This window comes from Tachyglossus aculeatus, chromosome 17 (genome assembly GCF_015852505.1).
Source record: "Tachyglossus aculeatus isolate mTacAcu1 chromosome 17, mTacAcu1.pri, whole genome shotgun sequence".
In the NCBI taxonomy this organism is placed as follows: domain Eukaryota; kingdom Metazoa; phylum Chordata; class Mammalia; order Monotremata; family Tachyglossidae; genus Tachyglossus; species Tachyglossus aculeatus.
This window is the reverse complement of record NC_052082.1, coordinates 56,125,537-56,195,769: the sequence shown is the minus strand read 5'-3', so window position 1 is coordinate 56,195,769 and position 70,233 is coordinate 56,125,537. Positions and strand designations below refer to the sequence as shown.

Below are 70,233 nucleotides of genomic sequence, written 5' to 3'. Positions count from 1 at the left end.
TTCTTCAGAATGGCGGGGAGTGGGGGAGGAGTGGGGAGTTGAAGAATGGAAACTTGGCAGGACGGGTGGCGCACGCGGTGGAATGCGCCTCTTTCCCAAAAAGCCAGAATCCATTTTTATCTCTGAGGGGGTCAGACAGAGAAGGCTCTGGGCTTCGGAGAGAAGAGAAGGCCTTGGGTGTGATCCAGCATTCCTAGGCTCTCAGCCCAGAGGCAAGTTCACAGGTCTCCTTCCAGGACTTTCCAGGGCTGCTCCAGTCTGGGAAACCCCTTCCCTCCCCTAGCCCCTGGAAAAGAATCACGGCCTGGTGTTGCAGTCCCCCAGGAGCGGGATTTGGGGGAGCATCCAAGGGCAGCCTTTGTTCCACGTGATTCACCGCTCACCCATCAGACATGATTGTATCCGGTCAGAAGCCAGAGAGCAGGCGTCACCATGAATGTTCACAATCGCCAAGAGCTCCGGGGTCTTTGTTTCGCGAAGCGGCGTGGCCTACTGGGAAGAGCCCGGGCCTGGGAATCAGAGGACCTGGGTTCTCATCCCGGCTGTGCCGCTTATCTGCTGAGTGACCTTGGGTAGGTCACTGTGTGCTAACAGCTGGGATAGATACAAGATAATCGGGGTGAACACTGTCTCATCGGGTCTGGATCCCCTTCTATTCTCCTCTACACACACTCCCTTGGAGAACTCATTTGCTCCCGTGTCTTCAACGACCACCTCGATGTGGATGACACTCAAATCTACATCTCCAGTCCTCATCTCTCTGAAGTCTCGCATTTCCTTCCTGTCTTCATGATGTCTCTACTTGGATGTCCTCTCGTCACCTCAAACCTAATATGTCTAAAACAGAACTTATCTTCCCACCCAACCTCTGAATTCCCCCTGACATTCCCATCACTGTAGACGGCACCACCATTTTTCCTGTCTCACAAGCCCATAACCTTGGCATTATCCTTACTCTTCTCTCTCATTCAACCCACAGAGTCAATCCATCACTAAATCCTGTTGATTCAACCTTCACAACATCACTAAAATCCATCCTTTCCTCTCCATCCAAACTGCTATTGCATTAATCCAATCACTTTTCCTATCCCGTGTTAATTACTGTATCAGCCTCCTCGCTGACCTCCCAGCCTCCTGTCTCTCCCCACTCCAGTCGCTACTTCACTCTGCTGCCGGATCATTTTTCTACGAAAACGTTCAGGCCGTGCCTCCTCACTCCTGAAGAAACTCCAGTGGTTGCCCCTCCACCTCCGCATCAAAAAGAAATTTCTCACCATTGGCTCTAAAGCCCTCAATCACCTCGCCCCCTCCTATCTCAACTCGCTACTCTCCTACTTCAACCCAGCCCACCCACTTTCTCCTCTAATGCCAACTTTCTCACTGGGCCTCGATCTCATCTAACTCACCATTTTTCCTCTCACCCATGTCTTGCTTCTGGCTTGGAATGCTTTCCCTCCTCATATTTGACAGACAATGACTCTCCTCCGCTTCAGAGCCCTCTCTGACTAGGCCTCCTTTCCTCTTTTCCCTCTCCCTTCTGTGTCACTCTACCCTGCTCCCTTTATTCAGCCCCCTTTCCAGGCCCACAGCACTTATGTACATATCTGTTATTTATTTCTAATAATGTCTGTCTCCCCATCAAGACTGTAAGCTCACTGAGGGCAGGGAATGTGCTTGTTTATCGTTCCCCAAGCACTTACTATTCTCCGCATGTATTCTCTCAAGTGCTTAGTAGACTGCTATGCACATCGTAAGTGCTCAAAAAATACGATTGAATGAATGAATGAATACAGTGCTCTGCCCACAGTAAGCGTTCAATAAATACGGTTGACTGACTGATATGGGATTCACAGTCTCAATCCCCATTTTACAGATGAGTAACTGAGCCCGGAGAAGTGAAATGACTTGCTCAAGGTCACATAGCAGACCATGGCAAAGCCAGAAGAAGGACCCGCGTCCTTCTGACTCCAAGACCTGTGGTCTATCAACCAAGCAATGCTGCTTTTTAGGTGCTTAACAAATACCCCAATTACTATTATTGTTATTATCGTGGAGTTAGGATCCCACCAGTCTGGGGTGTTCTAGAACTCACCACCCAGTCAGTTTCTAATCCACCCAGTTCTAATCCCGGCTCCACCACTTGTCAGCTGTATGACTTTGGACAAGTCACTTTAACTTCTCTCTGCCTCAGTTACCACATCTGTAAAATGGGGATTAAGACTGTGAGCCCACATGGGACAACCTGATTACGTCGCATCTATCCCGGCGCTTAGAACAGTGCTCGGCACATAGCGCTTAACAAATACCACCATTATTATTATTATTTATTACCCTCTAGACTGGAAATTCAATGCCTTTTCACTCCCAGTTAGACTGTGCCTCCTTTACCTTATCTGTAAAATGGGGATTAAATCCTACTTCCTCCTACTTCATTCGGGTGAGATCTCAGGCGGGCTCTGAGCTGAAGCGAGGTCCGGCAGATTTGGAAGGGGGAAGCAGCGTGCGAGTCAGGAGGACCTGGGTTCTAGTCCCGGCTCCACCAGTGTCTGCTGTGCGATTTTGGGCAAGTCACTTCCCTTCTCTGTGCCTCAGTTCCCTCATCCGTATGGCTCAGTGGAAAGAGCATGGGCTTTGGAGTCAGAGGTCATGGGTTCGAATCCCGGCTCTGCCACATGTCTGCTGTGTGACCTTGGGCAAGTCATTTAACTTCTCAGCCTCAGTTCCCTCATCTGTAAAATGGGGATTAAGGCTGTGAGCCCCCCCCCGTGGGACAACCTGATCACTTTGTATCCCCCCCAGCGCTTAGAACAGTGCTTTGCACATAGTAAGCACTTAACAAATACCATCATTATTGTTATTATTATCAGTAAAATGGGGATTAAGACGGTGAGCCCCATGTGGGACAGGGACTGTGTCCAACCTGCTTGGCTTGTAACGACCCCAGTGCTTAGTGTAGTGCCGGGCACACAGTAAACATTGAACAAATGCCATTTCTTTTTAAAGGGAGGGAGACCCAAGCTGGGGGTTGGGAGGCAAGAGGTGGCAGAGTCTGAAATTGAGGCGAGTGAATTCTTCAGCTCCTCCTCTGCCAGCCTCAGCTGTCCCGCCTGGACCATGGAGTATGTGTTATTGATGTGCACAAAGCGCAATGGTGTTGTGAGATCAGAAGTTGCGAGAGAGTGGAAATATAGAAGCAGTACAATTGATATTGAGTACCCATTAGTGCACTGTTCTAAGCTCTTGGGAGCATGCACCAGAAGCCCAAGGGGTAACAAAGGGCATTTATCCTTTTTTAATAGTATTTCTTAAGTGCTTACAGTGTGCCACAGTCACCTCATCTGGAAAATGGGGATTAATCAATCAATCAATCGCATTTATTGAGCGCTTACTGTGTGCAGAGCACTGTACTAAGTGCTTGGGAAGTACAAGTTGGCAACATATAGAGACAGTCCCTACCCAACAGTGGGCTTACAGTCTAGAAGGGGGAGACAGAGAACAAAACCAAACATATTAACAAAATAAAATAAATAGAATAGATATGTACAAGTAAAATAGAGCAATAAATATGTACAAACATATAAACATATATACAGGTGCTGTGGGGAAGGGAAGGAGGCAAGATGGGGGGATGGAGAGGGGGATGAGGGGGAGAGGAAGGAGGGGGCTCAGTCTGGGAAGGCCTCCTGGAGGAGGTGAGCTCTCAGTAGGACCTTGAAGGGAGGAAGAGAGCTAGCTTGGTGGATGGGCAGAGGGATTGGGGGCATTCCAGGCCAGGAGGATGATGTGGGCCGGGGGTCGATGGCGGGACAGGCGAGAACAAGGCACGGTGAGGAGATTAGCGGCAGAGAAGCGGAGGGTGCGGGCTGGGCTGGAGAAGGAGAGAAGGGAGGTGAGGTAGGAGGGGGCGAGGTGATGGACAGCCTTGAAGCCCAGGGTGAGGAGTTTCTGTCTGATGCGCGGATTGATTGGTAGCCACTGGAGATTTTTGAGGAGGGGAGTAACATGCCCAGAGCGTTTCTGGACAAAGACAATCCGGGCGGCAGCATGAAGTATGGATTGAAGTGGAGAGAGACACGAGGATGGGAGATCAGAGAGAAGGCTGATGCAGTCTTCTAGACTGTGAGCCCGCTGTTGGGTAGGAACCGTCTGTATATGTTGCCAACTTGTACTTCCCAAGTGCTTAGTACAGTGCTCTGCACACAGTAAGCACTCAATAAATACGATTGAATGAATGAATGAATGAATGGACCCACATGGGCATCAGGAACATCTGGCCTTCGATAACATCATCATTCCCCAGCCCGGCCTGCTTGGCAGGAGGCAACAGGCTGGAGTTGACAGGGTGGTGGAGTCTGAAATCGAGGAGAGAGAATTTTTCAGCTCCTTCGCCAGCCTCTGCTGCCTCGCCCAGTCCCATCTGGACATCGAGAACATCTGGGCTTCGATAACATCATCGGGTTTCCCCTCAATCCCCCGCCTGCCTTTCAGAAGTAAACCGCCCTCGGATGAGTAAAGCGCCTCAGACCAAGGAATTGAACCGGGATGGGAGCCCCGGGCCTTCTCCATCATCATCATCATCATCAATCGTATTTATTGAGCGCTTACTATGTGCAGAGCACTGTACTAAGCGCTTGGGAAGTACAAATTGGCAACATATAGAGACAGTCCCTACCCAACAGTGGGCTCACAGTCTTCTCCAGCCGCCCTGCCAGGCCCCCGGGGATCGAACGACTCGGAAGCCACTGGGAGAAGGACGAGACGCTTCGGCCCTTCCGTGCTGTAGAAAGTGCAGCGTCGGGGGTTTCATTTTCAGCTTTTACTCGAGGTTTGGTGGGGAGAGTTTCAGCCGAAAGGAAAAATTACAAAACCGAACTGGCTCGGGGCCTGAGTTTTCGACCCTGAATCCCTAACCTCAGCATTTCATTCATTCAATCGTATTTACTGAGCGCTTACTGTGTGCAGAGCACTGTACTAAGCACTTGGGAAGTACAAGTCGGCAACATATAGGGACGGTCCCTACCCGACGACGGGCTCAGAGTCTAGGAGGAGGAGACAGACAGCAATACAAAACTTGTGGTCTGCCCCCAACCCCCAGTCAGTTAATTTGTATATCCAGTCATTGAGTAAGCATTCAATAATAATTATGGTATTTGTTAAGCGCTTACTATGTGCCAAGAACTATTCTAAGCACTGGATTCACCCTCATATGGTCCCTGTTATATGAATGTCTATCTCCCCGCCTAGATTGTAAGCTCGTTGTGGGCCTGTGTACTGTTGTAATAATAATAATAATTATGGTATTTGTTAAGCACTTACTATGTGCCAGACACTGTACTAAGCGCTGGGGTGAATACAAGCAAATTGGTTTGGACACAGTCCCTGTCCCACATGAGGCTCACAGACTCGACCCCCATTTTACAGCTGAGGTAACTGAGGCACAGAGAAGTGAAGTGACTTGCCCAAGGTCACACAGCAGACAAGTGGCAGCGTGGCTCAATGGAAAGAGCACGGGCTTTGGAGTCAGAGGGTATGGGTTCAAATCCTGGCTCTGCCAACTGTCAGCTGTGTGACTTTGGGCAAGTCGCTTAACTTCTCTGGGCCTCAGTTCCCTCATCTGTAAAATGGGGATTAAAACTGTGAGCCCCCCGTGGGAAAACCTGGTCACCTTGTAACCTCCCCAGCGCTTAGAACAACGCTCTGCACATAGTAAGCACTTAACAAAAACCATCATCATTATTATTATTAAGTGGCGGAGCCAGGATTAGAACCCATGACTTTAATATTGTACCCTCTATCATTGTACAATGTATTTAACAACTCCGTTATATCGTACTCTCCCAGGAGCTTATTACAGTGCCCAGTAAGCGCTCAATAAATACGACTGATCGATTAGATGGTTAGAGGATTAAACCCTGAGTTATGAGATGGTCCAGTTATGGCCTTAATCCCAAAGAGTTTTCCTCCCCTCCCTGAATGAAGTGAGCATAATGGGAATCCAGTCACGTGATTGATTGATTGAATCGTTCAATCGTATTAAGCGCTTACTGTGTGCAGAGCACTGTACTAAGTGCTTGGGAAAGTACACTACAACAATAAACAGTGACATTCCCTGCCCACAACAGGCTCACACCCTCAGCCCCCCAGGACTTACGCCCATACTGTAATTTATTTTATCATCTGTCTACCTGTGTATTAATATAATATTAATGGCATTTATTAAGCGCTTACTATGTGCAAAGCACTGTTCTAAGCGCTGGGGGGGTTACAAGGTGATCAGGTTGTCCCATGGGGGGCTCACAGTCTTAACCTCGATTTTACACATGAGGTCACTAAGGCACAGAGAAGTTAAGTGACTTGCCCAAAGTCACACAGCTGACAATTGGCAGAGCCGGGATTTGAACCCATGACCTCTGACTCCAAAGCCCGGGCTCTTCCCACTGAGCCACGCAGACTGTAAACTCGTTATGGTCAGTGTATGTGTCTCCCTCCTCTGCTATATTGTAGTCTCCCAAGTGCATAGCACAGTGCTTTGCACAAAGTAAGGGCTCAATAAATCCGGCTGATTAAGTGTCACTGTGGGCAGGGAACATGTCTACCAACCGTGTGTTACAGTGTACTCTCCCAAGCGCTTAGTACAGTGCTCTGCACACAGTAAGCACTCTGCATCCCCCTGACTTGCTCCCTTAACTCATCCGCCTTCCCAGACCCACAGCCTGATTACTTGTTTTGATGTGTATATATCGATAATTCTATTTATTTATATTGACGCCTGTTTACTTGTTTTGATGTCTATCTCTCCCCTTCCAGGCTGTAAACCCGATGTGGGCAGGGATTGTCTCTCTTTATTGCTGAATTGTACTTTCCAAGTGCTTAGTACAGTGCTCTGCACACAGCGCTCCATAAATACAATCGAGTGAATGAATGCACACTTATGTCCATATTTGTAATTTATTTATTTATTCATATTGATGTCTGTCTCCCCATATAGACTGTAAGCTTGTCGTGGACAGGGAATGTGCCTGTCTATTAATATATATATATTAATATAATTATTATATATAATATATATTAATAGACAGACACATTCCCTGCCCATGACAAGCTTATATAATATATATATATATATATAGAAGAGAAGCAGCATGACTTAGAGGAAAGAGCACGGACTTGGGAGTCAGAGGTGATGGGTTCAAATCCCAACTCTGCCTTGTGTCTGCTGTGTGACTTTGGGCAAGTCACTTAACTTCTCTGTGCCTCAGTTCCCTTATCTATAAAATGGGGATTAAGACTGCGAGCCCCACGTGGGACAACCTGATCACTTTGTATCCTCCCCAGCGCTTAGAACAGTGCTTTCACATAGTAAGTGCTTAACAAGTACCATCATTATTATTATTATCACTTTGCATCCTCCCCAGCACTTAGAACAGTGCTTTGCACATAGTAAGCGCTTAACAAATGCCATCATTATTATTATCGTATATACACTCTCCCAAGCGTTTAATACCGTGTTTTGCCCACAGTAGGTACTCAATAAATACAGTCGAACGAATGAATGAATAAATATGATTGACTGATGAAGCAAGCCTCGGTCTTCTTGAGGAAGTGTGGGCTATATTACATCATCCTCAGCTATGGTAACTGCATGACTTAAAACCCACCGCATGCCACTGGTTTGGGCTCGTGAAATGTATTTCCCTAACCGCAGGATCCATCCCCTGCCCCCATTGACTCTTAGGAAATCAGTCCCCTGAGCCTCAGCGGTTGCTCTGGGCCAGAGGATGGACCAAAGTTGGGGACTGCCATCTAGCTATTCCCATCCCCAGAGATGGAATTCCCAGTTGGATGAATTGCTAATTGAGTATCTAATAATAATAATAATAATTCTGGTTTTTGTTCAGTGTGCCAGGCACTGTACTAAGCACTGGGGTGAATACAAGCAAATAAGGGTGGACACAGTCCCTGCCCCACATGGGGCAGAGAAGCAGCGTGGCTCAGTGGAAAGAGCCCGGGCTTTGGAGTCAGAGGTCATGGGTTCAAATCCCGGCTCCAACAATTGTCAGCTGTGTGACTTTGGGTCACTTAACTTCTCTGTGCCTCCGTCACCTCATCTATAAAATGGGGATTAAGACTGTGAGCCCCCCGTCGGACAACCTGATGACCTTGTAACCTCCCCAGCACTTAGAACAGTGCTTTGCATGTAGTAAGTGCTTAATAAATGCCATCATTATTATTATTATGGGGCTCACAGTCTGAATACCCATTTTATGGTTGAGGTAACTGAGGCACAGAGAAGTGATGATGATGATGGTATTTGTTAGGAGCTCGCTAGGTTCCAAGCACTGTTCTAAGTGCTGAGGTATACACAAGATAATCAGGTTGTCCCACATGGGGCTCACAGTTTTAATCCCCATTTTTTCAGATGAGATAACTGAGTCACAAAGAAGTTAAGTGGCTTGCCAAAGTCACACAGCAGACAAGTGGCGGAGCCGGGATAATAATAATAATAATAATAATAATAATAATAATAATAATAATAATAATAATGGTATTTGTTAAGTGCTTACTATGTGCAAAGCACTGTTCTAAGTGCTGGGGGGGATACAAGATGATCAGGTTGTCCCACGTGGGGCTCACAATCTTAATCCCCATTTTACAGATGAGGGAACTGAGGCACAGAGAAGTGAAGTGACTTGCCCAAAGTCACACAGCTGACAATTGGCAGAGCCGGGATTTGAACCCATGACTTCAGACTCCAAAGCCCGGGCTGTTTCCACTGAGCCACGCAGAACCCTTGTCCTCTGACTCCCAAGCCCATGCTCTTCTCACTAAACCATTCTGCTTCTCAGTAGGTGCTCAATAAATAGCACCAATTGATTGACGGTATTGATCTCCAATAGACTATAAGTTCCTGGAGGTCAGGGATCATAAGTCTTGGTACTGTTTTCTTTTCCCTACAGTTCATCAGTTCCCAGGAGCTTGTCATCCTTCAGATGAGACAGACAAAAAATGATTTATAAACTGTTGGAGCAGGAGGAAGAATTAAAGTCATTCAGTTATTTATTTGGATCGTCCTATCTGCAAATGAGAGGCGGATGGGATTGGGTCTATACCTGATTTGATTATTTTGTACCTACTGCAGAGTTTAGCACAATGTTTGGCACGCAGTGAGCCCAGATGAAATAATCCCAGATTGGAAAGAGCACAGGCCTGGGTGTCAGGAGACCTGGGTTCTGATCCTGGCTCTGCTACTTGCCTTCTGCACGACTTGGACAAGTCACTTCACTTTTTTTTTTTATAGTGTTTCTTAAACCACCTCTCAGGGTCACACCTGGAGAGTTTCCAGTACAGTACCAGTCTTGACTACGGGAGGGAGAGTTAAGCAGAGGCCTATCTATTCCATTCCTAGCTTGGGCAGTGGCTAGCGAGTGGAAGGCCATCTGCTACAAGTTAGAACTCACCTGTGCTGGACAGCAGCTGCAGGGGAGCGAGTCAAGGGCGGAGACTCAGGTTTATTACGTGAAAGGAGGCAATGATAAAACACTTCAGGATTTTTACTGAGAAAACTCTACGGATAAGCTACCAGAGCGATTGCAGATGAAGAGCAGGAAGTTCTGGGAGAGATGCGTCCACGGCGTCGCTATGGGTCGGACACGACTCAACAGCTTAAGACAACAATTCGTTAAATGCTTTTTCTGTGCCAAGCACTGGTCTAAGCTCTGGGGTAGATAGAAATCAATCAGGTCAGAAGTAGTCCCTGTCCCACACCGGGCTAAGTAGGAGGGAAAACAGATATTGAATCCACATTTTTCTTACAGCTGAGGAAACCGAGGCCCAGAGAAGTTAACTGACTTGGCAGAACTGGGATTAGAACCCAGGTCTTCAGCCTCATAGGTCCAAGCTAGTCCCACTAAGCAATGCTGCTTCTCTGGGCCAGTTTTTTCATCTGTAAAAGGGGGATTCGATCCCTGTTCTCCTTCCTCTTCTGACCTTACGCCCCGCGTGGGACAAGGACTGCATCCAAATTCATTCATTCTTTCATTCAATCATATTTGAGTGCTTGCTGTGTGCAGAGCACTGTACTAAGCGCTTGGGAAGTACAAGTAGGCAACATCTAGAGACAGTCCCTACCCAACAACGGGCTCACAGTCTAGAAGGGGGAGTCAGACCACAAAACGAAACATGTAGACAGGTGTCAAAATAGTCAGAACAAATAGAATTAAAGCTATATGCACAATATTAACAAAAATAGAATAGTTAATATGTACAAGAAATAGAATAATAAATCTGTAATATATATACAAGTGCTGTGGGGAGGGAAAGGAGGTAGGGCAGGGGGAAGAGGAGGAGAGGAAAAGGGGGGCTCAGTCTGGGAAGGCCTCCTGGAGGAGGTGAGCTCTCAGTGGGGCTTTGAAGGGAGGAAGAGAGCTAGCTTGGCATGTGTGGAGGGAGGGCATTCCAGGCCAGGGGAAGGACGTGGGCCGGGGGTCGACGGCGGGACAGGTGAGAAAGAGGTATAGGGAGGAGGTTAGCGGCAGAGGAGCGGAGCACTCTGTACAGAGCTTGCCCCACAGCAAACACTTAAAATATAGCAGAGTTATGAATAAATACCCAAAATTTCGAAGAAAGTTGTCCCCAGCCGGCACTGGAGAAGCTGATGAATGGATTCACTTCCAACACCCTGCTGCTGCTCCTTCCGGCTCCAGAGTGGAAACATAGAGTCATAAACCACAACTTCCCTCTCCCGTTTCCTGGCAAACTCCCTGGGGTTTAATTCCTCAGCTCAGCAGATTTGGATTCTAACGGGTCACCATTTTTGCACCATGACGCTTCCAGAGCTGAGTTCCGGCCAAGGGACTTCCCCACGGCCCTCTCCCGCTATAAAGGGAGGCGAGCAAGTTGGAGAATTCACTGAGGCGGCCAACAGCCTGAAACAGCCCGCTCCTTCCTTCCAAACTCTCCTACCTCCAGAGCGGGAAATATGAAGGTTTCTGTGGCCCTCGCCTCCATCCTCCTGGCTGCTGCTTCTGCTACACTCCTCTGCTGGCAAGCTGAGGCCCAGCTTGGTGAGTTTTCTTCAATTTCTCGCATGAACTTTCTCTTCCTCCTGTAATAGCAAATCCTCATCAGTAAATCCCCCTTTAGACTGTAAACTCACTGTGGGCAGGGAATGTGTCTGATTATTGTTCCATTGTACTCTCCCGAGTGCTGAGTACAGGGCTCTCCACACAGTAAATGCTCAATAAATTTGATTAAATGAATAGATGAATCTGTGATATATATATATCTATAGATAATACTAATATATATAAAATCTATGACGGCATTTGTTAAGCACTTACTATGTGCAAAGCACTGTTCTAAGCGCTGGGGGGGGAATACAAGGTGATCAGGTTGTCCCACGTGGGGCTCACAGTCTTAATCCCCATTTTACAGATGAGGGAACTGAGGCTCAGGGAAGTTAAGTGACTTGCCCAAGGTCACACAGCAGACTTGTGGTGGAGCCGGGATTCAAACCCACGACATCTGACTCCAAAGCTTGTGCTCTTCCCACTGAGCCATGCTGCTTCTCATATCTACTGAGCACACCCAGTAAGTGTGGAGCAGTCACTTGACTAAGTTACTTGCCCCGGGTCACACGGCAGACCGAGCCTGGATTCGAACCCAGGTCTCTCGACTCCCTGCCCCTGGTCCTTTCCGTTAGGCCAAACTGCCTCCATTGGCCGTGGTTTACATTGGGATTCATTGGCCTCTGATTCTGAGCAAGACCAACTTCTTTTTTCGAGAAAAGGGGTGAGGTCCAGCCGGGAGACAGAGGTCATGGGTTCTGATCCTGATTCGCCTCTTATCAGCTGTGTGACTTTGGGCAAGTCACTTAACTTCTCTGTGCCCCAGTTACCTCATCTGTAAAATGAGGATTAAGACTGTGAGCCCCACGTGGGACAACCTCATTACCTTGTATCTACTCCGATGCTTAGTGAGCGCTTAACAAATACCACCATTATTATTTATTATTACCAGGGGTGAGGGAATTGGACCCCAGAAATAAACTTGCCTTCTAGTCGCATCTCTGGCTCTGCAGATAGCGGGGGACAGGAGACCCTGACTCGATCTTGCTCTGGATGTTTTTCACGCCCCTTCCTTCTGTGGAGAATGAACACTAGTGGTATAACCTGGGAGCCACGAGTCCTGGGTTCTAATCCCGGTTCTGCCACTTTCCCGCTCATATGACCTTGGGCAAGTCATTTGACTGTTCTCTGCTTTAGTTTTTTCAACGGTAAAATGGGATTAAAAAGACCGCTCTCCCTCTGAGGTGGAAAGTACCATGGCAGGAGTGGAATGGACAGGGCTAGTGTTTGGTCTAATCTTTTTACCTCTGCCCCAGGGCCTAGCACATAATAGGTACTTGATAAATGCCGTCATTATTACCATTAAACTGTAAACTCCTTGAGGGCAGGGATAGCATCTTCCATCTCTGATTCCAAGGCTTAGTACAGTGCTCTGAGCATACTGATCACTTGGTAAATACCATCATCATTATTCTTAGCCCATAAGCTCGATGAAAGCAGGGATTGTGTCTTCCAACTCTGATCTGAGTGCTTAGTACAGTATTAGTTGAGCATGTGCTCAATAAACGAAATTGATTATTACTGTCCAAGGTCTGGACCTTCAAAGAAATCCCTAAATCCACTGTTCCTTCCAAGGGCCCAAGGCCCTTTCCGTCAGTGACTTCCACACGGCTCAGAGGAGCGAGGAGTCGACATCGATGCACAGAGAGGTTACACTCTGGTGGCCGAGAACTGCTTGGGTTGGAAAGGATTGGAATAGCAGTTTCTTTTAGGGGAGGATTTAAAAAAAGCAAAAGCTTCAATCCCTTTTTCCCCCTTTTTTCTTTCAGATGGAGTCAACATCCCTCAATCCTGCTGCTTCAGCTGGTCGAAGAAGCCAATCCCCGTCCACCTGCTGTCTGGCTACTTTGTCACGAGTTCCAAGTGTTCCCTGGAAGCTGTGATGTAAGTAAAACCCTCCTCTTCCCCCTACCCCAAGTGGCCCACCTCTCCAAGATCCAGGCCAAAAGGAAGGTTAGCCAGGATCCTGGAGAGAAGTCAGGAGCCCCCCAATTTTTTTTTTAATAGTATTTGTTATGAGCTTATTATGTGTAGACACTGTACTAAGCTCTGGGGTAGATACAAGCTAATCAAGCTGGACAGTCTCTGTCCCACAAGGGGGTCCCAGTCTTTATCACCATTTTACAGATGAGGTAACCGAGGCCCAGAGCAGTGAAGTGACATGCCCAAGGTCGCCCAGCAGACAAGTGGTGGGGCTGGGATTAGAACCGAGGTCCTTTTGACAAAAAGGTGTGCTGTAGCCACTGGACTACGCTGCTTCTTCAAAATGCCCCGTTTTCCCTTAAACACTTGGTCGTGTGGTGCCCAGGCCGTTTCCGCTAATCCCAGGCCAGGATAACTGCTCAATAAACATTCCTCTGTTGGGCTGCTCTGGAGCAAGCTGTTCCCCTTCCCAAGGGCGGCCAAGCCCAACGGATGAGCTAGGCCGAACCCGATGTCACAATGACAGCTTGACTTTATTCCCTTCCCTCAACAACTTTCTCCATCCGGGGGTGATCTCACCAGGCCATCTTCTCTCCACAGCTTCAAAACCATGAGAGGGGTTGAAATCTGCACGGACCCCAAGGAAAAATGGGTTCAGGATCGCATGAAGCGCCTGGATGCCAGACGCAAGAAGCCATGAGCCTTCCCTTCGACCTCTCCAGATCCGCTCAGACTCCCCACTCCGGGTTGTGGCCGAAACTTCCCAAAAGGCCTCCCTTCTGCTGCTCTCTGGGAATTTTTATATAATATTGAAAGTGTTTCATTTCAACATGTACCTGTATTTAAATTATTGCTATCTTGGTTTATTAACCCTATTTGTGTTTTTTTTTTTAAATTCCACCTGTCACTTATCCCTTGGTGGTAGTAGGAATGATATTTATTGAATACCCACTGGGTGCACTGCACTGTAATAAGCACCTGTTAAGTGAGGAAAATTGTACCTAATCTCCCTACCTCACAGGATATTACAAGTTTAATGAGATGTGTGAAAGGTTTCAGAGAAATGCTTATGTAAAAATCCAAGAAATTATTATTTTTAGCATTACTATGGAATCTTGAGAAAATATGAATTATTTTTGTGTATAAAACCCTGGTGTTGTGTTTTCTGTGTGGGAAGCTGAGGGCGAGGGGTGGTTTGAAGAACACGTTGTGGGGATAGGGAGGCCAGTTACTGATTCCATGAAGCTGGGCTTCAAGATAATGTTATTGATTACAAGCTTACGGGGGTGGATTCAGAGTTTTCAGATCCCAGTCTCACATGGGGCTCATGATTTATCAAAAATTCTATTTTACAAATGAAGAAACAGGTCCAGAAGAGTAAATGATTTGTCCAAGGTAACTGAGCGGGTGATTGGCAGAGTTGGGAGTAGAACCCAGTTCTCCTGACTCCTGGGCCTGTGCCGCTTCCGATCAATCAGTGGCATTTACTGAGCGCTTACTGTATGCAGAGCACTGTACTGAGCGCTTGGGAGAGGACAATATAACACTATAACAGACTCATTCCCTGCCCATGACAAGCTTGGAATCTAGAGGGGAAGGCAGAAAATATAAATAAATAATAGAAGTTAATATACATGAATAAATAAGCATTACTATGTGTCAAACATTGTTCTAAGTACTAGGCTAGGTACAAATTAATTAAGTTGGACATCATCCCTGTCCCTCATGGGGCCAAAAGTCTAAGTATGAGTGAGATTAGAGCTGGAATGTGAGTCCCATGGGGGATTGAGGACTGTGTCTGACCTGATTATCTACCGCAGCGCTTGACACATAGTAAGCGCATAACAAATACCATCATTGTCTTTAACGTGGGATGAAGCCCTGTGCTGAGCGTTCAGGCTCCTGCAATATAAGGTGCTCTCATTGCCCAGAAGGAGAGTCTCCTATGGCCCCCTAGTCAGGGGGGAGTCTCCCCAAAAGTTTCCCCACACAATCCCAGCCCCTTAAAAACACTCCTCCGGTCCCAAAGAGGTGGACTCCTGAGGCCCATCCCCACCTCTGCCAACAAAATGATGGCCCCAGGGAGACCACCCCCAGCTTCGGGAATATTCCATTTTGGTCAATGGGGCAAGAATGGAGGGTGGAGTCACTGGACACAGCCCCGTCCGGTAGCACAAATGAATTCAAACGAACCTACCTTTGATTCCATCTCCTCCACTTTCTAAGTCTCTGAGAGGGGAGGCAGGGCTCCGGGAAGGGAAAAGATGGCCACCTCCTGAGGAGACGTGGAAAGCAGTGGGGTGGGGGTTGAAAGCAGGGGAGACTCTTGAATCCCCTCAGATCCCGTGTTGGGGTCCCAGAGAGGGGCTAAGAGGGGAGGCTGATGTCAAGCTCTTGCCCCTCCTGAAGGTCTCTGGTGTGTGACTCCTTCCACCCCAGCTGACACTGGTAACAAGAGCAGCTCAGCTGAGGCAAAGCTTTTAACCTCAGAGAATTTAAAGGAGCCTGTTTTTCCACCAGAATCCCTCCCCGAATCCACTAACCCCTACACGGGACCTCCACTGGCCTGTATTTCTGTGGGTGGGTCTGTTTGCGTGAAGGAGTGATGTGAAGGCCCTTCAAGGCCCTGCTGAGAGCTCACCTCCTCCAGGAGGCCTTCCCAGACTGAGCCCCTTCTTTCCTCTCCCCCTCGTCCCCCTCTCCATCCCCCCGTCCTACCTCCTTCCCTTCCCCACAGCACCTGTATATATGTATATATGGTTGTACATATTTATTACTCTATTTATTTATTTATTTATTTATTTTACTTGTACATTTCTATCCTACTTATTTTATTTTGTTGGTATGTTTGGTTCTGTTCTCTGTCTCCCCCTTTTAGACTGTGAGCCCACTGTTGGGTAGGGACTGTCTCTATGTGATGCCAATTTGTACTTCCCAAGCGCTTAGTACAGTGCTCTGCACATAGTAAGCGCTCAATAAATACGATTGATTGATTGATTGATTGATGTGAAGTGGAGTTGTCTGGGTTCATTGAAGGACAGCTATTCAGAGAACGGCAGGGATGGAAGGTGGGAGTCATGGGGGGTGGTGAGCTGGGGCAGACCCCACCCAAGTGTCTAGTACAGTGCTCTGCTCCGATAGGCACTCAGTAGATACTACTGTGTCCCTCTAGACTGTAAGCTTTTAGTGGGCAGGAAAACTGTCTGCTTAACTGTATTGTATTGTACTCTCCCAAGTGTTTAGTTCAGTGCCCTGCACATAATAAGCACTCAATAATTATTATTGATTGATTGAGCATAGACTGTAAGCTAGATACTACTGCGTCCCTCTAGAGTGTAAGCTCATTGCGGGCAGGGAACGTGTCTGCTTAACTCTGTTGTACTATACTCTTCCAAGCACTTAGAACAGTGCTCTGCACATAGGAAGCACTCAATAAATACTATTGATTGATTGACTGAAGACGGTAAGCTTTTTGTGGGCAGGGAAAGTGACTGTTTTATTATGTTGTACTCTCCCAAGCTCCTAGTACAGTGCTCCGCACACAGTAAGCACTCAATACTAGAGAAGCAGTGTGGCCCAGTGGAAAGAGCCCGGGCTTTGGAGTCAGAGGTCATGGGTTCAAATCCTGACTCCGCCAATTGTCAGCTGTGTGACTTTGGGCAAGTCGCTTCACTTCTCTGTGCCTCAGTTCCCTCATCTGTAAAATGGGGATCAAGACTGTGAGCCCCACGTGGGACAACCTAATCACCTTGTATTCTCCCCAGCGCTTAGAACAGTGCTTTGCACATAGTAAGCGCTTAACAAATGCCATCGTTATTATTATTATTATTATCCCAGCTCTGCCAATAGCCTGCTGTGTGACTTTGGGCGAGTCAATCAATTGATCAATCGATGGCATTTATTGAGCTCTTATTATGTGCAGAGCACTGTACTAAGCGCTTGGGAGAGTACAATACAACAGCAGACATATTCCCCTCCCACAGCGAGCTCATGTCAACCTGTTCTCTCTATCGTACTCTCCGCCTAGGTCCCTTTATCCATTCCACAGCCCCACAGCACTTGTGTACATATCTGTAGTTTATTTATTCATATTAATGTCCATCTCCCCCTCTAGTCTATAAGCTCCTTTTGGGCAGGGATCATGTCTATATACTCTACTGTATTGTACTCTCCCAAGAGACAGTAGACGCTTAATCAATATCAGTGATGGAAGTTAGAGGTGGAAACACCAAAGCCTGGGTTGCTGAACACAGAGCTAACCATTTATTGTGCAAAGAAAAGCTTCCCATATAACGCCTTCATTCCCTGAAGCCCCCATAGCGACTTAGAGCCGGACCACCAAACCGCAGCTCCTCAGCTTCCGGGATTGGAACTCCGGGATCGGGCCAAGCGGTCCATCCTGGGGAGAGTGTTTTTCAAGGGATCCTAGACTTGGTGTTTACCTGAAAATGGAGAGAAAAGGGAAATTAGCAGGGAGGGTCTGTCTGCAGCCCCAGGTCAGTCTGTCAATCGTATTTATTGAGCGCTTCCTGGGTGTTCTTTTTGAAGTGTCTTGGAAGGCTGGGGGAAATTGCTCAGGCCCAAAGCTCGGGAGTTGATGGGTAGGGGTGGCCAACATCTTCAGAGGTTGGAGCCCAGGGGCTCATAGGATGGGTGTGAATGGCAGAGAGACCGTATCTTCAAAATCGGAGTGACCATCAGGGCAGAGTTGTCCGTTACGATGCCGTAACGATTTGCGACACACAGAATCCTCCTCAGTGGTTCCTGCTACTATGGGTCATTAGTTTTTGAGGCGTGAGCCCGCTGTTGGGTAGGGACCGTCTCTATATGTTGCCACCTTGTACTTCCCAAGCGCTTAGTCCAGTGCTCTGCACACAGTAAGCGCTCAATAAATACGATTGATTGATTGATTGTGAAGAAACCCACGTTCAGTTGCTATAGCCTGGGGGCTGGTAGAACGGTGTTGCCACGGAGCCCCTCATCAGCTGCCAGAACCCGTTGGGAAATGCTGTCTCCAGGGTCTGATGACTGTAGGTGGTCCACGAGATAGAAATCTTCCCACCTGTCCCCGCTTCTGTCCCATTTCATGCATCCTCAGTGCAGCCTCTCCCCCGGAGTCAACTAGATCGCTTCTTCCCACACTTTGTGCCTGACCCTCCGGCCTCTAATTCCTGGTCAGCAGAGTGCTCAGTCCCTCCTCCTTGCCCACCCACAAAGCCCCAAACCAGCTTACTGCCTAGTGACCCGTGCAGACACTGAGGAAAAGAACCCTACCGCCTGGCTTCCAGATAGCCCGGTTCTCACGGCGGATCCCTTCTTCCTGGAACCTAGTCTCTGGCCCTTACCTCCACAGCGAGCCATGCACTCTTCTTTGGTCTTAAACCGGTTCTCGTTCCCCTGACAGCCTCCATAGATGAACGATTCACATTTCTTCGTCTTGGAGTTGTAGTAAAACATGGGCATGTAGGCCATACACAAACCTTTATCCATGGGTTGCTCACAGATGTTTAAGGAACCTGGGCAGGAGAGGGGCAAGGAATGGGCATCACTGACCAGGGCCACCTGGGAGCTGTCCTCCAGCTCTGGGGCCACCTCATCCAGCAATCAAGCAACGCCACCGATTGAGCGCTCACGGTGTGCAGAGCACTGTACTAAGCCCCTGGGAGAGTACACTGCAACAGAGTTGCTAGACACATTCCTTCCCCACGAGGAGCTTCCACTCTAGTCTCATCCCACTTAGATCCATTGGTTCGGAGGAAGGTCAGAAATGATGGCATTCATCAGGTGCTTTGTATGTGCTAAACGCTGGAGTGACACATTCTCTGTCCTACAAGATGCTCACAGTCAAACTGTACAGATGAAGTTCAAATTTTCCAACTTGTACTTCCCAAGTGCTGCACACAGTAAGTGCTCAATAAATACAATTGAATGAATGAACGAATGGGGAAACTGAGGTCCACAGAGGTTAAGTGACCTGCCAAACCCAGCAGACTGGCATCAGAACTCGGGCTAAAACTCGGTGTGGGGCTCTTTCCACCAGGCCAGACTGCCTTCCAAAGGGCCACTCTACTCACGCGCTTTCACCGGTGTCATGCAGATATGGCCACATCCATTGCTGCAGCACTTCTGTCCCTGAGGACAGGACTCATCTCCTTGGCAGGCCTCCACACAAATCCCAACACTTCCTTCCTTCGGAATCGGGCAGCTCCCGGGTCTCACGGTCCCTGAACGGCACAGGAAGCAATTCCAGAGTCCGGTGTCGGGGGACGCGCGGTTAGCTGGACCCATCCCGGGGGAGGGCAGGGTGGACGGTCTCCCCTTGACATCCCTTCTTCCCCAGTCCCCCGACCGGTCCGGCTCACATTCCCCGCTCAGCCCCCAGTCCCACGCTCCGCTGCCCGGCCCGACTTGTCTACCAGGGTAAAAGGCGGGGCCGATGGGGGCAGGATGGACAGGAGTCCTGATCATTGCTCTTCTGGCCAGGGCAGACCACCCAGCCACAGCGAGGGCTATGGAGAAACCCCAGGACCCTCAGCACCCTCTGCCCCCAAGTGCCCCCAACCCCATCATCCCAGAGACCCTCTCTCTAACCTACTTCCCTTCATGTGCATGCATAATAATAATAATAATCACATTTATTAAGCGCTTACTCTGCGCAAAGCACTGTTCTAAGCGCTGGAGAGGTTACAAGGTGATCAGGTTCTCCCACGGGGGGCTCACAGTCTTCAACCCCATTTTACAGAAGAGGGAACTGAGGCACAGAGAAGTCACACAGCTGACAATCGGTAGAGCCGGGATTAGAACCCACGACCTCTGACTCCAAAGCCCGGGCTCATTCCACTGAGCCACGCTGCATGTGTGCGTGTGTGTCTTCAATCATCATTTCGCATGTTATATACTATATTTGGCCTTTTCTCTCCATCCAAACTTCTAGACTGTGAGCCCACTGTTGGGTAGGGACCGTTGTTGCCAACTTGTACAGTTGTACAGGTATTGGTTGTACAGGTACTTGTGCAGGTGTTGAATCCCCATTTTACAGATGAGGAAACTGAGGCAGGGAGAAGTTTAGTTATTGGCCTAAGATCGCACAGCAGTCAAGCGGTGGAGCTGGGATCAGAAATCAGGTTTTCCTACTCCCAGGCTAGTGCTCTGTGCGTGAGCCGGGCGGCCGGAGCCTGGGCACGAGAGGGACAGCAAATGGGCACCACCGACCTGTGCCATCTGGGATTGGCCTCTGCCTCTTCATCATCATCATCATCAATCGTATTTATTGAGCGCTTACTATGTGCAGAGCACCGTACTAAGCGCTTGGGAAGTACAAATTGTCAACATATAGAGACAGTCCCTACCCAACAGTGGGCTCACAGTCTAAAAGGGGGAGACAGAGAACAAAACCAAACATACTAACAAAATAAAATAAATAGAATAGATATGTACAAATAAATTAAATAGAGTTAAAAAAATGTACAAACATATATACAAATATACAGGTGCTGTGGGGAAGGGAGGGAGGTAAGATGGGGGGATGGAGAGGGGGACGAGGGGGAGAGGAAGGAAGGGGCTCAGTCTGGGAAGGCCTCCTGGAGGAGGTGAGCTCTCAGCAGGGCATTGAAGGGAGGAAGAGAGCTAGCTTGTCGGATGGGCAGAGGGAGGGCATTCCAGGCCTCTTGGACCGCCTCATCCCACTGAAGCCCGTTGGTTCTGAGGAAGGTCACCGAGTATGGCCTTTGTTAAATGCTTACTGGATGACGATGATAACCGCGGCATTTGTTAAGCACTTACTATGTGCCAGGCACTGTACTAAGCGCTGGGGTGGATACGAGCCAATCGGTTTGGGCACAGCCCCTGTCCCACGTGGGGCTTACAGCCTCAGTTTCCTTTTAACAGACGAGGGAACTGAGGCCCAGAGAAGCGAAGCGACCTGCCCAAAGTCACACAGCAGATAAGGGGCAGATAATAATAATAATGATGATGGCTTTTATTAAGCACTTACTATGTGTAGAGCACTGTTCTAAGTGCTGGAGAGGTTACAAGGCAATTAGGTTGTCCCACAGGGGGCTCACAGTCTTAATCCCCATTTTACAGATAATAATAATAATAATGATGGCATTTGTTAAGCGCTTACTATGTGCAAAGCACTGTTCTAAGCGCTGGTGGGATACAAGGTGATCAGGTTGTCCCACGTGGGGCTCACAGTCTTAATCCTCATTTTACAGATGAGGTAACTGAGGTGCAGAGAAGTTAAGTGACCTGCCCAAAGTCACACAGCTGACAGTTGGCGGAGCCGGGATTTGAACTCATGACCTCTGACTCCAAAGCCCGGGCTCTTTGTCGCTCAGACCCATGCTCTAGCCATTAGGCCACCCAGCTGCTGACCACTGGAGTGGATTTGAGTTTAGGGAATCAGGCACCATCCCTGGCCCACAAAGGATTCATGGTCAATTTCGTCCCGGTTTTACGGATGAGGAGACTGAGGTCCCCGGATCACAGCTAGAACCTGGGTCTCCTGTCAGATGGTCCGAGGCGCTTACCACCAGGCCGCACTGACTCCCAAAGGGCCACTCTACTCACTCTCTTTCACCGCTGCCATGCAGACTTGGCCACATCCGTTGCCGCAGCATTTTTTCCCCGGAGGGCAGGAATCGTCTCCGTTGCAAGCTTGTACACACAGCCCTTTCGTTCCTGGCGGCAGGAATGGGCAGGCACCGGGTCTCGACAGTCCCCCTGAAACACAAACACAAGAAACTTTCAAAGTCTGCGGTTGGGGCAGACGGTTATCTACCGATCGATCGCTCACTGGTTTTTACCGAGCACTCACTGGGTGCAGAACACTGTGCTAAAAACCTTGGAGAGTACAGTAGAACAGAGTTGGTAGACACGCTTCCTGCCCACAGGGAGGTTATGGTGTAGAGGGCTTCTTCTGAGGCCCGGGGAAGCGGAGGGGCAGAGCTGAGGGTCTCCCTCGAGCCCTCAGGAATCTTCTCACTCCCCCAGCTCCCTCCGGGCCCACTTGCCTGCCTCTGCCCCGGCCCGAGCTGTCCTCCTGATCATCATCATCATCAATCGTATTTATTGAGCACTTACTATGTGCAGAGCACTGTACTAAGCGCTTGGGAAGTACAAATTGGCATCCTATCACCCCTTCTCTGTCTGGTGAACCCACTGTTGGGTAGGGACTGTCTCTATATGTTGCGAACTTGTACTTCCCAAGCGCTTAGTCCAGTGCTCTGCACACAGAAAGCGCTCAATAAATACGATTGATTGATTGCTTTTTTTTTAATGGCATTTATTAAGCGCTTACTATGTGCAGAGCACTGTTCTAAGCGCCGGGGAGGTACAAGGTGATCAGGTTGCCCCACGGGGGGCTCACAGTCTTCATCCCCATTTTCCAGATGAGGGAACTGAGGCCCAGAGAAGTGAAGTGACTTGCCCAAAGTCACCCAGCTGACAAGTGGCGGAGCTGGGATTTGAACCCATGACCTCTGACTCCAAAGCCCGGGCTCTTTCCACTGAGCCACGCTGCTTGATTGATTGCTATAGTTCCCCCTCAGCCCCCAGCCCCACGCTCCTCTGCCCGGCCTGACCTGTCCTCCTGGACTCCACGCAGGGCTGATGCGGGCAGAACGGAGAGGTGTCCTGACCATTGCTCTTCCAGCCAGGGCATCTCCTCAGCCCCAATGTGAGGACTGTGGGGAAGCCCCGGGACCCTCAGCGTCCTCTGCCCCCAATCCCATCCCCACAGGGACCCTCTCTCCAACCAACTCCCCTCTGTGTGCATGTATATGTGTGTTCTAAACCAGAATGGGTGGTTCTCTGATATTATTTCATATGCTTTGGGCCTTCCCAAGCGCTTAATACAGTGCTCTGCACACAGTAAGAGCTCAATAAATACGATTGAATGAATGAATGAATTCATTACTCTATTTTACTTGTACATATTTACTATTCTATTTATTTTGTTAATGATGTGCATAGAGCTTTAATTCTGTTTGTTCTGACAATTTTGACACCTGTCCGCATGTTTTGTTTTGTTCTCCGTCTCCTCCTTCTAGACCGTGAGCCCGTTGTCGGGTAGGGACTGTCTCTATAGGTTGCTGACTTGTACTTCCCAAGCGCTTAGTACAGTGCTCTGCACACAGTAAGCGCTCAATAAATATGATTGAATGAATGAATTTATTACTCTATTTTACTTGTACATATTTACTATTCTATTTATTTTGTTAATAATGTGCATAGAGCTTTAATTCTGTTTGTTCTGACAATTTTGACAGCTGTCTGCGTGTTTTGTTCTGTTGTCTGTCTCCTTCTTCTAGACCGTGAGCCCGTTGTCGGGTAGGGACTGTCTCTATAGGTTGTACTTGTACTTCCCAAGCGCTTAATACACTGCTTTGCACACAGTAAGCGCTCAATAAATACAATTGAATGAATTAATTTATTACTCTATTTTACTTGTACATATTTACTATTCTATTTATTTTGTTAATGATGTGCATAGAGCTTTAATTCTGTTTGTTCTGACAATTTTGACACCTGTCCATGTGTTTTGTTTTGTTGTCTGTCTCCTCCTTCTAGACCGTGAGCCCGTTGTCGGGTAGGGACTGTCTCTACAGGTTGCCGACTTGTACTTCTCAAGCGCTTAGTACAGTGCTCTGCACACAGTAAGTGCTCAATAAATACAATTGAATGAATGAATAATACTTTTTTAATAGTATTTGTTAAAAGAGCTCACTATGCGTCAGACACTGTTCTAAGCGTTGGGGCAGATACGAAGTAATCAGGTTGGACACAATCCAGGTCCTACTCGGGGCTCCCAATCTCAATCTCCATTTTACCAATTAGGGAACGGAGGCACAGAGAAGTGAAGTGACTTGCCCAAGGTCACAAAGTGGACAAGAGGCGGAGCCAGGATTAGAACCCATGATCTCCTTACTCCCAGGCCTTGGCTTCATCTACTGGGCCGGGCTGTGCGCAGAGCATTCATTCACTCATTCAATCGTATTTATTGAGTGCTTACTGTGTGCAGAGCACTGTACTAAGCAGCATGGCTCAGTGGAAAGAGCACGGGCTTTGGAGTCAGAGGTCATGGGTTCGAATCCAGGCTCCGCCACTTATTACTAAGCGCTTGGGAAGTACAGATCGGCAACACATAGAGATGGTCCCTACCCAACAACGGGCTCACAGTCTAGAAGGGGGAGACAGGCAACAAAACATGTGGACAGGTGTCAAGTCATCAGAATAAATAGAAATAAAGCTCGATGCACAGCATTAACAGAATAAATGGAATAGTAAATATGTGCAAGTTAAATAGAGTAATAAATCTGTACAAACATATATACAAGTGCTGCGGGGAGAGGAAGGAGGTAGGGAGGGGAGGATGGGGAGGAGGAGAGGAAAAAGGAGGCTCAGTGTGGGAAGGCCTCTTGGAGGAGGTGAGCTCTCAGTAGGGCTTTGAAGGGAGGAAGAGAGCTAGTTTGGCAATCCAGGCCAGGAGGAGGACGTGGGCCGGGGGTCGACGGCGGGACAGGCGAGAATGAGGTACAGTGAGGAGGAAATGCAACTTCCCCTGTAGGAACGACAGTCCCTCCCCTGCACTTAGCCCCCAACTCCCCCAACTCACCTCCTTTGACGGGGGTCAGAGCCCCTGTCAGCTGCGACTCGAGGGCCAGGAGGGCCACCAAGACGAAGAGGCCTCCGGACTTCATGATGCTGCTGCCGTGGAGTCTGAGATCCCCAGCTGAGGCCGGCCACAATTTAAACCCTAGGTCCTGGGAGGGGCTCGGCAGGGGAGGGAGTGGAAGGACTCCTGGGTTCAATTTCACAATCAAATACGCTGCTTGTGTCAGCCGCTTTGGAGCAGGAATCAAGCTACAAGGTGGAGGCCCCAGGGATGGAAGCGGTCGTCCACTCTGTGCTTGACGACAGGGTGGCCCAGGGCATCGGAAGCGGGAGGACTGGAGTCTCCAGGCCCCGGGTTCCCCGGGATGGGATCAGCCATTCCCAGTGGGAACGGGCCTTTCCTCCCCAATGCCAGCCTCTTCTGCTGAGAAGCTGCCGAGAAGCAGCGTGGCTCAGCGGAAAGAGCCCGGGCTTTGGAGTCAGAGGTTGTGGGTTCAAATCCAGGCTCCACCACTTGTAAGCTGTGTGACTTTGGACAAGTCACTTCTCTCTGCCTCAGTCTGTAAAATGGGGATTAAAACTGTGAGCCCCCCATGGGACAACCTGATCACCTTGTAACCTCCCCAGCTTTGCACGTAGTAAGCGCTTAACAAACACCATTATTATTGTTATTGTTTGTTAGGTTCTTAACAAATACCATCACTGTTATTATTATCCCCATTTAACAGAGAAGTGAAGCGACTTGTCCGAGGTCGCAACAGCAGACAGGTGGCGGGGACGGGATTAGAACCCAGGTCTTGGGGACTCCGAGGCTCGGGCTCTAGCCATTAGGCCATGCTTCTTCAGTTCCCACGGTCGTCGTCCAAGGTCAAGGGCGGAGTGTCTGCTGGGAAGGAAGCGGGACCATCCAGAGGGAAGGGGTGGGGCCCGTTTGGGGTGTGGGGCCCGGGGCTACTGGCCCAGTTGGCCCCACAGTGGGTACATTCCTAACTGGAAGATACAGGCTCTATTCTGAGCTGGGAAACCCCACACTGGTCCACAAACCAGTTTCTCTGGTTTTGGTGTGCACGCAACAACTACTGGACAGCGAGGGGGAAGAGGCCACGCAGCTGAGATTGGGCATGTTGGACTGGGATGCCCAGCTGCCAGTGGGGCTCACTGATGTAGCTGGGGAGGGGGTTGAAATTGGGCTACTGAGGCCCCTGAGAATAATAATAATAATGATGGTATTTGTTAAGCGCTTATTACGCGCCAAGCACTGTTCAAAGCGCTGGGGCAGATACAAGGTAATCGGGTCGTCCCACGCGGGTCTCACAGTCTTAATCCCCATTTTTACAGATGAGGTCACTGAGGCACGGAGAAGTTAAGTGGCTTGCCCAAGGTCACACAGTAGACAAGTGGAGGAGCCGGGTTTATTTTATTTTTATTTTATGATGGCATTTATTAAGAGCTTCCTATGTGCAAAGCACTGTTCTAAGCACTGGGGAGGTTACAGGGTGATCAGGTTGTCCCACGGGGGGCTCACAGTCTTAACCCCCATTTTTACAGATCATCATCATCATCATCATCAATGGTATTTATTGAGCGCTTACTGTGTGCAGAACACTGTACTAAGCACTTGGGAAGTACAAATTGGCAACATATAGAGACAGTCCCTACCCAACAGTGGGCTCACAGTCTAAAAGATGAGTTCACTGAGGCACGGAGAAGTTAAGTGACTTGCCCAAGGTCACACAGCAGACAAGCGGCGGAGCCGGGATTAGAACCCACGTCCTCTGACTCCCAAGCCCGAGCTCTTTCCACTAAGCCACGCTGCTTCTCAATGATGCCGTTGATACCGAGGGGGCAACCGGGAATCCACAGCATGGCCTAAGTGGATAGAGCACGGACCGGCGAATCAGAAGGTCATGGGTTCTAATCCTGGCTCCACCACTTGTCTCCTGTGCGACCTCAGACAACGCACTTTACTTCTCTAAGCCTCAGTTACCTCATCTGTAAAATGGGGATTGAGACTTTGAGAGACTGTAAGCTCGTTGTGGGCAGGGAATGTGTCTTTATTGTGGTATTGTACTCTTCAAAGCGCTTAGTACAGGGCTCTGCACACAGTAAGCGCTCAATAAATACGACTGAATGAATGCGGGACGGGGACCGTGTCCAACCCGATTTGCTTGTGCGCACCCCAGCACTTAAGTGCAGTGTCTGGCACATCGTAAGAGCTTACCAAATTCCACAATTATTCTTATTAGCTGAGGAAACCGAGGGGACAACCAGGAATCCAATCCCTATTTTACCGACAAGGAAATCGAGGGAGCGACCGGGAATCCGATCCCCAGTTTACGGATGAGGAAACCGAGGGGCGACCATCAAAACCGACAGGCCGCCTGCTCCATGCCGGCCCACCCTCCTCCTGCCCCAGACGGGTCCCGGGTGGAACCGGAACCTGGATGTTCCCGGCATTTCCCGCCCGAGTCCAGGCGGGGTGGCCTAAAACACAAGGGATTCATCACCTCTTGGCTTGCACCGAATTCTCCTCCTCCTGTCTTCCTTTGCACAAGACTTAATGGTTCCCTGGGTCTAGGAGGCTGAGAAGAGAATTCCAAAGCAGAGGAAGCGGAAAATCTGTAAGCCACTCCCTGGCCAAGGGGCTCATCCCTCTGAATCATGGATAGCATTCTTCCCTCCTCTTCCTCCACCTCCTCTTCCACGCCATTTACTGGGAGGCCCAGTGGGGACGTGAAAAGTGGCCTAGAGGAAAGGGCCCGGTCCTTGGGGGGGTCAGAGGATCCGGGTTCGAATCTTGGCTCTGCCACTTGCCTGCTGTGTGACATCGGGCAAGTCACTTACCTTCTCTGGGCCTCGGTTCTCATCTGTAAAAGGGGGATTCAATACCTGTTCTCCCTCCTACTCTCCTGTTTCACAAGCCCGTAAAACCGGGCGTTATCCTTGACTCCTCTCTCTCATTCAACCTACATATTCACTCCATTACTAAATGCCGTTGATTCCACTTTTACGACTTCGCCCAAATCCACCCTTGCCTCTCCGTCCAAACTGCTACCATGTTAGAGAAGCAGCGTGGCTCAATGGAAAGAGCATGGGCTTGGGAGTCGGAAGTCATGGGTTCAAATCCCAGCTCCGCCAATTGTCAGCTGTGTGACTCTGGGCAAGTCACTTCACTTCTCAGTTCCCTCCTCTGGAAAATGGGGATGAAAACTGTGAGCCCCACGTGGGACAACCTGATCACCTGGTATGTTCCCCAGCGCTTAGAACAGTGAACATAGTAAGTGCTTAACAAATGCCATTATTATTATAATTATTAATACAATCACTCATTCTATCCCACCTTTATTACTGTATCAGCCTCCTTGCTGACCTCCCTGTTTCTTGTCTCTCCCCACTTCACTCTGCTGCCCGGATCGTTTTTCAACAAAAACGTTTAGGACATCAAGCGCTTAGTACAGTGCTCTGCACATAGTAAGCGCTCAATAAATACGATTGATGATGTCTCCCCACTCCTAAAGAGCCTCCAGGGTTTGCCCAACCACCTCCACATCAAACAAAAACTCCTCACCGTTAGCTTTAAAGCGCTAAATCACCTTGCCCCCTTCTACCTCACCTCACTACTCTCCTATAATAATAATAATGATGATGATGGCATTTGTTAAGCGCTTACTATGTGCAAAGCACTGTTCTAAGCACTGGAGGGGATACAAGGTGATCACGTTGTCCCACGTGGGGCTCACAGTCGTAATCTCCATTTTACAGATGAGGTAACTGAGGCTCAGAGAAGTTAAGTGACTTGCCCAAGGTCACACAGCAGACATGTGGCAGAGCTGGGATTCTATAATAATAATGATGGCATTTATTAAGCGCTTACTATGTGCAAAGCACTGTTCTAAGCCCATCCCGCACATTTCGCTCCTCTAATGCCAACCTTCTTCCTGAGCTTCAATCTCATCTATCTGGCCGCCAGACTCTCGCTCACGTCCTGCCTCCGGCCTGGAATGCCCTCCCTCCTCAAATTTGACGATAATTACTCTCTCCCCGTTGAAAGCCTTATTGAAGGCCCATCTCTTCCAGAGGCCTTCCCAGACTAAGCCCTGTTTTCCTCTTCTCCCACTCCCTTCTGCATCACCCTGACTCTCTCTCTTTCTTCATCCCCCCTCCCAGCCCCAAACCACTTATGTCCATATCTGTCATCTATTTATTTCCATTAATATCCATCTCCACCTCTAAACTGTAAGCTCATTGGGGGCAGGGAAGGAATCTGTTTATTGTTGTATCGTACTCTCCCAAGCAGGTAGTCTAGTGCTCTGCACACAGTAAGCGCTCAATAAATACGATTGAATGAATGTTTGAATACTTAGATTGTGAGCCCCATGAGGGGGCCCAAGTCTGACCAAGTCCCCCCGCCCACTGCCTTACCTCCTTCCCTTCCCCACAGCACCTGTATATATGTATACATGTTTGTATGCATTTATTACTCTATTTATTTATTTTACTTGTACATATTTATTCTATTTATTTTATTTTGTTAATATGTTTTGTTGTCTGTCTGCCCCTTCTAGACTGTGAGCCCACTGTTGGGTAGGGACCGTCTCTATATGTTGCCAACTTGTACTTCCCAAGCTCTTAGTACAGTGCTCTGCACACAGTAAGCGCTCAATAAATACGATTGAATGAATGAATGAATGAATGACCTAATTATCCGGTACCTACCCTTGGGCTTAGTACAGTGCTTGGCACATAGTAAGGGCTTAACAAATACAATTATCCCCCTTCTCCCCCTTCTTGACTGTGAGCCGGTTGTTGGGTAGGGACCGTCTCTATATGTTGCCAACTTGTACTTCCCAAGCACTTAGTACAGTGCTCTGCACACAGTAAGCGCTCAATAAATACGATTGAAAGAATGAATGAATCATCATTATTATTATTACTGTTATCACGCAACCCATATACGTGGAGAAGCAGCGTAGCCTAGTGGAAAGAGCACAGGCTTGGGAGTCAGAGGTCGTGGGTTCTAATCCCAGCCCCGCCACTCGTCGGCTGTGTGACCTTTGGCAAGTCACTTCACTTCTCTCTGCCTCTGTGACCTCATCTGTAAAATGGGGACGAAGACTGTGAGCCCCCCGTGGGGCAACCTGATCACCTTGTATCTCCCCCAGCGCTTAGAACAGTTCTTGGCACATAGTAAGCTCTTAACAAAATCATCATCACCAGTATTATTATTATGATAACAATCACTGCCCTCAAGAAGCTGATAATCGAACGGAGGACAGAAACTCTGTGTACACTAGAAGAAACTCCTTGTCTACTTTGATTTGCACCACGGCATCCTTGGACCGGCATTTATTTTTAATTCACCGACGTGTATATAAAGCGCGGATTTATTGGTGGTTTCAAAGGTTCATTCGGCTGCCTTCTTTGGTCTACTGCCCCACTGGGTGTAAGATTCTGGAGGGCAGGGATTATATGTACAGCTGCTAGTTAATCAATCAATCGTACTTATTGAACGCTTACTACCCTGCCCTGGTTCTCCATGTATCCTGTTGTTACTACCAGCACTATTACTGCTCTGGAGTTTAAAATCAATCAATCAATCAATCAATCGTATTTATTGAGTGCTTACTATGTGCAGAGCACTGTACTAAGCGGTTGGGAAGTACAAATTGGCAACACATAGAGACAGTCCCTACCCAACAGTGGGCTCACAGTCTAAAAGGGGGAGACAGAGAACAGAACCAAACATACCAACAAAATAAAATAAATAGGATAGAAATGTACAAGTAAAATAAATAAATGAATAAATAAATAGAGTAATAAATATGTACAACCATATATACATATATACAGGTGCTGTGGGGAAGGGAAGGAGGTAAGATGGGGGGATGGAGAGGGGGACGAGGGGGAGAGGAAGGAAGGGGCTCAGTCTGGGAAGGCCTCCTGGAGGAGGTGAGCTAAACTCACTGTGGGCAAGGAAGGTGTCTGTTCTACCGCTCTGCCGGACTCTTCCAAGTGCTTAGTACACTGCTCTGCGCAAAGTAAGTGCTCAACAGATACAATTAAGTGACTTAGTACCAGGGAAATGAGGGCTAAGAGGGCTCTTCAAAACTTCTCAGAAAACGAAGGGCTTGGGAGAGGGTGCCGAAGTGAATCTGAGGCGCAGACATTTTTACTTTCTGTTGCCACTTGCACGAGCTATCCATTTATCAATCGGTGGTTTTGAGTGATATAATTGCCCCATCCCCGCCGCTCCCTACAGTCCCGGGAGCCGCCTGCAGTCCAGAAGCATTTTCCATGTGCTAAGCTCTGGGGTTGGGTCAACCCAATCAGATTGGATTCAGTCCCTGTCCCACATGGGGCTTGCTTGGCTCATAGAAAGTGCCTAATGAATACCACGATTATTAGAATAGAAGCTGGAATGGGAGTGAGCATCTTCCCAGAGGTTATGACAGCATGTTTGGGAACGAACATCCGGGAGGAAGACCCGTGGTTGGGTGGCGGTCATTCTCTTTTCTCTCCGCCTTGTCCCTTACCTGGAAACTGGAAGCGTCCAAGTCACGGGGTGACTCCCCGAAGCCTTGCTAATAACCCTCGGCCCTTCGACGCCTGACTCACTGCCATCGAACCAGTCCTGTTGGCCTCCGCCGGTCTTGACCGAGATCCACTTGTCTGCTGGGTGACCTTGGGCAAGTCACTTCACTTCCCTGGGCCTCAGTTACCTCATCTGGAAAATGGGGATGAAGACTGTGGGCCCCACGTGGGACAACCTGATAACCTTGCATCTACCCCAGTGCTTAGAACGGTGCTTGGCACATAGTAAGCGTTAAACGAATATCGTAAATCTAAATCATCTGATCACCGCTTTATCACAGTGGCACGAAGCCATCCCCTCTCTCGGCTCAAGCTGGGGTTTGGAGAGGCGATTCCTTTCTTTATTTATTTTATGGTACTTAAACATTTACTCTGTGCTAAGCACTGGGGTGGATACAAGCAAATCAAACTGGGCAAAGTCCCTGTCCCACATGGGGCTCACGGTCTTAATCCCCGTTTCACAGAAGAGGTAACTGAGGAACAGAGAAGTGAAGTGACTTGCCCAAGGCCACGCAGCAGCCAAGTGGCGGACTCGGGATTAGAATCCAGGTCTTTCTGTGCAGCACATGCAAAAAGCATGTTGCAATGACATGTTGGTTGTTTGCAGTGTGTGTGCACACAAGAGTTGCGAATGGGCATAAACCAACCCAGAAGTGCATTCATTCATTCGGTCATATTTATTAAGCGCTTACTGTGCGCAGAGCACTGTACTAGTGCTTGGGAAAGTACAGTACAACAATAAAGTCAGAGCGCCTACGTACATATCTGTAATTTATTTATATTGATGCCTGTCTCCCCCTCTAGACTGTAAACTCACTGCGGGCAGGGAATGTGCCTGTTCTATCGTACTCTCCCAAGGGCTTATAGTACAGTGCTCTGCGCCCAGTAAGTGCTCAATAAATAACTGTGGGACATCCCAGGATGGTTGCAGAATCTGGCTTTCACGCATTCACCCTTCCCGCAGAGAGGGAGGAGCTTCATTCATTCATTCAATCGTATTTACCGAGCGCTTACTGTGTGCGGAGCACTGTACTAAGCGGTTGGGAAGTACAAGTTGGCAACATATAGAGACGGTCCCTACCCAACAAGGGGCTCACAGTCTAGAAGGAGCTTGTTTTTTGGGCAGAGATGAGATTCCCAGGCCTCTCCCACTGGCCAGTTCCAGGCAGCCCGGATGGACGCGGCTCTGCCCAAGGGGATGGTAAAAGAAGAAGAATCCGGAAAAGAACCTCCCCTCATCCTCCTGTCCCACAGAGTAACTCACTCCTGTTTGAGCGTCGGACGAAAGCCACTTTATTGAGCGAGAAAGATCTCTGGAGCGCCAACCCCGCTCCCTCCGGCCCCACAGTCCCCGGGGTCCCCCCTGCCTGGGGGGCCAAGATGGGGGCGATCAGCCCCCCGTATCTGGCTCAGTCAGTGGACCCCAGAAGCTGAGCTCTAAGTAGCCACGACTCCCTTCGAGATCTTCAGCGAGGGTCTCCTGGGAAAGGGAAGGAGATGATGTCAGGGGGTCAGTTGGCAGGGGGTCAACTGGGTGGACTTGATCGGCGGGGTTCTGGGCCAGACTGGGTGGGATCGGAAGCAGCGTGGCTCAGTGGAAAGAGTACGCGCTTTGGAGTCATGGGTTCAAATCCCGGCTCTGCCAATTGTCAGCTGGGTGACTTTGGGCAAGTCACATCACTTCTTCTAGACTGTGAGCCCGCTGTTGGGTAGGGACTGTCTCTATGTGTTGCCAACTTGTACTTCCCAAGCGCTTAGTACAGTGCTCTGCACACAGTAAGCGCTCAATAAATATGATTGATTGATTCACTTCTCTGGGCCTCAGTTCCCTCATCTGGAAAACGGGGGTGAAGACTGTGAGCCCCCCGTGGGTCCCAGACTGAGCCCCTTCCTTCCTCTCCCCCTCGTCCCCTTCTCCATCCCCCCCATCTTACCTCCTTCCCTTCCCCACAGCACCTGTATATATGGATATATGTTTGTACATATTTATTACTCTATTTATTTATTTTATTTGTACATATCTATTCTATTTATTTTATTTTGTTAGTATGTTTGGTTTTGTTCTCTGTCTTCCCCTTTTAGACTGTGAGCCCACTGTTGGGTAGGGACTGTCTCTAGATGTTGCCAATTTGTACATCCCAAGCACTTAGTACAGTGCTCTGCACATAGTAAGTGCTCAATAAATACGATTGATGATGATGACAACCTGATCACCTTGTAACCTCCCCAGCGCTTAGAACAGTGCTTTGCACATAGCACTTAATAAATGCCATCATTATTGGTGGGGGAGCAGGGGGTTCTGGGAGTCGAATGAGGCGGTGGACGAAGAGCAACGCTTGGTATGCAGTAAGACTTAATATCTTTTATCTTGTTGTCAGTCTTCCCCTTCTAGACTGTGAGCCCATTACTGGGTAGGGACCGTCTCTATATGTTGCCAACTTGTACTTCCCAAGCGCTTAGTACAGTGCTCTGCACACAGTAAGCGCTCAATAAATACAACTGAATGAATGAATGAACTCATTTAATCAAGACCGGTTTTTCAAAAAGCAAACGAGGAAAGGCTAAGGGGTTTGGGAGGCTGAGACCGGGAGAAGTGAGTCCTGAGGTAAGCCCGTGGTGGACAGGGAATGTGTCTCCCTGCTCTGTTGTACTGTACTCTCCCAAGCGCTCTGCACATGGTAAGTGCTCAGTAAATACCACTGACTGATACATTAGGTTTACCGAGTGTAACAAAGAAGCTGCATCATTCCATTGTTCCGTTGCTCTTGAAGAGCTGAGAGGAAATAGTCTTTGACTGAGAAGCATGGGCCTAGTGGAGACAGAAGGACCTGGGTTGATGATGATGGTATTTGTTAAGCGCTTACTATGTACAAAGCAGTGTTCTAAATGCTGGGGGGATACAGAGTGATCGGGTTGTCCCACATAGGGCTCACGGTCCTCATCCCCATTTGACAGATGAGGGAACTGAGGCCCAGAGAAGTGAAGTGACTTGCCCAAAGTCACCCAGCTGACAATTGGCGGAGTCGGAATTTGAACCCATGACCTCTGACTCCAAAGCCCGGGCTCTTTCCACTGAGCCACGCTGGATTCTAACCTGGCTCTGCCACTTGTCTGCTGTGTGATCTTGGGCAAGTCACTTCACTTCTCTGGGCCTCAGAGGCCTCCCCTGACTAAGCCCTCCTTTCTTCTTCTCCCACTTCTTTCTGATTGTGTTGACTTATGTAAATATCTGTAATTTTATTTATTTATATGAATGTCTGTCTCCCCCTCTAGACTGTAAGCTCATTATTGGCAGGGAATGTGTCTGTTATATTGTACTCTCCCAAGGGCTTAGTGCTCTGCACACAGTAAGCAATCAATATAATAATAATAATAATAATGGTATTTGTTAAGCGCTTTCTATGTGCAAAGCACTGCTTTAAGCGCTGGGGAGGTTACAAGGTGATCAGGTTGTCCCACGGGGGGCTCATAGTTTTAATCCCCATTTTACAGATGAGGGAACTGAGGCCCAGAGAAGTGAAGTGACTTGCCCAAAGTCACACAGCTGACCGTTGGCGGAGCCGGGATTTGAACCCACGACCTCTGACTCCAAAGCCCGGGCTCTTTCCACTGAGTCACGCTACAACTGATTGACTCAGCTACCTCATCTGGAGAGGAGAAGCAGTGTGGCTCAGTGGATAGAGCCATACGGGCCTGGGATTCAGAAGGACCTGGGTTCTAATCCAGGCTCCCCCACATCTGCTGTGTGACCTTGGGCAAGTCACTTCACTTCTCTGTGCCTCAGTTACCTCATCTGTCAAATGGGGATTAAGACTGTGAGCCCCACATGGGACAACCTGATCACTTTGTATCCCCCCCCAGCGCTTAGAACAGTGCTTTGCACATAGTAAGCGCTTAACAAATGCCAACATTATTATTATTATTATTATTATGTGGGACAGGGACTGCATCCTACCTGATTAACTGTATCTACCCCAGAGTTTGGGACAGTGTTCGGCACATAGTAAGCGCTTAACAAGTACCATAATTATTATTATTGTTAAAGAGGGGATTAAGACTGTGAAGTCCCATGTGGGATAGGGACTGTGTCCAATAATAATAATAATAATAATAATAATGGCATTTATTAAGCACTTACTATGTGCAAAGCACTGTTCTAAGCGCTGGGAGGTTATAAGGTGATCAGGTTGTCCCACAGGCGGCTCACAGTCTTCATCCCCATTTTACAGATGAGGTAACTGAGGCCCAGAGAATAATAATAATAATAATAATAATGGCATTTATTAAGCGCTTACTATGTGCAAAGCGCTGTTCTAAGCGCTGGAAGTGAAGTGACTTGCCCAAAGCCATGCAGCTGACAATTGGAGGAGCCGGGATTTTAATCCATGACCTCTGACTCCAAAGCCCGTGTTCTTTCAACTGAGCCAAGCTGTTTTTTGTATCTACCCCAGTGCTTATTACCATGTTGGCACATAGTAAGTGCTTGACAAATACTATAGAGGAACAAAAAAAAGATTGCAGCAAGAGAGATTTCAGTGAGACTGCAGGAAACGTTTCCTAACTGTCGGAGAAATACACGTTGGGAGTCTGTGGAGACCCCCACCTTGGACGGCTGACCTGGAGATGGGGGTGGAGGGAAGGGGGTTGGATCCAAAGACCCCCTCAGGTCACTCCCAGCTCCAGGATTCACGGATCCACGGAGGCTCTGTTGTGACCTTTGGCAAGTCACTTCACGTCTCTGTGCCTCAGTTACCTCATCCGTAAAATGGGGATAAGAGTGTGAGCCCCATGTGGGACAGGGACTGAGCTCAAGTGCTCAATACAGAGCTCTGCATATAGTAAGCATGCAATAAATGCCATTGATTTTATTCATATTAACGTCGGTCTCCCCATCTAGACTGTAAGCCCTTTATAATATTAATTATCATCATCATCAATTGTATTTATTGAGTGCTTACTATGTGCAGAGCACTGTACTAAGCGCTTGGGAAGTACAGATTGGCAACATATAGAGACAGTCCCTACCCAACAGTGGGCTCACAGTCTAAAACCATATATAATATTAATTATGGTACTTGTTAATAATAATAATAATAATAATGATGGCATTTGTTAAGCACTTACTATGTGCAAAGCACTGTTCTCAGCGCCGGGGAGGATACAAGGTGATCAGGTAGTCCCACGGGGGGCTCACAGTTTTAATCCCCATTTTCCAGATGAGGTCACTGAGGCCCGGAGAAGTGAAGTCACCCAGCTGACGATTGGCGGAGTGAGGATTTGAACCCATGGCCTCTGACTCCAAGCCCACTGAGCCACGCTGTGCTTACTGTGTGCCAAGCACTGTTCTAAGCACTGGGGTAGAGACAAGTTAAGCTGGTCGGACCCAGTCCCTGGCCACATGGGGCTCACACTCTTAATGGGCAGAGAACGTGTCTGCTAATTCTGTATTCACCTGTCTATCATCATCAATCATATTTATTGAGCGCTTACTATGTGCAGAGCACTGTACTAAGCGCTTGGGAAGTACAAATTGGCAACATATACAGACAGTCCCTACCCAACAGTGGGCTCACAGTCTAAAAGAATACGTGTGTATATATGTATATATGTGTGTCTGTATATATGTGTATATATATACATATGTCTCTATGTGTTGCCAACTTGTACTTCCCAAGTGCTTAGTACAGTGCTCTGCACACAGTAAGTGCTCAATAAATACGACTGATTGATTGATATATGTTTGTACCTATTTATTACTCTATCTATTTATTTATTTTACCTGTACATATCTATTCTATTTAGTTTAATTTGTTAAAACGTTTTGTTTTGTTCTCTGTCTCCCCCTTCTAGACTGTGAGCCCGCTGTTGGGTAGGGGCCGTCTCTCTACGTTGCCGACTTGGACTTCCCAAGCGCCTAGTACAGTGCTCCGCACACAGTAAGCGCTCAATACAATTGATTGATTGATTGGTCGGACCCAGTCCCTGTCCCACATGGGGCTCACACTCTTAATGGGCAGAGAACGTGTCTGCTAGTTCTGTATTTGGGACAGCGCTCTGCACGGAGTGAGCGCTCAATAAATACGACTAATTGACGCGAATATCCCGCTTGGGTTTGGACCCTCCCTTGACCAATGCTTTCGGGGTACTTGGAGGGGGACGGGGGGGAAAAGAGGGGGTGTAGCGGGCCTGGGCAGGGCCGGACTCTCACCTCCATCCGTGGCTGGCAAGCAGATGTGCCCACACCCGTTGCTGACGCATCGTTCGCCCACATCGCAGTCCCAGTCTCCGGTGCACAGTTCCAAGCACGACCCTAATCACGGGAAGAGACGCCGTCAGGGTGGCCCCACTTCCACAGAGAGAAGCTCGCTCTCTTCCTCCCTTCCAGGCCCTGCTGAGAGCTCACCTCCTCCAGGAGGCCTTCCCAGACTGAGCCCCTTCCTTCCTCTCCCCCTCGTCCCCCTCTCCATCCCCCCCATCTTACCTCCTTCCCTTCCCCACAGCACCTGTATATATGTTTGTACAAATTTTTTACTCTATTTTATTTTGTTAGTATGTTTGGTTTTGTTCTCTGTCTCCCCCTTTTAGACTGTGAGCCCACTGTTGGGTAGGGACTGTCTCTAGATGTTGCCAATTTGGACTTCCCAAGCGCTTAGTACAGTGCTCTGCACATAGTAAGCGCTCAATAAATACGATTGATGATGATGATGATGATTTATTAAGCACCGACTAAAGCACTGTTCGGAGCGCTGGGGAGGTTACAAGGTAATCAGGTGGTCCCACGGGGGGCTCGCGGTCTTCAGCCCCATTTTCCAGATGAGGTCACTGAGGCCCAGAGAAGTGAAGCGACTTGCCCAAAGTCACACAGCTGACAGGTGGCGGAGCCGGGATTTGAACCCATGACCTCTGACTCCAAAGCCCGGGCTCTTGCCACTGAGCCGTGCTGCTTCTCCAGAGAACCGGGCTACACCCGGAGAGAAATTTCACCTTGGTAACTCAAATCCTCCTCCCTGCTCCTTACGGGCGGGGAGCGTGACTGCTAATTCAATCAATCAATCAATTGTATTTATTGAGCGCTTACTGTGTGCAGAGCTCTGTACTAAGCACTTGGGAAGTACAAGTTGGAAACCTATAGAGACGGTCCCTACCCAACAGTGGGCTCACAGTCTAGGCTAATTCTGTTGTATTCTACTCTCCCAGGCACTTAGTACAGTGGCTCTGCATGTAGTAGGCGCTCAATATATACCATGAATTGATGGATTCTTAGACTGTGAGCCTGATGCTCTGAGGATCTTGTATCTACCCCAGTGTTTAGCACAACGCTTAAACCAATTCCGGTTATTATTATTCTGCGGAAGGAGCCAGTGTTAAGTCTCAGCTGGATTGGGCACAGGCCTGGGAATCAGGAGGGCCTGGGTTCTTCATTTATTCATTCATTCAATCGTATTTATTGAGCGCTTACTGTGTGCAGAGCACTATACTAAGCGCTTGGGAAATACAAGCTGGCAACATATAGAGACGGGCTCTACCCAACAAGGCACACAGGAAGCACTTAAATACCATAATTATTTGGAGAAGCAGCACAATTTAGTGGAAAGAGCATGAGCTTGAGAGTGAAAGGTTGTGGGTTCTAATCCCGACTCCGCCACTTATCAGCTGTGTCACTTTGGGCAAGTCACTTAAGTCCCCTGTGCCTCAGTTCCCTCATCTGTCAAATGGGGATTAAGTCTGTGAGCCCCACATAGGACAACCTGATGACCTTGTATCTTCCCCAGTGTTTAGAACAGTGCTTGGCACATAGTAAGCGCTTAAACAAATACCATTATTATTATTAATGATAAAGTTTTCCAGGAGCTTCCTTCAGCCTCCACCCCTGCCCAAACTTCGAGTCCTGTTTTCATTCATTCCACTGTATTTATTGAGCGTTTCCTGTGTGCAGAGCACTGTACTGTGAGCCCACTGTTGGGTAGGGACCTTCTCTATATGTTGCAAACTTGTACTTCCCAAGCGCTTAGTACAGTGCTCTGCACACAGTAAGCGCTCAATAAATACGACTGAATGAATGCATGAATATACTAAGCGCTATCCTTGCTCTGCCAACTGTCAGCTGTGTGACTTTGGGCAAGTCACTTCACTTCTCTGTGCCTCAGTTACCTCATCTGTAAAATAGGCATTAGGACTGTAAGACCCCGTGGGACAACCTGATCGCCTTGTAACCTCCCCAGTGCTTGGAACAGTGCTTTGCACATAGTAAACGCTTAATAAATGCCATTATTATTATTAAGTCACTTAACTTCTCTGTGCCTCAGTTACCTCAACTGTCAAATGGGGATTCATTCAATTGTATTTATTGAGCGCTTACTGTGTGCAGAGCACTGTACTAAGCGCTTGGGAAATACAAGTTGGCAACATATAGAGACGGTCCCTACCCAACAGTGGGCTCACGGTCTAGAAGATGAAGACTGCGAGCCCCCGTGGGACAACCTGATCGCCTTGTCACCTCCCCAGCGCTTAGAACAGTGCTTTGCACATAGTAAGCGCTTAATAAATGCCATCATTATTATTATTATTGGGAAGTCCAAGTCAGCAACGTACAGGGACGGTCCCTGTCCAACAAAACGGACTCACAGTCTAGAAGGGGGAGACAGGCCACAAAATAAATTTAGGAAGGTGAGGTGGGGTGGTGGTGGGGGGCTGCCGGGGGTGTCAAGAGGAAGGTCAGAGGTCTAGGAGGCCTTCCCAGACTGGGCCCCCTCCTCCCCCTCCCCATCCCCCCCGCCTTACCTCCTTCCCCTCCCCACAGCACCTGTATATCATCATCATCAATCGTATTTATTGAGCGCTTACTATGTGCAGAGCACTGTACTAAGCGCTTGGGAAGTACAAATTGGCAACATATAGAGACAGTCCCTACCCAACAGTGGGCTCACAGTCTAAAAGGGGGGAGACAGAGAACAAAACCAAACATACTAACAAAATAAAATAAATAGAATAGATATATGTACAAATAAAATAAATAAATAAATAAATAGAGTAATAAATACGTACAAACATATACATATATACAATATATACATTATGTATATATGGATATAATAATAATAATGGCATTTATTAAGCACTTACTATGTGCAAAGCACTGTTCTAAGCGCTGGGGAGGTTACAAGGTGATCAGGTTGTCCCACGGGGGGCTTACAGTCCTAACCCCCATTTTACAGATGAGGTAACCGAGGCACAGAGAAGTTAAGTAATAATAATAATGATGGCATTTGTTAAGCGCTTACTATGTGCCAAGCACTGTTCTAAGAGCTGGGCTAGATACAAGGTCATCAGGTTGTCCCACGTGGGGCTCACAGTCTTCACCCCCATTTTACAGATGAGGTAACTGAGACCCAGAGAACTTAAGTAATAATAATAATGATGGCATTTGTTAAGTGCTTACTATGTGCCAAGCACTGTTCTAAGCGCTGGGATAGATACAAGGTCATCAGGTTGTCCCACGTGGGGCTCACAGTCTTCACCCCCATTTTACAGATGAGATAACTGAGGCCCAGAGAAGTCAAGTTACTTGCCCAAAGTCACACAGCAGACATGTGGCGGAGCCAGGATTCGAACCCACGACCTCTGACTCCAAAGCCCATGCTCTTTCCACTGAGCCACGCTGCTTCTCTAAGTGACTTGCCCAAAGTCAAACGGCGGACAATTGGTGGAGCCGGGATTTGAACCCATGAACTCTGGCTCCAAAGCCCAGGCTCTTTCCAGTGAGCCACGCTGCTTCTCATATGTATATATGTTTGTACATATATATGTTTGTACATATTTATTACTCTATTTTATTTGTACATATTTATTCTATTTATTTTCCTCTGTCAATACGTTCTGTTCTTTTGTCTTTTCTATCTCTGTTTTCTTGTTTTCTCGTTTTTGCCTCATCTTAAATCCCAGCTCCGCCAACTGCCAGCCGCGTGACTTTGGGCAACCCACTTCACTTCTCTCGGCCTCAGTTCCCTCACCTACAAAATGGGGATGAAGACTGTGAGCCCCCCGTGGGACAACCTGATCGCCGTGTAACCTCCCTAGCGCTTAGAACAGTGCTTTGCACAGAGTAAGAGCTTAATAAATGCTTTCATTTATTATTGTTATTATTCTGTGTCTCCCCCTTCTAGACTGTGAGCCCGCTGGTGGGTAGGGCCCAGCTCTAGATGCTGCCGACTTGGACTTCCCAAGCGCTTAGTACAGTGCTCTGCACACAGTAAGCGCTCAATAAATAAGATTGGATGAATGAAAGGTGAGGGTTCCGGGTGGGCACCGTTGGCAGGACTCACCCCTGGGCTGCAGGGCCCGCTGGGCCGCCCGCAGGCCGGGCCCGGGCAGGAGGACCAGGACCAGGAGGAGGACGAGGAGGCCGCGGCGCTGCAAGGCTCTGCTGGGCTCCATCCTGCCGGCAGGTGGCACAGCTGGCACAGCTGGCACAGTTGCCACGGACACGCATTTATGCCCCTGGCAGGAGGCAGAAAGGGGGCGGGGCCAACGGAGGGGCGGGGACAAGAAAGGGGGCGTGGTCAGGACAAACGGGAGGGACCAATGGAAGGGCGGGACTGGGAATATGGGCGGGGCCAACGCAGGGGGCGGGGCCGGGGAAACGGGAGGGACCAATGGAGGGGAGGGACCGGGAAAGTGGGCGGGAAAACGGGAGGGGCCAGTGGAGGGGCGGGGCCGGGGAAGTGGGCGGGGCCAACGCAGGGGCGGGGTCGGGGGAGACGGGAGGGACCAAGGGAGGGGCGGGGCTGGAAAAATAGGCGGGGCCAATGCAAGGGGCGGGGCCGGGGAAAAGGGAGGGACCAATGGAAGGGAGGGACCGGGAATATGGGCGGGGCCAACGCAGGGGGCGGGGCCGGGGGAAACGGGAGGGACCAATGGAGGGGAGGGACCGGGAAAGTGGGCGGGAAAACGGGAGGGGCCAGTGGAGGGGCGGGGCCGGGGAAGTGGGCGGGGACAACGAAGGGGCGGGGTCAGGGGAGACGGGAGGGACCAATGGAAGGGCGGGACGGGGAAAGTGGGCGGGGCCAACGCAGGGGGCGGGGCCGGGGGAAAGGGAGGGACCAATAGAGGGGCGGGACCAGGAAAGTGGGCGGGGCCAACGCAGGGACGGGGCAGGGAAAAATGGGAGGGGCCACTGGAGGGGCGGGACCGGGAAAGTGGGCGGGAAAACGGGAGGGGCCAGTGGAGGGGCGGGGCCGGGGAAGTGGGCAGGGCCAACGCATGGGGCGGGGCCAGGGGAGACGGGAGGGACCAATGGAAGGGCGGGACTGGGAAAGTGGGCGGGGCCAATGCAAGGGGCGGGGCCAGGTAAACGGAAGGGACCAATTGAGGGGCGCGACTGGGAAAGTGGGCATGGTCAACGCAGGGGGCGGGGACTGGAAACGGGAGGGACCAATGGAGGGGCGGGACCGGGAAAGTGGGCGGGGACAACTCAGGGGGCGGGGCCGGGAAAACGGGAGGGACCAGTGGAGGGGCGGGACCGGGAACGTGGGCGGGGCCAACGCAGGGGGCGGGGCCGGGGGAACAGGAGGGACCGATGGAGGGGCGGGATCAGTAAGTGGGAGGGACCAACGCTGGGGAGGGGCCAGAAAGACGGGAGGGACCAATGGAAAGGCGGGCCCGGGAAAGTGGGCGTGGCCAATGCGGGGCGGGACCAATGAATGGGCGGGGCCGGGAAAGTGGGCGGGACCAACGAAGGGGGCGTGACCAGGGGAACGGGAGGGACCAATGGAGGGGCGGAACCAAGAAAGCGGGCGCGGCCACGGAAAGGGGCGGGGCTAAAATGGGCGTGGTGCGTGGGAGGGGCGTGGCCAGGACGGGGCCGGGCCAATCGGGGGGAGGGCGCGGGGCCAGGCGAGGTGATTGACGTGATGGGGGCGGGGCCGAGAGAGAGGCACGTGACGCAAGGGGCGGGCCCGAGGCGTGTCCATTCATTCATTCAATCGTATTTATTGAGCGCTTACTGTGTGCAGAGCACTGTACTAAGCGCTCAACATCAAACCCGGCCCGCCCACACGCCGCCACTTTCCAGCGCTTAGAACAGTGCTTCGCACATTGGAAGCGCTTAGCAACTGCTGTCATCATTATTACTATTACAAACTGTTTATGGCATTTGTTAATAACAATAATTCATTCATTCATTAATAATGATGGCATTTAATAAGCGCTTACTCTGTGCCAAGCACTGTTCTAAGCGCTGGGGAGATTACAAGATGATCAGGTTGTCCCACGGGGGGCTCACATTAATCCCCATTTTACAGATGAGGAAACTGAGGCCCAGAGAAGTTGTGACTTGCCCAAAGTCACACTCATTGAAGCAGCGTGGCTCAGCGGAAAGAGCTCGGGCTCTGGAGCGCTTAGTACAGTGCTCTGCACACAGTAAGCGCTCAATAAATACGATTGATTGATTGATTGACTGGAGTCAGAGGTCATGGGTTCAAATCCCGGCTCCGCCACTTGTCTGCTGTGTGACTTCGGGCAAGTCACTTCACTTCTCTGGGCCTCAGTTCCCTCATCTGTAAAATGGGGATGAAGACTGTGAGTCCTCCGTGGGGCAACCTGATCACCTTGTATCTCCCCCAGTGCTTAGAACAGCTCTTGGCACATAGTAAGTTCTTAAAGTCATCATCATCATCATCATGATAACAATCACTGCCCTCGAGAAGCTGATAATCGAACGGAGGACAGAAACTCGGTGTACACTAGAAGAAGCTCCTTGTCTACTTCGATTTGCACCACGGCATCCTCTGACCGACATTTATTTTTAATGTGCTTTGCACATTAAAGTGCTTAGTAAGTGCTTAATAAATGTCATCATCATCATCAAATACCATTATTATTATTAAAGGGATTTAGAGAAATAATAATGATAAATTATTGTGGTATTCGCCTAGCGCTTACTATGTGCCAGGCACTGTACTAAGCACTGGGGTGGATACAAGCAAATCGGTTTGGACACAGTCCCCGTCCCACGTGGAGCTCCCGGGCTCAATCCCCATTTTACAGATGAGGTAACTGAGGCACGGAGAATAATACTAATACTAATACTACTAATAATAATGGCATTTATTAAGCGTTTACTACGTGCAAAGCACTGTTGTAAATGCTGGGGAGGTTACAAGATCAGGTTGTCCCACGGGGGGCTCACAGACTTAATCCCCATTTTACAGATGAGGGAGAAGTGAAGTGACTTACCCAAGTTCACCTATCCCCTACATTTCTCCTCTGAGGCCCACCCCACCTAACAGTTCTCCTCTAGCTGTTCCTTGCCCATTCCTCTCAGACCCTGTCACCAAATGTCATAATGACCCGTTGGCAAGAATGCCGGCCAGGAAATCAAGTGACAAGGATGTGAGTCGTACCTTCGACAGACCTTGGGGAAGTTACCTAACCTCTCCGGATTTCTGAGCCGGTTTGACAGAAAGAGGCAATACTCCCCGCCCCTTCCTTCCTCAGAAGTTTGATGCAAGGACAAATGAGAACATTAATATGAAATAACTTCGGGAAATAAACCCGCCAAATAAATTATGGGATTAGACTCACCAATCCCTTCACCGGCTTCCTATTTACCTTCCAAAGACAATCCAAGTTTTCACCCTCCCCTTCCGAGCTGCCAACGTTCCACTCGGTTTATTAATAATAATAATAATAACGATAATGATGGCATCTATTAAGCACTTACTACATGCAAAGCACTGGTCTAAGCGCTGGGGAGGTTACAAGGTGATCAGGTTGTCCCTCGTGGGGCTCACAGTCTTCATCCCCATTTTACAGATGAGGGAACTGAGGCCCAGGGAATAAATAAATAAATAATAATGGCATTTATTAAGTGCTTACTATGTGCAAAACACTGTTCTAAGCGCTGAGGAGGTTACAAGGTGATCAAGTTGTCCCATGGGGGGCTCACAGTCCTCACCCCCATTTTACAGATGAGGTACTGAGACCCAGAGAAGTGAAGTGACTTGCCCAAAGTCACCCAGCTGACAAGTGGCGGAGCCGGGATCTGAACCCACGACCTCTGACTCCAAAGCCGGGGCTCTTTCCACTGAGCCACGCTGATCTCTTATCTCTCTCTCTTTTTTATTTTTATTTTTATGGTATTTGTTAAGCGCTTACTATGTGCCAGGCACTGATTTAAAAACTGGGGTAGATACAAGCAAATCATCATCATCATCAATCGTATTTATTGAGCGCTTACTGTGTGCAGAGCACTGTACTAAGCGCTTGGGAAGTACAAGTTGGCAACATATAGAGACAGTCCCTACCCAACAGTGGGCTCACAGTCTAAAATCCATCCACGTTCCACATGGGGCTCGCAGTCTCCATCCCCATTTTACAGACGAGGGAACTGAGGCACAGAGAAGCGAAGTAGCATGCCCAAGGTCACACAGCAGACAAGTGGAGGAGCCGGGATTAGAACCAAGGTCCTTCTGACTCCCAGGGCCGGGGTCTATCACGCAGACCACACCGCTCTCCCTCCCATCTGCCAAACACTCTCTGGTCTCCCCATCAAAGCCACGGCTCCGAAAACAGCTGGACTCGCCTTCTCAGAATCTACTTCCATCATCCCATCAATCTATCTCGTTATGGAGTCCCTACTGTACACAGGGCACTGTAGTGAGCGCCTGGGAGCATCCAATACAATAGAGTTAGTAGCCACAATCCCTGATTCAAAGAATGTATAGCCTACTGTGTACAGAGCACTGAGTAATAATAATAATAATTGCATTTGTTAAGCGCTTACTATGTGCAAAGCACTGTTCTAAGCGCTGGGGGGATACAAGGTGATCAGGTTGTCCCACGTGGGGCTCACAGTCATCATCCCCATTTTACAGATGAGGTACCTGAGGCTCTGAGAAGTTAAGTGACTTGCCCAAGGTCACACAGCAGACATGTGGTGGAGCCGGGATTCGAACCCACGACCTCTGACTCCAAAGCCCAGGCTCTTTCCACTGAGCCATGCCGCTTCTCAGTTTCTTCCCTCCAAGAGTTTACAGTCTATTTTGCGCTATACTGAGCGCATTGGAGAGTTCGATAGAGTTAGCAGACACAATCCGAGCCCTCAAGGAGCTTACAATCCAGGGAGGGGAGATCGATACTAAAATTAATAACAGATAGGAGGGATTAATAGAGTAAGCTCATCTCTTGACTGGAAACTCATTAAGGGCAGGGAACGTATCTGCTAATTCTGTTATATCGTACTTGCCCTACACAGAGCATCCCGGCTCTGCCGCTTGCCAGCTGTGTGACTTTGGGCAAGTCACTTCACTTCTCTGGGCCTCAGTTCCCTCATCTGTAAAATGGGGATGAAGACTGTGAGCCCCATGTGGGACAACCTGATCACCCTGTAACCTCCCCAAGCGCTTAGAAGAGTGCTTTGCACACTGTAAGCGCTTAATAAATGCTATCATTAGTAGTAGTAGTAGGTTAGGTCCTCAATAAATACAGTTGATTAATTGATAGGGAGAGTCCACTATGACAGAGTGGGTAGACATGTTCCCTGCCCACAACGAGCTTACAGTCTAGACGGGGAGACTGATATTAATAGAAATAAATGATGGCAACATTCATAAGTGCTTTGGGGCTCAGGGTGGGGCGAATAAAGGGTGCCAATTTGAGTGCAAGAGTGATGCAGGAGGGAGTGAGAGAAGAGGAAATGAGGGCTTAGTCAGGGAAGGCCTCTTGGAGGAGAGAAGCAGTGTAGCTTAGTGGAAAAGAGCCCGGGCTTTGGAGTCAGAGGTCATGGGTTCAAATCCCGGCTCTGCCAATTGTCAGCTGTGTGACTTTGGGCAAGTCACTTCACTTCTCTGGGCCTCAGTTCCCTCATCTGTAAAATGGGGATTAAGACTGTGAGCCTCTAATGGGACTACCCTGTAACCTCCCCAGAGCTTAGAACAGTGCTTTGCACATAGTAAGCGCTTAATAAATGCCATCATTATTATTAATTATACTTTTAATAAGGCTTCGAAGGTGAGGAGCGTGATCGTCCGTCAGATACGGACAGGGAGGGTGGTGCAGATCGGAAGTAGGATGTGGACTAGAGGTTGGCGGTGAGGTAGACAAGGTTGAAGAACAGGTAGCTTGGTGGGATTGAGGGATTTAAAGATGATGGCGAGGATGGTATGCCAGCTGCCCTAGCCGGCCCTGTTTGGGTTTCCTGCCTCCTTTGATAATAGCAGCTTTGTTCTTCATGAACTCTCTGGGCGGAGACCACGGAGGAACGGTCAAAGGTATAGGCTGAACAGCCCCTCGTGGGACAACCTGATCACCTTGTAATAATAATAACGATGGCATTTATTAAGCACTTACTATGTGCACGCACTGTTCTAAGCGCAGGGGAGGTTACAAGGAGATCAGGTTGTCCCACGGAGGGCTCACAGTCTTAATCCCTATTTTACAGATGAGGTAACTGAGGCACAGATAAATTAAGTGACTTGCCCAAAGTCACCCAGCTGACAAGGGGCAGAGCCGGGATTTGAACCCATGACCTCTGACTCCAAAGCCCATGTTCTTTCCACTGAGCCACGCTTCTTCTCTAGATGCAAGGTAATCAGGTTGGACACAGTCCCTGTCCCCCCCACGGGGCTCACACTCTTAGTCTCCATTTTCCAGATGAGGGAACTGAGGCCCAGAGAAGTGAAATGACTTGCCCAGGGTCACCCAGCAGACACGTGGCAGAGGCAGGAATAGAACCCAGGTCCTTCTGACGCCCATGCCCCGGCGCTAGCCACTACGTCGCACTGCTTCCCCAGCAGCATGAACTAGATTGAACCAGGACCAGAGAAGGAGCCAAAGTTGTTGCCCCTTTGCCACTGAGTTGTTGCCCTTTGCCATATGTTGCCACCTTGTACTTCCCAAGCGCTTAGTACAGTGCTCCGCACACAGTAAGCGCTCAATAAATACGATTGATGATGATGATGACTGAGGCACAGGCCAGAAAAGGGGAAAATTCGGTGGCTGGTGGATGGCCGGAAGTCTGTAGCTCAGTGCGGGCAGGGAATGTATCTACCGACTCTGTTGTTGGTACTCTTCCAACCGTTTAGTACAGTGCTCTGCACACAGTAAGTGTTCAATAAATACCACTGATTGAGAGGAAGGGAGAGGACTCGGGTGGAGTCGGTCGGGCCTGGTAAACGGCACGACGGATGTTCATTCCACGGTTGGTCATCAGCTCCGTCGTCATTGATTCCAGGGCATGAGACTGGCATGTGCGGGAAGCGCTGGGATTGAAAACTGAATAACAATCATCATTACGGTATTTGTTAAGCACCGACTCCGTTCCGAGCATTATACTATGAGCTGGCATAGATACAAGAGCAACGGATTGGATACGGTCCCTCTCCCATCTGGGGCTCACGGTCTAAGGAGGAGGCAGAACATTCATTCATATTCATTCAATCGTATTTATTGAGCGCTTACTGTGTGCAGAGCACTGGACTAAGCGCTTGGGAAGTCCAAGTTGGCAACACATAGAGACGGTCCCGACCCAACAGCGGGCTCACGGTCTAGAAGGGGGAGACAGACAGTGGAATGAATGAATGAACCCCATTTTAAAGATGAGGTAACTGAGGCACAGAGGAGTATCTAGGCCAAGGTCAAACAGCAGGGAAGAGGCAGAGCTGGGATTAGAACCCAAGTTTCTCACTCTCAGGCCCCAGCTCTTTTCACTAGGCCAAGTCATTTCTCAGATTGCTGTGTTTTGAATAGATGATTGATTGATTGGATTTTATAACTAATCAACCCCTTTACTGTGGTCCTCCCTGGATAAAATTTCGGGAATGAGCCCGTTGTTGGGTAGGGACCGTCTCTACATGTTGCCAACTTGTACTTCCCAAGCGCTTAGTCCAGTGCTCTGCACACAGTAAGCGCTCAATAAATACGATTGAATGAATGAATGAATGAATGCCTGGTTTTGGGGGGGATGGGGGGTGCTCTTTAATCTTGGCTGAAGTGTGGGCGCCCTCCTGTGGCCTCAAATTATCTCTCTGATTTCTTTTTTATGGTATTTAATAATAATAATAATAGTAATAATAATAATAATAGCATTTATTAAGCACTTACTATGTGCCAAGCACTGTATTTGGTAAGCACTTACTAAGCACCAGACACTGTACTAAGGGCTGGGGTAGATACAAGCCAGTCGGGTTGGACACAGTCCCTGTCCCACACGGGGCTCATTGTCTTAATCCCCATTCTACAGATGAGGTAACTGCGGCACAGAAAAGTGTAGTGATTTGCCCAAGGTCACACAGCCGACAAGGGGCAGAGCTGGATTAGAACCCAGGTCCTCCAACTCCCAGGGGTTGCTCTATGCACACTGCTTCTAGCCCAGAGCCGTTTTTATCCATTCAATTGTATTTATTGAGCGCTTACTGTATGCAGAGCACTGTACTAAGCGCTTGGGAGAGGACAACACAATAATAAACAGACGCATTCACACGAAGGGTGTTCGGTGAATACTAATGAATGAAATAATGAGTGAATGAGACTTCATCTGAAGAATGGGGATAACCCCACCTTCCTTTTCCTACCTCACAGGAAAAGCATTTATAGGAATGCTGGGAGGACAAAAAAACCGAGATAATCGGCATGCAAATACTTTGGCAAAATGAAAAAGGGCTAAACAAAGTAATAATAATGATAATTGTGGCATTTGTTAAGTGCTTACCAGGTGCCAGGCACTGCTCTAAGCATCTGGGTGGATACAAGCAAATAGGGTTGGACACGGTCCCTGTCCCACGTGGGGCTCACAGTCTCAATTCCCATTTTACAGATGAGGGAACTGAGGCCCAGAGAAGTGAAGTAACTTCATGAACCTGGTCTCTGGGTCCTTACCTCCACGGGTTGCCACGCACGCTTCTAAGGTGTTAAATTTGTTCCCGTTCCCCTCGCAGACTGCGTCGCGAATTTTTTGGCACAGCTTAGTTTTGGTGTCGAAGTAGTGCAAGTATCTGTCAGATTTGCAGCGTGGCTCAGTGGAAAGAGCCCGGGCTTTGGAGTCAGAGGTCATGGGTTCGAATTCCGGCTCCACCAATTGTCAGCTGTGTGACTTTGGGCAAGTCACTTAACTTCTCTGTGCCTCAGTTACCTCATCTGTAAAATGGGGATTAAGATTGTGAGCCCCCCATGGGACAACCTGATCACCTTGTAACCTCCCCAGCGCTTAGAACAGTGCTTGGCACGTAGTAAGCGCTTAATAAATGCCATCAATAAAAAAAAAATAATAATTTGCAGGACTCGGGGAACAGAGGGAGTGTGAAGATGTAACTGGAAATTACCAAGTCACGGTGACCTGCGGGAGGGAGGGAGAACGGGGATTATGTCATCGGCCTATGGCAACTGTTCTGAGAGAGAGAGAGGACAACTGTTTCAGAGTACAGGCCTGCATCTCTGCCCTGGAAACTGAAAGCCCCTTAGAGAAACAGCTTGGCCTAGTGGAAGCTGTCAGTCAATCATATTTATTGAGCGCTTACTGTGTGCACAGCACTGTACTAAGCGCTTGGGAAAGTACAACAAATCAAATCGTATTTATTGAGAATTTACTGTGAGCAGAGCACTGCACTTAGCGCTCAGTAGACACATTCCCTGCCCACAATGAGCATACAGTCTAGAGGGGGAGACAGACATTAATACAAAATAATTACTAATGTGCACAGAAGCCCTCCCTCCACACATCCGCCAAGCTAGCTCTTTTCCTCCCTTCAAAGCCCTACTGAGAGCTCACCTCCTCCAGGAGGCCTTCCCACACTGAGCCCCTTTTTTCCTCTCCTCCTCCCCATCCCCTCCACCCTACCTCCCTCCCTTCCCCACAGCACTTATATATATTTGTACAGATTTATTACTCCATTTATTTTACTTGTACATATTTACTATTCTATTTATTTTGTTAATGATGTGCATATAGATCTAATTCTATTTGTTCTGACGATTTTGACTCCTGTCTACATGTTTTGTTGACTGTCTCCCCCTTCTAGACTGAGAGCCCGTTGTTGGGTAGGGACCGTCTCTATATGTTGCCAACTTGGACTTCCCAAGCGCTTAGTACAATGCTATGCACACAGTGAGCACTCAGTGAATACGATTGAATGAATGATCAATAAACAGACACATTCCCCGCCCACAATGAGCTTACAGTCTAGTGGAAATAATAATTATAATAATGATGGTATTTGTTAAGAGCATGGTCTTGGGAGTCAGGGGACCTGGGTTCTAATCCCAGCTTTACCCACTTATCTCTTGTGTGGCCTTGGGCAAGTCGCTTCACTGGGCCTCAGTTTCCTCATTTTTTTTGGATGTTAAGCGCTTACTCTGTGCCAGGCCCCATACTAAGCGCTGGGGTGGTTAAAAGCTAATCAGGATACAGTCCATGTTCCATATGGGCTCACACTCTTAATCCCCATTTTACAGATGAGGTAAATGAGGCACAGACAAGTGAACTGACTTGCCCAAGGTCACACACAGCAGACAAGTGGCGGAGTCAGGATTAGAACCCAGGTCCTTCTGATTTCCAGGCCGATGTTCTGTCCTCTATCTTCTCCTCGTCTATAAAATGTGAACCCTATGTGGGGCAGGGACTTTGCATAACCAGATTATCTTGTACCAAACCCAGCGCCTGGGGCCGTGCTTGGCACATAGTAAGTGCTTAACAAGTACCTAAATAAACCCAAATAAACAGGAGTGCCCAGCCTGTCCTTTACTCTCCGGATTCACCCCCTTTCGTTCATTCATTCAGTCGTGTTTATTGAGCGCTCTCTGTGTGCAGAGCACTGTACTAAGCGCTTGGAAAGTACAATTCGGCAGCCCTTGGACCAGGCTGGGGCCCCCAGGTCGGCTCCAACCCGAAGGCCAGGAAGGCTGCCAAGAGGAAGAAGCCGTCAGACTTCACGTTGCTGCCACCGTGGAGTCCGGCCAGCGGCAGGAACACGGACGGACTCCCGGGCCCAATTTCACAACCAAATACCGCTTCGGCTTTCCTAGTGCCGGCTGGTTCCGGGCCAGATCCCAACCATAAGGCCCGGGGCAGCGACCCCAGAGATGGAAGTGGAAGACCGTGCTCGACCAGAGGCTGGCCCAGGGCACTTAAAAGAGGAGGACCGGAGTCTCCAGGGACTGGGCGACTATATTCCCTGCGATGGGCCTGGGCATTCCCGGTGGAACGGGCCTATCTTCTCACGCAGCCCTCTCCAGCCTCCTCCCAGTGCTTCCCATCCCCTGGGAGACTTTGGCCTGCCGGTGGCTGGGAGAGGCCGCAGGGAGAGGCCCTGAGCAGAGCCAGGTTCGGGGGGAAGGGGACGGCGGTTACCAACCTCAAACTGGGGGTCAGACATCACACCCAGCCTGCCCAGACCCCGGGAGAGAAAGGAACAGGAAGCTTGTTCTCCCAGAAGACATGCTCAAGCCCAACAAGCAGGGCCTTGATAGTCCCCCTTCATCTCCTCCCAAACAGCCATAAGGTACTCGTTAAGCACTTACTATGTGCCAAGCACTGTTCTAAACCTGCTCATCACATAGACTAGTTGTAGTACGTTTGGTTTTGTCTCCCCCTTTTAGACTGTGAGCCCACTGTTGGGTAGGGACTGTCTCTATATGTTGCCAATTTGTACTTCCCAAGCGCTTAGTACAGTGCTCTGCACACAGTAAGCGCTCAATAAATACGATTGATGATGATGATGATGACGATAGACTACCGTACCAGCCTTGTCACAGGTCTCTCCGTCTCCAACCTCTCACCGCTTCGGTCCACATGCCCCACTGCGGCCTTAAGCACCTTCCAGAAACATCTCTCAGTTGGGGGTGGGCGGGAGGAGTTACTGGACAGATCCCTGTCCAGTAGCGCACACGAACCTACCTGTGTCTCCATCTCCTCCGATGTCCAAGTCTCTGCGAGGGGAGGTAGGGCTTCAGAGAAGGAAAAGACGGCCACCTCCTGAGGAGACGGGGAAGGCAGTGGGGCGAGGGTTGATGGCAGGGGAGACTCTTGAATCTCCTCAGATCCTGTGTCAGGATCCCAAAGCGGGGCAAAAGTGGATACCAAACTCTCGCCCCTCCTGAAGGTCTCCGGTGTGTGACTCTTCCTGCCCCAGCTGTTCCCGATCACCGGAGCAGTTCAGCTGAGGTGAAGCTCTTCCCCTCAGAGAACTAAAAGGAGCCCAAGTTTCCACCAGGATCCCTTCCAGAATCCATTAACCCCTACATGGAACCCATTCTATCTGTAGGACACTGAGACATCAAGCCCCATGTGGGACAGAGCCTGTGTCCGACTTGATTAACTTGTATCTACTCCAGTGCTTAGAACAGTGTTTGACCCATAGTAAGCACTTAACAAAGCAGCGTGGCTCAGTGGAAAGATCACAGCCTTGGGAGTCAGAGTTTGTGGCTTCTAATCCTGGCTCCACCACTTGTCAGATATGTGACTTTGGGCAAGTCACTTAACTTCTCTGTGCCTCAGTTGCCTCATCTGTAAAATGGGGATTAGGACTGTGAGCCCCACGTGGGGCAACTTGATGACCTTGTATCTCCCCCAGAGCTTAGAACAGTGCTTGGCACGTAGTAAGCGCTCAAAAATACCGTCATTATTATTATTATACATCCCCTGCTGCTTCGGCTCCTGTATGAAGACCTAGAAGGTGTCAGGCCTCTGTACGGATGTATTTGCATCTATATTTGCCTCATCTTCAGCCCCACAGTATTTATGTACAAATCTATAAATTATATATTATAAATAACGTCCATCCCCCCGCTTTAGGCTGTAAGCTCGTTGACTACCAACTGCCAGAGCCAACCAACTCTGTTGTATCGTACTCTTCCAGACATTTAGTACAGTGCTCTGCACACAGTAAGCGCTCGATACATACCCTTGATTGATTGGCGATTGATTGATTGTGAATGAGAAGGGTCATGATGAAGTTTTCAATGTATTGGCGTGGGAGGAAGGATGGAATTGGAATCGGTCCTCAAATACCACACTGCCAAGATGGGGCATCATTGGTGAGGGAAGACCAAGAAAAAATACTTCCTAGTGGGACAGGGAGTCAGAGGACCTGTACCCCATGCTCTGCCACGTGTCTGCTGTGTGACCTTGGGCAAGTCACTTCACTTCTCTGTACCTCAGTTACCTCATCTGCAAAATGGGGATTGAAACTGCAAGCCACCCATGGGACAGGGACTGTGTCCAACCTGATTTGCTTGTATCCACCCCAGGGCTTAGTACAGTGCTTGGCATATAGTAAGGGCTTAACAAATACCACAATTATTATTATCATTATTATGAGTCTGCTGTGTGACCTTGGGTGAGTCCCTCGACTTCTCTGTGCCTCACTTACCTCATCTGTGAAATGGGGATTAAATTTTACTCCTCCCTACTTGGACTGTGAGCCCCATGTGGGATAAGGACTGAATCCAACCTGATTATCTTGGAAAAGCTCCAGCAGTTTGGATCACTTTCAGTAGTGTGTCCAACCTGACTAACTTGTATCTACCCTAGTGCTTAGAACAGTGCTTGGCACATAGTACTTAACAAGTACCATAATTTTACATTTTTATTACAGTAGAGAAGTAAGATAATGGTTACGATTTTTCCAGTTTAATCCAGCTCCTTCCCCCAGATGCATAAATCAAATTCAGGTGGAATGTAAGAAAATCTGATAAACTTTCATTTAAAAAAAAATTATTTCATTTTCCTAGATTTGCTTCCCAGATGGGCTTAGGTTGGTAGGTGAATCTGCCTCTGCTGAACAAAATCAAATTTCCATTTTTGTGCAAGAAATGTCCAATAAATGCCCAAATGCTCCCCAGCCATTAATAGATACTACTACTACTACTACTAATAATAATGATGGTATTTGTTAAGAGCTTACTATGTGCCAAGCACTGTTCTAAGTGCTAGGGTAGATACAAGGTAATCAGGTTGTCCCACATGGGGCTCACACTTTTAATCCCTGTTTCACAGATGAGGGAACTGAGGCACAGAGAAGTGAAGTGACTGGCCCCAAAGTCACAGAGTTGACCAGTGGTGGAGCAGGATTAGAACCCACAACCTCTGACTCCCAAGCCCGGTCTCTTTCCACTAAGCCACTGCTTCTCAGTTCAACACATACTGGGATTTGGGCTATGCACAAGACTTGGTCCTTTCAAAAGTGTTCTCAAATATTCTGTTTTTTGGGGGGTGATTTCCCTTCTCCCCACTTGAGAGAGGTCAACAGTTTCCTCTGAATGTGATCATTCTCCTCTTCCAAAACAAAGTCCTTGCCTCGAAGCCAAGATCTGGACAACATTAAGGGCTGTAGAATCTAAAGGGTCCAAACCCCATCGGTATGGCTATACTTGCTTGTTTCCCTGTGGGTTGCTTCATCAAGAAGCAGTGTGGCCTAATGGAAAAAGCCCAGGCCTGGGAATCAGAAGACCTGGGTTCTAATTCTGGTTCTGTGCCTTGTCTGCTGTGTGACCTCAGGCAAGTCACTTCCTTCTCTGAGCCCCAGTTCCCTCATCAGCAAAATGGGGGATTCAATACCTGTTCGCCCTCCTGTTTAGACTGTGAGCTCTATGTGGGACCTGATGGTCTTGTGTCTACCTCAGAGCTTAGTACAGGGCTTGGCCCATAGTTGCCACTTTACAAATGCCATTATTATTATTATTATTACTATTATTAGGTGAGCTGGAAGGGGGCTACTGGAAATGGCGGGGGGAACCGAGAAAATGTTTAAGGGTGCAGGAAAGTGGAGCTCAGAGTACTGAATCCCAGCTGGAAGGAGTAGTTCTTTTAGAGCAGAAGCTCCAAGAGGATCATAGGACGGAGGCCAAGCGAGACTAGCAACAGGTGCTGTGGACGGCAAACAGGAAAGTACAACGTTGTGTATGCACACCTGGGTTCCACAATGGCCCTTTCGGCCTCAAACAAACCTGTGGGTAAACTTCTCTGCCAGTGATGCCACCTTGGAGACAAATTAAATAGAGGGGGCGGGATGGGAGTCCTGGCTCAGGCTGGCATGTGTGTCTTGGCATAGTAGGATTTTTGAGTTCCAGGGTTGGCGTGATCCTCTCCAGTAGCCCTCTGGAAGACCCCAACCACATTCCCTGGGCCAGTGGGGCTGGGGCTGTCCTTGGGAATGAATTCTGCCCCAGAGGACTGGGAGGGGAGACCAGCACTATGGCGCAGCAAGAGACACTTTCAGTCAGAGCCAAACGTTGGATTGAGTAGCGGCAGAGTGGCATCCTCTAAGAGTATCATGGGACATCTCCACCTTGACCCTCCCAACAGCCCCGTGTGATAGAGGTTGGGCGGCGGGGGAGGGCAGGAGGTTTATTGCCATTCAAGTTACAGCTGGGGACACCGAGGCCTGGATTGCATGCGGCCTTTATTGTGAGAGGAAAAGCTTCCCAAAGCATTGTCCACACTATTCTTGGCATCCCCTTCTCCTGGATCTGGGTGCTGAAATAGCAGCACCTCAGCTTTCAGTGGCAGAACTCCAGGTATGGCCAAACATCTGGTCCCATGGAGGAGATTCAGGAGAGTGGGATACCACTGGATGCTGGACTTTCTATTTCTCTGGAAATAGAGGAGAAATGGATGTCATTTGTTGAGCGCTTACTAAATACTAAACACTCTTTTAAGCACTGGGGTAGATACAAGTTAGTCAGGTCGGACACAGTCCCCGTCCCTCATGGGGCTCACGCTCGTAACCCCATTTTACAGATGAGGTAACTGAGGCCCAGAGGAGTGATGTGACTTGCCCTAGGTCACACAGCTGACATGTGGCAGAACGGAGATTAGAACCCAGGTCCTTCTGACAACCAGGCCTGGGCTCTACCCACTAAGCCTCGCTGCCAATGCTCAGGCAACAAAATCCGGGGGCTGATGGAATTGCTAGCGAACCAACTTCGGGGCAGATGGGAAACACTGGATTCTGGGTCCTGGAGACTACTGGTCGTCAGGCCTAGGCTTTATTCTGCAGTCGCACGGAGTCTTTCCCACTAAGACCATCCTGAGGGCCTGTACCTTTTCCTCTTCTCCCATTCCCTTCTGCGTTGCCCTGTTCTTCCCTTTGTTCTTCCCCATCCCAGCCCCATGGCACTTATGTCCGTATCTGTCTTTTATTCATCTGTGCTTATGTCTGTCCCAGCCTCTCTAGACTGTAAGCTCATTGTGGGCAGGGAATGTATCTGTTTCTTCTTACACTGCACTCTCCCAAGTGCTAAGTACAGTGCTCTGCACACAGTAAGCGTTCAATACATACAATTGAATGAATGAATGAATGAATGAATGAATGAATGTTTCCCCACTGTTGCCTCCACTGCAGTCATTCATATCCCCTCTCCCATGAGCCTTTGTTCCCTGAATCCTTGGAATCCAGGACGGGTCAAGTGACCATCTCAGTGCTGCAAACACTCTCACCCGTCCCCGATTCACTTGCCAGGGACACGTGTGCATTTGTATGTTCTAGTCTACAGAGGAGTCACGTGGCTGGAGCCAGACAGGGCTGCGGGGAGATCAGAGCCCTGGGCTCTGGGCAGGTCCCTTCCCCAGGGCTGCGGCATTCACAGACTTTATTCTCTGGTCCTTACCGAGACAGGTATCTCTGCATTTAGCCAGGGTGGAAAATCTGTTCTCGTTCCCTCCACAGCCTCCGTAGTAGAACTGTCTACATTGCTGAGTTTGGACACTGAAGTAATACCGCTGAAGACGGGCTTTACATAGCCCCACCGAGTAAGGGAGTTGGCAGATGGACTTGGAAATTTGAGAACCTGCAGAGGAGAGGGAGAAGAGAGAGGCTGTGTTATTCTCCCAGGTCATCTGTGATTTGATGATTTGTGATTTGTGATTTGATCTGGCCCGGGGGCCTTAGAATTGGATGCAACTGGGCTGGTCTGAGTCTTCCCCAACCCCCTGCCCTCACAACCTCCCCTCCTCCCCACCATTTCCTCAGATCCTCTCAGCTTGTAGATAAGGTACAGTGAGTTTCCAAGGTCTAACATGCACAGACATTCCGGTTGACACAGCCCATAACCATAACCTTGGCATTAACCTTGGCGGGGAATGTGTCCTCCGACTCCGTTGTATTGTCCTCAAAGCTTAGTATAGTGCTCTACACAGCGTAAGCACTTAATAAATACCATTAACAGATTTTATGTGACTCATCTCTCTCATTCCAACCAGACATTCGATGTCAATGAAATCCCGTTTGTTCTACCCTCACAACAACACTAAAATCTGCATTTTCCTCTCCATCCAACTGCTATTAAGTGATCTATCAATCAATCCCATATATTGAGCACGCACTGTGCAGAACACTGTTCTAAGTGCTTTGAAGAGGACAACATAACAGAGTTGGTAGACATGTTCCCTGCCCACCATGAGCTTACGGTCTAGAGGGGGTCTAAAGATCTAAGCATTCAATCATATCTTGCCCTTGACTACTGATTACTTGCCCTTGACTACTGATTACTTGCCCTTGACTAGAGAAGCACGGTGGCTCGGTGGAAAGAGCCCGGGCTTGGGAGCCAGAGGTCATGGGTTCTAATCCCGGCTCCACCACTTGTCAGCTGTGTGACTTTGGGCAAGTCACTTAACCTCTCTGTGCCGCAGTTACCTCATCTGTAAAATAGGGATTAAAACTGTGAGCCCCACGTGGGACAACCTGATCACCTTGTATCCTCCCCAGGGCTTAGAACAGTGCTTCACACATAGTAAGCGCTAAACAAATGGCATCATTATTATTATTATTATTACTGCATCAGCCTCCTTGCTGACCTCCCTGCCTCCTGCCTCTACCTACTCTAGTCCTTCCTTCGCTCTGATGCCAAGACTATTCTTCTAAAAATCATTCTGTTCACCTCTCCCCACTCCTCCAGGATCTCCAGTGGTTTCTGGGGAGGGCTTCTGGGAGGAGGACAGGCTCCCTTCTCACTCCCTCAGGGCTTGGCCACTGTGGGTGAGATGTCTGAGGCCCTAAGGTGGTGACTGGACTAGTCTCCTGGACCCCTCTCTGGAGGGACTGTGATGGTTCAGCTTGCCACAGGAGGAGGCTGGTCCCTTTCTCCACAGGTCTGCTTGGCTCCTCTCCCTTCTGCCCGGGAATAAATTCCTCAAGGCACCTCCCTGCAGGGCAGCCCTCGAATGGTGTGGGGCGCTCCAGCCCCTTCTACCCTGCCTAGCCATGGCCTAGTCCCCCTCCAGTGGGGAAGGGGCCCGCTGGGGCCCTGACTCAGATAGACCATGAGTCCCAGAGAAGCAGTGTGGCCTAGTTGATGGAGCCCGGGCCTGGGTTCTAATCCTGGCTCTGCACTTGTCTGCTGAATCACCTTGGGTGAGGCACTTCCCTTCTCTGGGCCTCAGTTCCCTCATCTGTAAAATGAGGATTAAGACTGTAAACCCCACGTGGGCCAGGGACTGTGTCCAATCTGATTAGCCTGTGCCCACCCTGGCGCTTAGTACAGTGTCTGGCACACACTAAGCGCTTAACAAATATTCATTCATTCATTCAATCGTATTTTTGAGCACTTACTGTGTCCAGAGCACTGTACTAAGCGCTTGGGAAGTACAAGTTGGCAACATATAGAGACGGTCCCTACCCAACAGTGGGCTCACAGTCTAGAAGGGGGAGACAGAGAACAAAACAACACACATTAACAAAATAAAATAAATAGAATAAATACGTACAAGTAAAATAAATACCATAAAAAGCAAAAACGGGAATGTCCAAACTCATCACAGGGAGCCCAGCGGCTCAGCCCTGGGCCCGGATACTCCGGTCCTCCCACTCCCGGGATCCAGAGCCTGGAGACCCCAGTCCTACAGTTCCCGGTGCCCAGGGCCTGGAGACTCTGTTCCTCCCTCTCACGGTGCCCTGGGCTAGCCCGTGCTCGGGCACGGAGCAGACTACCAAGCCCTATGGCACTAATCCAGTCTCCATTACCCACTTTTGACTAAGTTTCCCAGTTGCCTCTAAAGACAGGGTAGGGTCTTTCTGGGGAGGGGAGCACCAGGGAGCGTTCCTCCCCAGGGTGCCCAGGTCCCATCCCATAAATCCTATTTTTAGGTCATCAGTCAGTGGAACAGCCGTCAAAGGAACAGAACCTTCTGACCGAAGACGTACTGGATTTTAGGGCCGAAGAACAAGCAAACATCAGAACCCCAGACATTCCTGTCTTTGGAGATGTGGGACTTGACAAGCCACGGGGTGGACAAACAAACGTGAGAACACCCTGAGCTTCTCAACCCAAGAGCAAGGACGCTGTAGACCCAGGAAATCAGACGGAGGGGTAGGACCATCTGGATTCTCTCCAAAATGCCTCAGCCTCAACTGCCTCTGAGCAAATCTCTCTCCAGGAAAAGCAATGAGGTGTCGTGGACAGAGGCCAGACCTGGGATTGAGAAGGTCATGGGCTCTAATCTTGGCTCTGCCACTCAGCGTGGCTCAGTGGAAAGAGCCCGGGCTTTGGAGTCAGAGGTCATGGGTTCAAATCCCGGCTCCGCCAATTGGCAGCTGTGTGACTTTGGGCAAGTGACTTCACTTCTCTGTGCCTCAGTTCCCTCATCTGTAAAATGAGGATTAGAACTGTGAGCCCCCCCGTGGGACAACCTGATCACCTTGCAACCTCCCCAGTGCTTAGAACAGTGCTTTTGCACATAGTAAGCACTTAATAAATTCCATTATTATTATTATTGTCACTTTACTCCTCTGCACCTCAGTTATCTCATCTGAAAAATGGGGATTGAGACTATAAACCCCATGTGGGACAGGGACTGTGTCCAACCCGATTTACTTGTATCCACCCCAGTGCTTACTACAGTGCCTGACACATAATAAGTGCTTAGTTATTATTATTATTATTATTAATATTGCATCCTTCTCCTAGGATTCCCAGATTGGAGCCAGCATGGCCTGATGGAGAGAGCACAGGATTCTCTCCACCCTTAAAAAGCTCTCCTAAAATTACATCTGTTCCAGACTGTAAGCTCACTGTGGGCAGGGAATGTGTCTGTTCATTGTTATAGTGTACTCTCCCAGCTCTTGGTACACTGTTTTGCACTCAGTGAGCGCTTAATAAATATGATTAGCCTTTCCTAAGCCCTCATTACAGAAGCAGCGTGCTCAGTGGAAAGAGCACAGGTTTTGGAGTCAGAGGTCATGGGTTCAAATCCCGGCCCCACCAATTGTCAGCTGTGTGACTTTGGGCAAGTCACTTAAATTCTCTGGGCCTCAGTTACCTCATCTGTAAAATGGGGATTAAGACTGTGAGCTCCAAGTGGGACAAGCTGATCACCTTGTATCCTCCCCAGTGCTTAGAACAGTGCTTTGCAGATAGTAAGCGCTCAACAAATGCCATTATTATTATTATTATTATTATTATTATTTCCCCTTATCCCGGTTCCACTACCTGTCTGTTGTGTGTGACCTTGAGCAAGTCACTTCACTTCTCTGTGCCTCAGTTACCTCATCTGTAAAACAGCAATTAAGACTGTGAGTCCTACGTGGCACAGGGACTGTATCCAACCTGATTATCTTGTATCTACCCAAGCACTTAGGACAGTGCTTGGGACATAGTTAGTGCCTTAACAAACAACAAAATTATTATTATTGTTATGTAGTCATGTGGAATCCTTCCCACCAGCACCACCCCGAGGGTTTGTACAGTCCCATGTATCCCCACAGTTGCCTCCACTATAGTCCTACCTATCTCCTCTCCCTTGAGCCATTGTTCCTTAAATCCTTGGTGACAAGGACTGGCCAAGTGATTAATGTCAGCGAGGACGCTCTCACACACACCCCCCACACCCCTAGCAGGGACACATATATGTTCACATGTTCTAGTCTATGAAGGAGCCATGTGGCTGGAGCTAGACCGGGCGGTGAGGAAATCAGAACCCTGGGCTCTGAGCAAGTCCCTTCCCCAGGGCTGCAGCATTCATGGACTCTAATCTCTGGTCTTACCTCCACAGGTATTTCTGCATTCTTCCAAGGTGGAAAATCGGTTCCCGTTTCCCCCACAGCCTCCGTAGTAGAACGATTTACATTGCTGAGTGTTGGTGTCAAAGTAATACAGGGGAATACGGGCCTTGCATAGTCCCACCGAGTAAGGGAGTTGGCAGATTGAACCAGAAGTTTCAGAATCTACAGAAAAGAGGGAGAAGAGAGAAGCTCTGTTCCTCTCCCTGGTCATTTGTGATTTGATCTCTGCCTCAGGGCCTTTAGAATGGGATGAAACTGTGCTCCCCAGCCTCAGTCTTCCCCAGCCCCTCCCCAAGACTCCCTCAACCCGTAACAGCAGAGCAGTCAGTGATCATGGTCTAACACACACAGACAGTCCCGCTCACAGAGCCCGTAACCTAGGCATTATCCTCAACTCACTGCTCTATTCAACCCGTCTATTCAACCTCTCACTGAATCCTGTCAGTTCTACCTCCACAACATTGCTAAAACTCTCCCTTTCTCATCCAACCAAACTGCTACTCTGCTGGACCAAACACTTATTACATCCTGCCTTGACTCCTGTCAATTAATCAATGGAATTTATTGAGTGCTTACTGTGAGCAGAGCACTGTTCTAAGCACTCAGCCCGCCTCAATCAATCAATCGTATTTATTGAGTGCTTACTGTGTGCAGAGCGCTTGGTAAGTACAAGTTGGCAACATATAGAGACAGTCCCTACCCAACAGTGGGCTCACAGTCTAGAATCAGTCTCAGTCTAGTCTAGTCTAGTCTAGTCTAGTCTAATCTAGTCTCAGTCTCACAGTCTAGATCAGCCTCCTGGCTGATCTCCCTGCCTCCTGTCTCTCTCCACGCCAGTCCATACTTCACTCTGCTGGCCGGATCATTTGTCTAAAGCACTGGTAAGTCCACGATTCCCCACTCCTCAAGGACCTCCAGTGGTTACCCATCCGCCACCATATTAAACAGAAAGTCCTCACCATCAGCTTTAAAGCACCTTGTCCCCTCCTACCTTACCTCTCTGGTTTTCTACTCAAACCCAGGAAGCATACTTGGCTCCTCTAAAGCCAACCTACTCACTGTACCTCCATTTTGTTTATCTCACCGCCCACCCTTTTCCCACCACCTCAAGGGCCTGTACGCTTTCATGTGTCCCCACTCTCACCCATGCCCAATTCACTGTCCAGGCACACACACATGTTTTCTTGTTCTAGGTTCAACAGGAGCCTTGACGTTAGAGGCTGACAGGGCAGTGAGGAGATCAGAACCCTGGGCTCAGCGTAAGTCCCTTCCCCAGGGCTGCAGCATTCATGGGCTCTAATCTCTGGTCTTACTGTCACAGGCATTTCTGCATTCTTCCAAGGTGTGAAATTGATTCTCATTTCCCCCACAGCCTCCATAAATGAATTCTTCGCATTGCTTAGTTTCGGCGTCAAAGTAATACCGGAGAATACGGGCCTTGCATAGTCCCACCGAGTAAGGGAGTTGGCAGATGGAGCTGGAAGTTTCAGAATCTACAGAAGAGAGAGAGAAGAGAGAGGCTCTGCTACCCTCCTGGGTCACCTGGGATTTGACCTCTGCCTTAGGGCCTTTAGAATTGGATGGAATGGGGCTGGTCCGAGTGTCTCCCCTCGCCTCCACCCCCACATCTTCTCAGATCCCCTCAGCCTGTAGATACGGTGCAGTCAGTGACCATGGTCTAACACACATAGACAGTACCATTCATAGAGCCCGTAACCTAGGCGTTATCCTCAGCTCATTGCTCTCATTCAACCCCTTATAATAATAATAATGATGATGGCATTTATTATGCACTTACTAAGTGCAAAGCACTGTTCTAAGCGCTGGGGAGGTTACAAGGGATCAGGTTGTCCCATGTGGGGCTCACAGCCTTCACCCCCATTTTACAGAGGCGGTAACTGAGGCACAGAGAAGTGAAGTGACTTTCCCAAAGTTACACAGCTGACAATTGGCAGAGCCGGGATTTGAACCCATGACCTCTGACTCCAAAGCCCGTGCTCTTTCCACTGAGCCACGCTGCTTCTCTTATATTCAACATCCCACTGAATCCTGTCGGTTCTACCTCCACAACATTGCTAAAACCCACCTTTTCTTAATCATTTAAACTGCTACATTGCTGGGCTAAGCATTTATTATATCCAGCCTTGACTCCTGTCAATTAATCAATGGTATTTGTTGAGTACTTACTGTGAGCAGAGCAATGTACTAAGCACTTAGCCTGCCTCCTGGCTGACCTCCCCGCCTCCTGTCTCTCCCCACTCCAGTCTAGGCTTCACTCTGCTTCCCAGATCATTTTTCTCAATAACTGTTCAGTTCATGTTTCCCCATTCCTCAAGAATCGCCAGTGGTTGCCCATCCACCACCATATTAAACAGAAAGTCCTCACCATCAGCTTTAAAGTATTCAATCCCCTTGCCCCCTCCTACATCCCCTCTCTGATTTTCTACTCAAACCCAGTCAGCAGACTTGGCTCCCTTAATGCTGACCCCCTCACTGTACCACAATTTTGTTTATCTCACTGCCAAGCCCTTGCCCACCACCCCGAGGGCCTGTATGGTTTCATTTGTCTACATTCGCCTCCACTGTGGTCACGCATAACCCCCATCCCACGAGCCTTTGTGCCCTCAATCCTTGGGGGTCCAGGACCAGTCAAGCAATTGGTCTCAGTGCTGACACCCCACCACTGGGAACATTCTCACCCAACCCCGATCCCAGGCCAGGGACACACACTGGTTCAAGTGTTCTAGGTTCAACAGGAGCCTTGAAGTTAAAGCCCGACAGGGGTTTAAGTTAAAGCTCCCCAGGGCTGCAGCATTCATGGACTCTGTACAAATATATACAAGTGCCGTGGGGAGGGGAAGGAAGTAGGGCGGGGGGGGGATGGGGAGAAGGAGAAGAAAAAGGGGGCTCAATCTGGGAAGGCCTCCTGGAGGAGGTGAAAATCTGTTCTCATTTCCCCCACAGCCTCTGTAGATGAACTGTTCACACTGCTTAGTTTGGGCATTGAAGTAATACATTTACTAAAAAGGCCCTTGCATGGTCTGGGTGAGTAAGGGAGTTAACAGATTGAGTTGGGAGTTTCAGGCTCTACAGAGGAGAGGGAAAAGAGAGAAAATGTGTTATTCGCTTGTGATTTGACCTCTGCCCCAGGGCCCTTAAATTGATGGTACTGGACAGGTCTGAGAGTCTCCCCCACACACAGTCCCACCCCACCCCCAGCTCCTCAGACCCCCTCGGCCAGTAGATGTGGTGTACTCATCACAAGGGCTAATACACACAGACACAGCCCATAACATTGGCATTAACCTCAATTGATCTCTCTCATTCAACCGGTATATTCAGTCACTCACCAAATCCTGTCAGTTCTACCTTCACCACATCACTAAAACCCACCCTTTTCTCCTCATCCAAACTGCTACTGCAGTGAACCAAGCACTTATCCTATCCCACCTTGACTCCTCTGCGTGAATCTATTAATGGTATTTATTGAGTGCTTCCCCTCTCAGGATGCTGGAGAGTTTCCAGTCCTCTACCAATCTCGGCTACGGGAGAAAGAGCCATGCAGAGGCAGACCCATTCCATTCCTAGCTTGGGCAGTGACTAGGGAGTGAAAGCAATCTGCTACGAGTCAAATCTCACCTGCGAGGGACAGCAGCTGCGTAGAAGAGAGTTCAGGATGAAGACTCGGGTTTTCTGCGTGGGAAGAAGGCGATGGTAAACCACTTCTGTATTTTTACCAAGAAAACTTCATGGATACACTACCAGAACGATTGCAGACGGAAGAGGGGGGTTCCGGGAGAGATGTGTCCACGGAGTCGGTATGGGCCGATAGGACTCGAAAGCATAAGACAAGATTAGATTGACACCCACCGCTGCAAACTCTCTCACCCATCCCCGATTCACTGACCAGGAACACATGTATCTTCATGGGTTCTAGAACAGGAACCACGTAGCTAAAGCCCGACAAGGTTGTGAGGAGATCGGGCCCCTTTCCCCAAAGGGCTGCGGGGCTCACGGACTCTGCCCTCTGTTCTTACCAGCACAGATTTCCTGGCATTCATCCAAGGTGTAAAATCTGTTCTCATTCCCCTCACAGCCTCCGTAGATGAACAGTTTACATCGGTTAGCTTTGGCATTGAAATAATACATGGTAATAAATGTCTTGCATGGTCCCACTGAGTAAGGGAGTTTGCAGATTGAGCTGGAAATTTCCGAATCTACAAGGAGAGGGAGAAAAGAGAGGTTGTGTCAGCCACCTGGGTGATCTTGGATTTGACCATTCATTCATTCATTCAACCATATTTATTGAGCACTTGCTGTGTGCAGAGCACTGTGCTAAGTGCTTGGGAGAAGACAATGCTTCTTTTTAAGCACATCCATTGTCTGTGCCTTGTCTATAGTCTATAGTCTAAGAGACACAATGTGGCTCAGTGGAAAGAACAGGGGCTTTGGAGTCAGAGGTCATAACGATAGACACATTCCCCGCCCACAATGAGGGGAAGCTTAGAGGGGGAGACAGATGTTAATAGAAATAAATAAATGACAGATATGTTCATAAGTGCTGTGGGGCTGGAAGGGGGGATGAATACAGGGAGCATATCAGGGTGACGCAGAAGGGAGTGGGAGAAGAGGAAAGAGGGGCTTAGTTAGGGAACCTCTCTCCCTGAGCTCTTAGAATTGGATGGAACTGGGCAGGTCTGAGTCTCCCCCACTTCTCCCTGCTCCTCAGACCTCCCAACACGCCCTGAGCCTCGAGATAGGGTGCAGACTGGGCCCAATAAAAACAGACATTTCAGTTCACACAGCACAAGCAAGGACAGAGAAAGATAGCGCTCCCAGAAGCAGCAGTGTCTTCCCCACACGCCCGGCCCCCCCAATCCCCAGAATCACCCCCTTGGACTCTGCCGGGACCCCAGGTCAGCTCGGACCCGAGGGCCAGGAAGACTCCCAAAAGGAAGAGACCATCAGACTTCATGCTGCTGCTCCCATGGCATCTGAGAGTCCTGGCCGAGCAGGGCCGCGTTTTAAACTCTCGGCCCCGGGAGGGACTCGGAGGGGGAGGGACATGAACTGACGGACTCCTGGGTCCAAATTCCCAACCAAAAACATGGCTTTCCCAGTGCCACCCTTTCACCCTTTCAGGGCCTAGCCGGACACTGCACCCCAAGATTCCTCAAGTAAGGGGGAGCCCAGAAAATACAGAAACTCCCACTCACTCCTTCTCCTTTCATTCAATCGTTCATTCAGCCATATTTGTTGAGTGCTTATGATGTGCAGAGCACTGTACTAAGCTCTTGGGAGAGTCCAATACAACAATAAGCAGACACATTCCCTTCCCACTACAGGCTTACAGTCTAGAGGGAGGAATAATAATTATGGTACTTGTTAAGCACTTATTATTTCTAGACTGTGAGCCCGTTGTTGGGTAGGGACTGTCCCTATGTGTCGCCAACTTGTACTTCCCAAGCGCTCAGTACAGTGCTCTGCACATAATAAGCACTCAATAAATATGATTGACTGAATGAATGAATGTACCAGGCATTGTGCTAAGCGCTGGGGTGCTTACAAGCGAATTGGGTTGGACACAGTCCCTGTCCCGCATGGAGCTCAAGTTCTTCATCCCCATTTTACAAATGAGGTAACTAAGGCACAAAAAAATGAAATGACTTGCCCAAGGCCACACAGCAGACAAGTGACTGTGAGCCCCAAGTGGGACAACCTGATCACCTTGTATCCCCCCCAGTGCTTAGAACAGTGCTTCACACATAGTAAGCACTTAACAAATACCACTATTATTATTATTAAGTGGTGGAGTCAGGATTAGAACCCATGACCTTCTGACTCCCAGCCCCATGCTCTATCCACTAAGCCATGTCCTCTATCCTGAGAAGCAGCACGGTGTATTCATTCATTCATTCATTCAATCGTATTTATTGAGCGCTTACTGTGTGCAGAACACTGTGCTAAGTGCTTGGGAAGTACAAGTTGGCAACATATAGAGATGGTCCCTACCCAACAGTGGGCTCACAGTCTAGAGAGGGGAAACAGAGAACAAAACATATTAACAAAATAAAATAAATAGAATAAATATGTACAAATAAAAGAGTAATAAATATGTACAAACATATATACATATATACAGGTGTAGTGTAGTGGTGTAGCGTAGTGCAATTTCTCTGTGATGAAGCGATTCAACACAGATTGGAATTTGGGATAGGGGCAAGGCTTGACCCCTGGGAATGATTTTTCAAATATTCTTTTTCTGGGATTTACCCTTTCTCCGCTCTGGACAGAGTCTGCAGTTTCCTCAGCAGATCCTGGTTCTTCTCAGGTGAAATAGAGCCCTTTCCTCCAAATCAAAGTCTTGACAGCGTTAAGGTTTGTGAGAACCCAAGGAGCACAAATTCCAGCTGGTGAAGTTATGACCACTTTCCCACCTCTCTGCAGGTGTGCCTGCAGGTTGTTTGATTGTTGTGAGCTAGAAGGGGGTGACTGGAAATAGGGGGACAGAGGAGACTACACTGCATCCCAGCTGAAAGGAGTGGCTTCCAGGGAACAGAAGCTCCAAGAGGGTCACGGGACAGAGGCTAAGCAAGAAAGGCAACGGGTGCTGTGGATGACAAACAGTAAAGAACAATGTTGTGTGTGCACCGATGTGGGAGGGACGGTGAGTCCCACAATGAGTTTTATGGCCACACACACATGGGTATACATGGCCGTGGAACCAATCAATCAATCAATCAATCGTTTTTATTGAGCGCTTACTGTGTGCAGAGCACTGTACTAAGCACTTGGGAAGTACAAGTCGGCAACACATAGAGACAGTCCCTACCCAACATCGGGCTCACAGTCTAGAAGGGGGAGACAGAGAACAAAACCAAACATACTAACAAAATAAAATAAATAGAATAGATATGTACAAGTAAGATAAATAAATAGAGTAATAAATATGTGCAAACATATATACAGGTGCTGTGGGGAAGGGAAGGAGGTAAGATGGAGGGAATGGAGAGGGGGATGAGGGGGAGAGGAAGGAAGGGGCTTAGTCTGGGAAGGCCTCCTAGAGGAGGTGAGCTCTCAGTAGCTTACGAACACAACGACAACTCTATGTCCAGCAGGTTTTGGGGATATGGAGAGGGGGAGTGTGTTTAGGGGGGCAGAGAGGGACTGGACCCAATTGGGGAAGACAAACCACCATAAGGAAGGATGTGGGGAAGGGAGGGATGGATGAGGGGTGTGGTCAGTGTGATGGGAAAACCCCATCCAGACGGCCATCTTCCATCTTCCAAGGGGATCAGGGGACATTACCATCATGAACATTCCATTAATTCATTCATTCATTCAATCGTATTTATTGAGCGCTTACTATGTGCAGAGCACTGTACTAAGTGCTTGGGAAGTACAAGTAGGCAACATATAGAGACAGTCCCTACCTAACAGCGGGCTCGCAGTCCAGAAGGGGGAGACAGACAACAAAACAAAACATATAAACCAAATAAAATAAAAAGAATAAGTATGTACAAGTAAAATAAATAAATAAATAGAGTAAAAATATGTACAAATATATATACATATATGCAGGTGATGTGGGGAGGGGAAGGAGGTAAGGAGCCCACTGTAGGGTAGGGACTGTCTCTATATGTTGCCAACTTGTACTTCCCAAGCGCTTAGTACAGTGCTCTGCACACAGTAAGCACTCAATAAATATGATTGATTGATTGAGTAGGGGGAGAGGAAGGAGAGAGTCCCTGTGAGGAGAGGACATTGAGGCCTGGGTTGCAGGATATGGTACTAATCATTTATTGTCAAAAGGCTTTTCAAATGCATTGTCCACATTCTCCCCACCCCACTCTCTCCTGGAACGGGACCCCCAGACTACGGTCCTCAGTTTCCAGAATCAGAGACCCGGGAATGGGTGGGGGTGCTGAGGGAAGTGTCACTCAGACAGCTCCCAACACAGTAAGCGCTCAATAAATACGATTGCATGACTG

At 49.0% G+C, this 70,233-nt stretch overlaps 4 protein-coding genes and 1 non-coding gene across 7 annotated transcripts; 2 read left to right on the top strand and 3 right to left on the bottom strand.

Moving 5' to 3' along the window:
• Nucleotides 1-9,310: 9,310 nt before the first annotated feature.
• On the top strand, nt 9,311-9,448 carry LOC119939800. The gene has a single exon (XR_005454763.1). It is a non-coding gene; the product is annotated as a small nucleolar RNA SNORA7 (small nucleolar RNA).
• A 1,483-nt stretch (nt 9,449-10,931) lies between these two features.
• LOC119939683 (monocyte chemotactic protein 1B-like) lies at nt 10,932-14,110 on the top strand. The gene is made up of 3 exons (XM_038759853.1): nt 10,932-11,063; nt 12,896-13,010; nt 13,650-14,110. Exons 1-3 carry the CDS (start codon nt 10,979-10,981, stop codon nt 13,747-13,749), a joined length of 300 nt encoding a protein of 99 aa, XP_038615781.1. The 5' UTR covers nt 10,932-10,978; the 3' UTR covers nt 13,750-14,110.
• A 3,179-nt stretch (nt 14,111-17,289) lies between these two features.
• Nucleotides 17,290-24,751, bottom strand: LOC119939603 (WAP four-disulfide core domain protein 3-like). The gene is made up of 5 exons (XM_038759720.1): nt 24,667-24,751; nt 21,621-21,773; nt 19,124-19,273; nt 18,395-18,565; nt 17,290-17,491 (listed from the first exon to the last, which is right to left on the bottom strand). The coding sequence occupies exons 1-5, from the start codon at nt 24,749-24,751 to the stop codon at nt 17,475-17,477; spliced, it is 576 nt and encodes a 191-aa protein (XP_038615648.1). The 3' UTR covers nt 17,290-17,474.
• A 7,774-nt stretch (nt 24,752-32,525) lies between these two features.
• LOC119939729 (protein Wfdc21-like) lies at nt 32,526-41,718 on the bottom strand. Its single transcript, XM_038759912.1, has 3 exons — nt 41,579-41,718; nt 37,465-37,566; nt 32,526-32,736 (listed from the first exon to the last, which is right to left on the bottom strand). The coding sequence occupies exons 1-3, from the start codon at nt 41,688-41,690 to the stop codon at nt 32,723-32,725; spliced, it is 228 nt and encodes a 75-aa protein (XP_038615840.1). The 5' UTR covers nt 41,691-41,718; the 3' UTR covers nt 32,526-32,722.
• Nucleotides 41,719-56,629: 14,911 nt separating this feature from the next.
• LOC119939393 (carboxypeptidase inhibitor SmCI-like) lies at nt 56,630-67,234 on the bottom strand. Of its 3 annotated transcripts, XM_038759395.1 has the most exons (7): nt 67,133-67,234; nt 66,280-66,459; nt 65,882-65,935; nt 63,556-63,735; nt 62,225-62,404; nt 57,855-58,034; nt 56,630-56,838 (listed from the first exon to the last, which is right to left on the bottom strand). In XM_038759395.1, the coding sequence occupies exons 1-7, from the start codon at nt 67,215-67,217 to the stop codon at nt 56,831-56,833; spliced, it is 867 nt and encodes a 288-aa protein (XP_038615323.1). In that variant the 5' UTR covers nt 67,218-67,234; the 3' UTR covers nt 56,630-56,830. The 3 variants fall into 3 exon arrangements, with proteins under 3 accessions (XP_038615323.1, XP_038615324.1, XP_038615325.1); XM_038759396.1 differs by lacking the exon at nt 62,225-62,404; XM_038759397.1 differs by lacking the exon at nt 63,556-63,735.
• Between the last annotated feature and the right edge of the window lie 2,999 nt (nt 67,235-70,233).

Coding starts and splice junctions, on each gene's coding strand:
- LOC119939393 (XM_038759395.1), bottom strand. CDS start 67,217: ATGAAGTCTGATGGTCTCTTCCTTTTGGGAGTCTTCCTGGCCCTCGGG. Junction 66,460..67,132: donor TCCCGGCAGAGTCCAAGGGG/GTGATTCTGGGG, acceptor CTCTCCTTGTAG/ATTCGGAAATTTCCAGCTCA. Junction 62,405..63,555: donor ATGCAGAAATGCCTGTGACA/GTAAGACCAGAG, acceptor TCTTTTCTGTAG/ATTCTGAAACTTCTGGTTCA.
- LOC119939603 (XM_038759720.1), bottom strand. CDS start 24,751: ATGAAGTCCGGAGGCCTCTTCGTCTTGGTGGCCCTCCTGGCCCTCGAG. Junction 21,774..24,666: donor TCTGACCCCCGTCAAAGGAG/GTGAGTTGGGGG, acceptor TTTGTGTTTCAG/GGGGACTGTCGAGACCCGGT. Junction 18,566..19,123: donor CATGACACCGGTGAAAGCGC/GTGAGTAGAGTG, acceptor TCTCCTGCCCAG/GTTCCTTAAACATCTGTGAG.
- LOC119939683 (XM_038759853.1), top strand. CDS start 10,979: ATGAAGGTTTCTGTGGCCCTCGCCTCCATCCTCCTGGCTGCTGCTTCT. Junction 11,064..12,895: donor GCAAGCTGAGGCCCAGCTTG/GTGAGTTTTCTT, acceptor TTTTTCTTTCAG/ATGGAGTCAACATCCCTCAA. Junction 13,011..13,649: donor TGTTCCCTGGAAGCTGTGAT/GTAAGTAAAACC, acceptor TTCTCTCCACAG/CTTCAAAACCATGAGAGGGG.
- LOC119939729 (XM_038759912.1), bottom strand. CDS start 41,690: ATGGAGCCCAGCAGAGCCTTGCAGCGCCGCGGCCTCCTCGTCCTCCTC. Junction 37,567..41,578: donor GCGGGCCCTGCAGCCCAGGG/GTGAGTCCTGCC, acceptor TCCCGTGATTAG/GGTCGTGCTTGGAACTGTGC.